Source organism: Ranitomeya variabilis, chromosome 8 (genome assembly GCF_051348905.1).
Source record: "Ranitomeya variabilis isolate aRanVar5 chromosome 8, aRanVar5.hap1, whole genome shotgun sequence".
In the NCBI taxonomy this organism is placed as follows: Eukaryota; Metazoa; Chordata; class Amphibia; order Anura; family Dendrobatidae; genus Ranitomeya; species Ranitomeya variabilis.
Genome location: NC_135239.1, coordinates 11678817 through 11750905, shown reverse-complemented (window position 1 = coordinate 11750905; position 72089 = coordinate 11678817). Strand labels below are relative to the sequence as shown.

Here is a 72089-nt window from a genome sequence, read left to right as displayed (position 1 = left end):
TATCTATGATGTGAGTGATGGCGTCTGGTCTGGAATCTGAGTAATGGCTTCTGGTCTGAGATCTGAGTAATGGGGTCTGGTCTGGGTCTAAGTGAAGGTATCTAGTCTGGGATAGGGTATGGTCTGGGGTCTGAGTAATGAGGACTGGTGTTGGATTTCAGTAAAGCGGTCTGGTCTGGGTCTGAGTGAAGGTATCTAGTCTGTGATGGGGTCTGGTCTGGGGTCTGACTAACGGGCACTGGTGTGAGATTTCAGTTGATGGGTCTGCTCTGGGTCTGAGTGAAGGTGTGTAGTCTGCGTTGAGGGTCTAGTCTGGGTATGGTCTGGAGTCTGAGTGGTGCCATCTGGTCTATGATCTGAGTAATAGGGTCTGGTCTGAGTAATTTGGTCTGGTCTGAGGTCTGAGTAATGAGGTCTGGTCTGAGTAATTGAGTAATTGGGTCTGGTCTGAGGTCTGAGTAATGGGGTCTGGTCTGAGGTCTGAGTAATGGGGTCTGGTCTGGGTTCTGTGTAATTGGGTCTGGTCTGGGGTCTGAGTGAAGGTGTCTGGTCTGAGGTCTGAGTAATGGGGTCTGGTCTGAGGTCTGAGTAATGGGGTCTGGTCTGGGTTCTGTGTAATTGGGTCTGGTCTGGGGTCTGAGTGAAGGGGTCTGGTCTTGGGTCTGAGTGATGGGCTGTGGTTTGGGTTTAGGTCTGGAGTTTCAAAGCCAAAGTGTCCCAAGAAGAAAACGTTGAATTTCGGCAGCCATTTATCTTTTATTTTCTTTTTTTCCCCCTGACTTTTCTTTTTATTCGCTATTGTACATTGTAGCAAATAGATAAAACTTTTACAAACATTGATGACCGAACACAAACTCACACCAGAACTGTAATAACTTTGCACATTTGACATTTCAGCTTATTTTACAATAGAACGGTGTAAACTTTTCTATTTTCTGTCATTTCTTCTTGTTTGTTTTGATATTATCTTCCACGAAAAGCCATAAAAAGTCTGTCAAGAATGAAAATGTCTGCAGCTCAGAAGTAATAATTATTCTAGACTGACAAACCATCCAAGGCGCGCAGCTCGTGCCAGCAAATGCTGACCTCAGAAACCCGACCCAGAAGTTTACAGATCCAGTTACATTTTGCACGGTAAATTTTATTTTTATCATGGATACAATGTTGCAGTGTTCTCCAGATGTTAATACCTGCAGCCACTGACTGCAGAGATCTGTCTACCTGCTCTTGGCTGTGACAATGATCTGCTTTAGTAAATACCGGCGCTCCTTCTGGAGTAAACGCCATGTTTGTGGTATGAATCTGTAATCCATCCTGGAAATATTGGAATTACTTGACAATTAGGTTTTTCATTCATTAATATATTCATATATTACAAGGAAGAGTTACAGAGGAACAGCGCAACAGGAAAAAGTGCTGCAGAGTAATTATTGTATGAGGAAGTATTTACAAGATCTTTTTATAATTTCATGTCAATAAATGTTTTTTTTTCTTTGTAGAATAAATCGTATTGCAACATTCTACTATACTTTGTGCTTTAATCCATCTCCATTTTCAAGATCTGATTGAAAAAGGTTAATATCTCTCACAACTTCAGATACATTTAGTCTTGACGATCCTTTCTGGGATTAATACAGCATATTATTGCCTTTCCTGTTTTAATACTTTGCTACAATATAAAAGTGCAGGTAAAATATAGCAGTCATCAGATTTTTTAAAGGATTCTCTGGGCTTCTCTCCGATGTGAGAAGTATTCACTCTTTATAGGTAAGGTCAGACACGGTTTACTTCTGTAGAATATTGCAAATGTTGGTCTTAGGCAGTGATGTAGCGTGGGTTACCAGTTTAATGTTTTGTTGGGTTTTTTTGCTTTATTTATCAAACTTTTTTTAATGCAACAAATGTATTGCTCTAGCCCTATCCCTAACCTTATACCTAACCCTGAGCCTAAACCAAGCCTTAAGCCAAAATCATAATCCTATTCCTGGCCCTAAATCTAAACCTAAGCCTAACCCTAAACCAGTCCGCTGCCCTAGCACTAAACTTACTTTTAGTTACCCAAATTCTGTACCTCTATAGACTGTAGAGCTAAGGGCATCAGACCCTTTCCCACCTTATTTAAGAGAATGAGAAGACTAAATGGATGGTGGAGTGCTGGTTGAGTCATCGGTTAGTTCATAACTGGTGAATTATTGATGGTGTTGACCATTGGATGTCTCACGTCTATAGATTAACCAGTTTGGATGTTTGACCAAATGGGAAAAACATTGATCATGGCTGTCTATAACCATCAAGAGAAGAAGCTGGAGAACACTTTCCAACTACCAGACCTTCGCGGTGATGGCCTCTCGGAGACAGGTGATTGCAACGTACAAAGCTAAAAGCTGAGAACTTTTTCTCATGCCCCTTTTACAGTCCAGTCTCTCCACAGTTCTTCCGTAATCACTTCTTTGCTTATTTCCTGATATCCGAATGTGCAATTGGGCAGCATGACTCCATTTTATGAGGGAACATCCCAACATCAGGCAAAAAAAGCCTTTCAGAAATACTGCTTTTTGGGAGGGGGTCCTTTCTGTAGTTCTCAGGGAGTTATGCCATATTTTTTGGGTGTCCTGGAAGGTCTCACTTTTTCCCCCCGAGCCTACAGGACATTAGGGGTGAATATGAGCTTTGGTTTTTGTGTCCTCCAAAAGTGGGACATTGCGTTGACTAATTTCCTCTGTGCCGAATGTACAAGCTCCTCTCAGTCTTTCCTGGACCTCCCCAGGCTGGATGAATCTAGAGTTAGGTCCAACACACTATCCTCTGAAAACTATTTTAGGACATCGAGGCCTTGATGTGGTGCCAGCAAACCTTGATCCCAGTCAAATAGATCGTCTGCGTAAAGTTTTCCCAAACTTTTTATCAGCACGATAAAGCGCTGTGAGAACCCCGTGTCCGCACTTCTATATTCTGCATGCGCCATAAATACTTTACGAATACGCCATCGTGTAATTATCTGTAAGTCTGTGATCGCTGGAGGATAATAGATATTGTACATTCTTTGGATTGTATTACTGCAATTACCACAGTGCAAGACGAATGTCCAGCATGTACAGTATATGTAGAGTCAGCAAAGTTCACTTACATGGGTTGTCTGACCAAACTACAACACATGGATATTATAGATGTCCCCAGGGTCCTAATAACAGGAGTGCTTATTCAATAGGATCTAACAGCGACACAGGCAGATGAGGGCCCCTGTGCCAGCACAATGTATGGGCCCTTTGTAGCCCAATAGCTCATCATAATGCACAATTCCATCTACTTTGGAGGTGGGAATGGGCCCTCTACCTCTTGGACCCCTGAGCAGCTTCACCAATGATTTGTCTGCCCCCGAGTGACTGCAATACTCTTTTTGGTATGTAATACTCCATTTCACCAGCAGTGGCCGCTGTAGGAGAAATGCACAGCTAGCTGGAGGTTTCTGACCATTTATTGGTGACGATCAGCTGATTGCTACCCTTTCAGGTAGTAAAAAAAAAAATTGGAGCGCTCCCAAAGTTTTGTAAGCTAAGGCCATGGAAGAAATACATTTAACACACGTTTGGCCACAAGAAGATACCTGCATCCCCGTTTGATCAGTTAGTTCACATTTATCCTCATCTATGATTTATTTCATAGTCATTACTACTCCAAACATCTGTCTATCCATAGATAACATTGGTAGAAGAAAGAACTTAGGAGTTTAGTCATCAATCACTTTACTCAGTTGTCCACTCCCTGCAAAGGGTCGGCGCTGTCATCACGTACTCCTTCCCCGTTCTTCCTAATGCACCAGGGTTTAGGACTTAATGGGGCAGTCAAGGACTAGAAAATACTCTAGACAACACTGTTGGGACCCTAGTAGCCACCATCTGCGATTATTTTAATGATGACCTTTCCTTTTCCAAGTAGCTTGACTACTATGTGCTGACTCTGGTTATAAGGGTCGAGTTTGGGCACATACACCAAGCGGCAGGTGACATTTTGATGGTTGGTGTGGAGCCCACTGCCATAGCCTCTGTTATAATTATCATCTAGCCAGATCAGAATATAAGTCCTGCTCCAAAGCTGGCACAAGCAATCTGCACAGAACCAGCCACTTTTGACTAAAAGTTAAATAACCCCCATCTCTTTATGCCCAGAACATGCCCAAAGTTGCCAGGATGGTTTCTGAAAGTTGAGCAGTTCCGGCACTTTCAGGACGGTTGACAACCCAACTATATAGCCTAAATGGGGTGATCTTATAAAAAGGATGATTTGTATGAGCACACAGTGGTTGTATACAGGTCGGCAGGAGACCATGTAGAGGCCATTGGACAAATGAAGAGCAAACAACTGGGTGGAGAACTGGTCGAGGGGTCATGGGAGAGGCCGAGGAACGAAACAACAGATGTCAAAATCTGGCACCATATTGATGCGGTGTGTGGGTGTTCTGATCATTCCCAGGAGACCTCCTCTTCTATGTACCCACTGGTCTTCACGCTGCAGTAACTTGCTGAGTGCTGGCCTTATTCCTGGGTGTGTCTCCATCCGAGATGCCAGGACTCCTGCCAACGTCTTGTTTATTCCAAGCCAATGCGCATTATGTCGCAATCATCCTTCTCACATAATTACAGTCTGTGCTAAGTTTCTCTTGATTACAGAAATTAGTTTTATGATCTGCATTGATTGAGTCTCTATAATCTACATAAATGTCCGTCAGAGAAACGAAGAACAGGATAAACCATAAATGACACATTGTAACAAAATGTAGGGCTAACCCCCGGCTATACTACTGCATATAGTGCTATCTATCTATCTATCTATCTATCTATCTATCTATCTATCTATCTATCTATCTACAGAAGGAAAGACAAAAAATGGAGCAGCACCAGCTACAGAAAAGATAGAGAAGTGGGTGCAGAGCCCCCCAGGCAAAACCAAACCTTAGTAATATAAAAAAATGGAGGCAAGGTAAAAAAAAAATGTTATTGACCCATTGATGGCTTGCCAAGTATTCAACTCCCTTGGCATTTTACCTACTCGATTTGTGTGTGATGCATCAGCATGAAGCAGTCTAAGTTGAAGTGAGAAAAATATAGGAATAAATTACATTTATGGGATCAAATAACTAAAAATTGGCATGTACATATGTACTCACCCCTTTTGTGATGAAGCCCCTAAAAATTTCTGGTGCAAGCACTTCCCTTCATAAGTCCCATACTTAGTGACCGGATGTCCCTCTGTGTGCAATCTAAGATTCACACGTCTGTCAGTATATACACTTTACCTTTTCTGAAAGGTTACGGAGGCTGCAACACCTTTAACAAGAGGCATCACTGACCAAACACCACAAAGAACAAGGACATCTCCAAACGACACCATGAACACCAAGGAGATCTCCGAACAACACCATGAAGACCAAGGAGATCTCCAAGCAACACCATGAAGACCAAGGACATCTCCAAACAAGTCAAGAACAAAGTTGTTAAGATGTCCAAGTCAGGGTTGGGTTGCAAAAAAATATCCCAAGCTCTGATGATCCCCCTGAGAACCATCAAATCCATTAACATCAAATGGAAAGAACATGGTACCACAACCAAACCTTTACTTACACACAAAAATTGTAAGTAACATTTTGTGTTTGCCAAAAGATATATTGAAGACTTCCTAAATGTATGGAGGAAAGTGCTGTGGTCAGATAAGACCAAAAGTGAACTTTCTATCCACGGAGGTAAACACTATGTCTGGCGCCAAACCAACACAGTTCATCACTCCAAGAACACATCCCCACAGTGAAACATGGTAATGGCAGCATCATGCTCTGGGTTTTTCGGCAGCAGAGACAGGGAAAAACGTCTGAGTTGAGGAGAAGATGGATGGTGCGAAATGCAAGGACATTGTTAAGAACTGACCTGAGTTGATATTGCAACCACTAGTAGCAGGTAGTGTCATCAGGATATAGCCAGAGGTCGGTACATGGAGCAGTAATATAGTTGGGAGGATAAGCCGGTAACGTGGTGGGCTGCAAAAGACTGCAATTTTGTGAGCGAGATTATTCTGTTAAGGACTAACTTGAGTTGGAGTAGTGATATTGCGACCATTAGGGGCAGCATCGGCAGGTAGTGTTGTCAGGATATAGCCAGAGGTCGTTACATGGAGCAGCAGTAGGATCTTGAGGATAAGCAATAGGTGGGAAGAAGCTAGACTAAAGGCTGGGAGCTCAATAATCTCGCAATGAAGGAAGTGCAGCGCCAGGTTTAAGTAGGGTGTTCAATCAGGAGATCACAGGGTTCAGCCAATCAGGAACTTGGGGTTCAGACATCAGAAACTCAGGTTGGAGACATCAGGAACAACACAGATACTAGTATCTGGTTTAGCAAGGAACTGTCCAGCGAGCTGAATATCTCAGAGGGAAGAGCTGCCGCCTGGTGCGTGAGAGCTTCTGGGTTCGAGTCCTGACAGGACTCCTCTCCTTCCAGGATGGCCTCGGACATCTCAGGCCCTGGCTTCTCTGGATGTCTCTGGTGAAAGGCTCTTGTAAGCCTGGGTGCATGGACATTGCCTCCGGTTCCCATGAATTACCTTCTGTTCCGTAAGCCTCTCCATTGCACCAAATATTGCAATCTTCCTCTAAATCTTCTAGAGTCAAGAATTTTATCCACAATGCGTTCTTCTTCACCATGGACTTTTTCTGGTGGAGGAGGTGGCTGAGTTCTTCATGGAAACGGGTTTTCACTGAATGGTTTGAGAAAGGACACATGGAACACAGGATGTATTTTCAGGCTGTTAGTAAGTTTTAAACGGAGAGCAACTAGGTTAATTTGGGCAGAAACGTGAAAAGGTCTTATGAATTTTTGACCCAATTTAGAAGATGGTACGTTTGTCTTCAGATTTTTTGTAGAAAGCCAAACCTTGTCACCGACCTGAGGGGTAGGAGGGGGTTTACGATGTTTATCTGCTGTTTCTTTATAATCTTCTTGGTTCTTTTGAAACATCTCAGTTAGTTCTTCCTGAGCTTTCCACAACTTTGTAAGTCTGTTTATAACAGCAGGAACTGAAGTATTCAAGGGAAGATTAGAAATAAATACCAGGTTCAGCCATAGTTAGCAAAAAATGGGCTTTGGGATGTAGAACTGTGTTTGGAGCTATTATAAGCAAATTCTGCTGTTGGTAGGTAATCTACCCAGTCATCCTGTAGGTCATAAATAAAACAGCGCAGGTATTGTTCAAGGGCTTGGTTAGTTCTTTCAGTCTGGCCATTGGATTGTGGGTGGAAGGCAGTAGACAAATTGACAGTAACTCCTAAAGCTGTACAGAAGGTTTTCCAAAATTTTGATGTAAACTGAATCCCTCAGTTTTTTTAAATTTGTAGCCAGGATATAGCCAGAGGTCGGTACACGGAGCAGCAGTAGGATCTTGAGGATAAGCAGCAGGTGGGAAGAAGCTAGACTAAGGGTACCGTCACACATTGAAATTTCCATCGCTACGACGTTACGATTCGTGACGTTCTAGCGATATCGTTACGATATCGCAGTGTCTGACACGCAGCAGCGATCAGGGATCCTGCTGAGAATCGTACGTCGTAGCACATCGTTTGGAACTTTCTTTCGTCGCTTGATCACCCGCTGACATCGCTGGATCGTTGTGTGTGACAGCGATCCAGCGATGTCTTCGCTTGTAACCAGGGTAAACATCGGGTAACTAAGCGCAGGGCCGCGCTTAGTAACCCGATGTTTACCCTGGTTACAAGCGTAAACGTAAAAAAACAAACCGTACATACTCACCCGTCGGTGTCCTTCAGGTCCCTTGCCGTCTGCTTCCTGCTCTGAGTGCCGGCCGGAAAGTGAGAGCAGATCACAGCAGTGCTGCGCTCTGCTCTCACTGTACGGCTGCACTCAGAGCAGGAAGCAGCCGGCAAGGGACCTGAAGGACACCGACGGGTGAGTATGTACGGTTTGTTTTTTTACTTTTACGCTGGTAACCAGGGTAAACATCGGGTTACTAAGCGCGGCCCTGCGCTTAGTTACCCGATGTTTACCCTGGTTACCCGGGGACTTCGGCATCGCTCCAGCGCCGTGATTGCAACGTGTGACCGCAGTCTACGACGCTGGAGCGATGATTATACGACGCTGCGACGTCACGAATCGTGCCGTCGCAGCGATGAAAATTTCAATGTGTGACGGTACCCTAAAGGCTGGGAGCTCAATAATCTCTCATTGAAGGAAGTGTAGTGCCAGGTTTAAGGAGGGCGTTCAATCAGGAGATCACAGGGTTCAGCCAATCAGGAACTTGGGCTGGAGGCATCAGGAACAACACAGGTACTAGTATCTGGTTTAGCAAGGAACTGTCCAGCGAGCTGAATAGCTCAGAGGGAAGAGCTGCCACCTGGTGCACAAGAGCTGCTGGGTTTGAGTCCTAACAGATCTTCTTGATCAAAACCTGTTTCAGTCTGTCAGTGATTTCAATTTGGGATGGAGGTTCACCTTCCAACAAGACAATGACCTAAAGCAACACTCGAGTGGTGTAAGGGGGAAATGTGTAAATGTTTTGGAGCAGCCTAGTCAATGCCCAGACCTTAATCCAATGGGTGTTTAACTGGTTAGGACCAGTCCTTTTTTTCTGCCCTTATTCACACTGAGGTCAACATTGACACATGGTAAGGTTTTAATATTAGACAGTGTAGGACCGTCCCGATCAGAGTTACCTTGTTATGGTGGGATGGCTTTTATGCTATTTTTGATCAAAAACAGTATTACTAAAAACTCTGTGCTATTTAAATGCACGTTACAGCAGGGTTTTGCTTAGTTTTTCTCTTGTAGGTTTTATATGTTTTATGGCCAATGTGAACATGCGTTTATGAGCTGCACGTGTACCAACTCAAGTGAAGCTCAATTTTTGTGCTTTTTCTTAATCCAGTTGCGGTCAGACGTGAAGATCTTTGTTCACCAGATGAAACATCTAACCTGAAGGAAATGGAGCAGTTTTGCTCTGAGGAATGGTCAAAAATCACAGTGGCAAAATGTGGAAAGCTCATAGAGACTTATCCAAAGCGACTTGCAGCTGTAATTGCTGCAAAAGGAGGCTCTACAAAGTACTGACTTTAGGGGGTGAATAGTTATACACACTGAAGATTTCAGTTATTTTGTAATATTTGTTGTTTAGCTAACAATAAAAAGAAAAACAAATGTTCATAGTTGTCGGCATGTTCTCTAAATGAACTGATGGAAACCCTCAAGTAAACAGGGAAATTCCAAGGTAGAAAAACACAAAAAATGCCAAGGGAGTGAATATTTTCACTCCTGTACTGTATGTACCTATATAACTTCTATCTATCTGTCTATTATCTATTTATTTGTCTGTCTATCTATTACTATTATCTATCATCTGTCTATTATCTATGCATTTGTCTGTCTATCTATCTCTCTATCTATCTATATATCTATTATCTATCATCTATTTATCTAATATATAAAGCTGAATGTGTGTGTGTGTGTGTGTGTGTGTGTGTGTGTGTGTATGTCCGGGATTGGCATCTGAACAGTCGCAGCTACAGGGACAAAATTTTGCACAGTCACACGTCTGGACCCCGAGAGCGTCATAGGCTATGTTGTGAGGTGAAATTTTAACCCCGCGCTTTCCAATTCACCAAACAATTTTGCCCCTATCTACATAATGGGGAAAAAATGAAAGGAAAAGTGTTGGAGGCAAATTAACAGCTGCCAGATGTGAACAAGGGGGACTTAAAGAATGACAGCGATGGCGCCAAAGAGTATATACTGTACAGTTGCTAAGGTGGGGCCCTGACATGGGATAGTCACCACACCACCACAGGGATATGAACACAAACACAAAATGCGCCACACACTACCACGTGCTTGAACACATATACGACCCTCAGCGCACATTTCACCACACATACACCAACCTCGCCACATAAAAGTAGAAACACAAAAGTCGCCGCTCAAAACTCGCCACGCGCAAAACTCTCCACATGCAAAACTCGCCACACGTGCAAAACTCACCTCATGGAAAACTCGCCACACGCAAAACTTGCACACGCAGAAAAATTGCCACATGCACAAAAGTTGCAACACATGCAAAAGTTGCCTCACACAAAACTTGCACATACTCAAAAGGCACCACACATAAAACTCGCCACGCGCAAAACTCGCCATGCGCAAAACTTGCTGCACACAACTTGCTACACTAACCTGTCACATGTAACTCGACACACAAAAAGTTGCTACACGCATGTCGCCACACAAAACTCATCTCACAAAAGTCGCTACATGCATGTCGCCACACGCAACTCAACACACACAACTTGACACACGAAACTCGCCCTAAAACACACACAAGTCTGGTATTATCCTTCAAAAATAAAAATCTGATTAATAAGCAGACAAACTACAAGAGCAACAAATGTACCATATAGGAATCCGGCAGCTGTCAGTCACATGACCAGTCTATAATGTGTATGTGTGAGCTAATATATACTGCCAGGGGGTAGGCTTACTGTTGGCTGGGGATTTATCAGGCTGCCATTTTAGCTTACAAATACTGAGGTAAAAATACTGACCAAATAACGTGTGAACGAGGGCTAATACAGGAGGAGATGACATACAGATATATACTATATACAGGAGGAGATGACACACAGGTATATACTATTTACAGGGGAGATGACACACAGGTATATACTATATACAGGAGAGATGACACACAGGTATATACTGTATAGAGGAGGAGATGACATACAGGTACATACTACATACAGGAGGAGATGACATACAGGTATATACTATATACAGGAGGAGATGACACACAGGTATATACTATATACAGGAGCAGATTACCTACAGGTATATAGTATATACAGGAGGAGATGACATACAGGTATATGCTATGTATAGGAGGAGATGACATACAGGTATATACTATATACAGGAGGAGATGACACACAGGTATATACTATTTACAGGGGAGATGACACACAGGTATATACTATATACAGGAGGAGATGACACACAGATATATACTATATATAGGTGAGATGACACACAGGTATATACTATATATAGGTGAGATGACACACAGGTATATACTATATACAGGAGATTACATACAGGTATATCTAATATATAAAGCTGAATGTGTGTATGTATGTATGTGTGTATGTCCGGGATTGGCATCTGCACCGTCGCAGCTACAGCCACAAAATTTTGCACAGTCACAAGTCTGGACCCCGAGAGCGTCATAGGCTATGTTGTGAGGCGAAATTTTAACCCCGCGCGTTCCAGTTCACCAAACAATTTTGCCCCTATCTACATAATGGGGAAAAAGTGAAGGGAAAAGTGTTGGAGGAAAATTAACAGCTGCCAGATGTGAACAATGAGGACTTAAAGAATGAGAGCGATGGCGCCAAAGAGTATATACCGTACAGTTGCTAAGGTGGGGCCCCGACATGGGATACTCACCACACACGGGGATATGAACACAAACACAAAATGCGCCACACACTACCACGTGCTCGAACACATATACCACCCTCAGCACACATTTCACCACACATACACCAACCTCGCCACATAAAAGTCGAAACACAAAAGTCACCACTCAAAACTCGCAACGCGCAAAACTCGCTACATGCAAAACTAGGCTCACGCAAAACTCACCTCATGGAAAACTCACCTCATGCAAAACTTGCACACAGAGAAAAATTGCCACATGTACAAAAGTTGCAACACATGCAAAAGTTGCCTCACACAAAACTTGCACATACTCAAAACGCACCACACATAAAACTCGCCACGCGCAAAACTCGCCATGCACAAATCTTGCTGCACACAACTTGCTACACTAACCTGTCACATGCAACTCGACACACAAAATGTTGCTACACGCATGTCGCCACACAAAACTCATCTCACAAAAGTCCCTACATGCATGTCGCCACACGCAACTCAACACACACAACTTGACACAGGAAACTCGCCCTAAAACACACACAAGTCTGGTATTATCCTTCAAAAATAACAATCTGATTAATAAGCAGACAAACTACAAGAGCAACAAATGTACCATATAGGAATCCGGCAGCTGTCAGTCACATGACCAGTCTATTATGTGTATGTGTGAGCTAATATATACTGCCAGGGGGTGGGCTTACTGTTGGCTGGGGATTTATCAGGCTGCCAATAGCAACCAATCACAGCTCAGCTTCTATTTTGCTACAGTTAATTAACCTGAGCTCTGATTGGTTAATATAGGCAACAAAGACATTCTCAGTATAACAAAGCCAATATATGTTGTGAAATTCTTCTATTAGCTTAGTTTTTGCCTTTTAATAATTACATTTCTATCTATTTGTTTTGTGGTTTTTGTGTGCAGAATAAATTTTTGTTAACACATTCTATTTTGCTAACAGCAGTCATTAACCCGGGCGAAGCCGGGTAGTACAGCTAGTCTATCTATATATCTATTATCTATCTATAACCTATCTATGTATTATCTATCTATCTATCTATCTATCTATCTATCTATCTATCTATCTATTATCTATCATCTATTTATCTATCTATAATCTATCTATATATTATCTATCTTTTATCTATCTATTATCTATCTATCTATTATCTATCTATCATCTATCTATTATCTATCTATCATCTATCTATTATCTATCATCTATTATCTATCTATCTATCTATCTATCTATCTATCTATCTATCTATTATCTATCTATAATCTATCTATGTATTATCTATCTATCTATCTATTATATATCTTTCTATTATCTATCTATTTATCTATCTATTATCTATCTATAATCTATCTATATATTATCTATCTTTTATCTATCTATCTATTATCTATCTATCATCTATCTATTATCTATCATCTATCTATTATCTATCATCTATTATCTATCTATCTATCTATCTATCTATCTATCTATCTATCTATCTATCTATCTATCTATCTGTCTATCTATATATCTATTATCTATCTATAATCTATCTATGTATTATCTATCTATCTATCTATCTATCTATCTATCTATTATCTATCATCTATTTATCTATCTATTATCTATCTATAATCTATCTATATATTATCTATCTTTTATCTATCTATCTATTATCTATCTATCTATTATCTATCATCTATCTATTATCTATCTATCATCTATCTATTATCTATCTATCATCTATCTATCATCTATTATCTATCTATCTATCTATCTATCTATCTATCTATCTATCTGTCTATCTATATATCTATTATCTATCTATAATCTATCTATATATTATCTATTATTTATTATCTATCTATTATCTATCTATCTATTATCTATCTATCATCTATCTATTATCTATCATCTATTATCTATCTATCTATCTATCTATCTATCTATCTATCTATCTATCTATCTATCTATCTATCTATTATCTATGTATTATTATCTATCTATCTATCTGGAGCAGCACCACTGTCATATACATATATATATACAGGGTGTCGGCTTATGATAACCTAAGATCTATAAGATATAATCTAAAGGAATAAATGGCAGCGCTCCAGGGGCTTCCAGGGAGCAGACTGAATTATTTACAGGTTTCTCTAGAACTTCTGAATCTTTTGAAATATTTTGTGCTGTGGTTGATGGATATTCAACACCTTTGTAATTTTACATTGAGGAACATTGTTCTGAAACGGTTGTTGATAGATCGGTGACATCTGAGCCTCTTTGCTTCTGATAGACTCTTCCTCAGAAGTCCAAGTAAGAAGATAATGTGGCGCTCACATCTGTAGAATGTAATTTGTCTGTTATTTTTCCATTAAAACAATAGGCACCAAATGGGTCACACAAGGCGCTGCCTCTCTATCCTGCTCCTTATACACATCATATTTATACAGTATCTCTCGCTGGTTTTCATTATCACTTATTTTTCCAGCCATTTGTTAACACTGTCCCAACTTTTTTGAGATGTGTCAGAGCTATTCAGGGCTGCCACATACACATACATTCAGGGTCACATACTGGCAAGATTTAAGGGCCCCCTTGAGACTCCACTAAGGCTTTACCCCAGCTCTGCCCCAACCCTCGATGCTTCCACAGTCCCACCGCTCACTCTTGGAAAAACTCCACTTGTACACCGCGTCCTCATCAATCACATATTATCAGTTCCCATCTAACACCAGATCACATACATAACCAGCAGCTTTTTTTTTGGCCAAAAGATTTTTTAAGCCACCACCACGACAAGGAGGCCCTTTTGGCAGCACACTACATTACTCTAGTCTATTACTCATTTGTTAAACTATCCAGTACTCTTTTTAGGTATATTTGTGTTTATGTTTCTTTAAAAGAATGTGTCACTTACATTTTTAAAGATGAACAATGATACCACATACAAAGGACAAATACTGTCAGACCATGGCCGGACCTCTTATTACCTCCACATAGTGACCAATAATGCCACATACAAGACACAAATACCACCACACCATGACCAGACCACATATTACCACCACATAGTGACCAAATAATACCCCATATAAGGAACAAATACTACCACACCATGGCTGGACTACATATTACCACCGTATAGCTACCAGATAATACCACACACAAGGAACAAATACCGCCACAATACACAGGAGCTCTGTATATAGTTTATAGTATACAGGTAATACAGGGATCACCAATGACATTATACATAGGAGCTCTGTATATAGTGTCAGTTTACAGGTAATACAGTGATCACCAGTGACATTATACACAGGAGCTCTGTATATAATGTACAGGTAATACAGTGATCACCAGTGACATTATACACAGGAGCTCTGTATACAGTGTATAGTGTACAGGTAATACAGTGCTCACCAGTTACATTATACACAGGAGCTCTGTATATAGTGTATAGTGTACAGGTAATACAGTGATCACTAGTGACATTATACACAGGAGCTCTGCATATAGTGTCAGTGTACAGGTAATACAGTGATCACTGGTGACATTATACACAGGAGCTCTGTGTATAGTGTACAGGTAATACAGGGATCACCAGTGACATTATACACAGGAGCGCTGTATAATGTGTATAGGTAATACAGGGATCACCAGTGATATTATACACAGGAGCTCTGTATATACTGTCAGTGTACAGGTAATACAGTGATCACCAGTAACATTATACACAGGAGCTCTGTATATAGTGTGAGTGTACAGATAATACAGTGATCACCAGTTTCATACACAGGAGCTCTGTGTATAGTGTCAGTGTACAGGTAAAAAAAAGTTGCCAGTTTCCGAGACCCGTAGCATCTCCATTTTTCGGGATCTGGGGCTGAGTAAGGGCTTATTTTTTGTGCACTGAGCTGATGTTTTTATTGATACCATTTTGGTGTAGATATGATCTTTTGATTTTAATGCAATCTTGCGGCAACAAAAAAAAAAATAATTCTGTCGTTTTTACTTTTTTCTCGTTATGTTGTTCACAGATTGGACTAATTCTTTTTATATAGAGAGATCTGGCAATTCTGAACACGGCGATACCAAATATGTGTGGTTTTTTTTCTTTATTGTTTTATTTTGAATGGGCCGAATGGGGGTGATTTGAACTTTTATATATTTTTTTAATTTCTAAAAACATTTTTTCTTACTCTTCACTTGCTTCAATAGTCTCCATGGGCATTGTCATGCCAACCCATCTGCGACCCCCCGGTTACGTGACACAGGCGCCGATGGGCGAGATTAGTGACGCGCTTCTGGCGCAAGCATGTTAAATGCGGTTGTCAGAGATTGACAGTGGCATTTAACATGTTAACTGCATTGGGTGAATCGCGATTCCACCCGCGGCTGTTAGCAACACATATCAGCTTGTCCGCCACACATAACATTTCTTTCCCTTTCCCAGTATAATTTATATGGAAGATGAAGTGGTGGAATTCAAAACTTACAACCCTTTCTGTAAAAAAAAATCAAGCCCTCATTTATCGCCGTAAACTGTAAAAAGTAGTGGAAAAGTACAAACAATGTAAACTAAAAAATGTGTTGTTGCTGGAAAAGTTGCAAAACTAAAATTGCAACAAGACACATTCGTAACACAGTTTTGTCACAGATGGAAATCCTGGAAATTCTTGTTGTTATGTTACTACAGTAGTTGTGAACACTGGGGTCAGTGGATGTCATCCAGGACCTGGATTTTAGGTGGTCACCCCCCGCCCCCAACACCCACTAGGGCGAATTTCATAAGAAGCCAAGAACCTCTCAGGATATTTTTGTAGCATGAGAAAGTAACTAGACAGATCTCATTATAACTCCAATTGTTCCAATAGAATTTATATTGTAATTATTTGTTATCGGTCTCCACATTCGGCTGTGATGCCCCTCGGGGCTAAGTAGGTGTTTGCGAGAGTCAACGCTCATCTTCCTAATTAGAGAGCCGCACAGATCTCTGCTCATGCTCTTAATGTTTTCCTTAATTTAATCCTATTCTGCCTAATTTCTCTGAGTATTCTGGCTGCAGGAAGATGTGGAACTAGGGATCGATTTGTATCTGGCGCCTCTGAAACAAGTTTTTTGTAGATTCATTATAAAAAAAAAATATCAACAACCCTGGAAAATTCAGCTTTAGATCAAATTTAGAAGCCGCATCTTAGCAGTGTCATTAAGGACGCACGGCCTGGATTCTCCGTGGGATGAAGTGAAGCCATCTCAGATCAACAATTTGTTCCATGGTCATCTAGATTCAGCTTAAAGTTCTCGAGTTCAGGACGCTAAAGCCCAACATTACAGCACACATCCGAAAAGTCACACAACACTAGTGAAACTGTTGCCGTTTTGGAAAAATGATCACGAATTGTGTGGTTTCGTTATGGTTTTTGTGATGGATAAACATTGTGGGTTTGAAGAAATTGCAATCAAACCGAGATAAAGCACAAAGTCTGCGGTTTCATTCACCGATGGTAACTGAAAATTGGAGACGTCGGTTTCCTACTCTGATCCGATTTGTGGATTGCAAGAAGAAAAATTCATAACTGGTTTCTAGGAAAAGCTCGTGAAACTGTCAGAAGATGTTCTTTGCATACAGATGACACGTAGTTGGTAAAAACGGACACGTGGCCCCAGGGGCGGACATATCATTGGTGCAACTTGTGCAGACACATAGAGGCCCAAGAGATGAGGGGGCTTCTACCACCTCCAAAGCAGATGGAATTGTGCATTATGAGGAGCTATTGGGTTGCAAAGTTCATATTTATTGTTCTTGCACAGTCGGTGTCCACCAGTGCATGACCCAACGATGGAGGAAAATCTGACCAAAAATGGATGAATATTAGTTTAGGAAAAAAAAACCTGCCCTCGGAATTCAGTCTTGTGGAAGTATTCTGCCTCGGGCTATGTGCAGATGGAGTTTTTTTTTAGATGTTCAAGAAATGACAAGTTTTTCGATCAGAAGTTTTGGGAGGTTTTCTTTATCTTAAATATTTCCTGAATTGTTTTTGAAGAGTTGAAGAGTTATTGAAGTGTTTTAAAAGTTTTTTTTTTTCTTGAAGTGCTTTCTGCAGTCTTCTGATTGGAGGGTGACTAGTTCCATCAGGATCTACTTCAAAGAGGTGACATGTATTTTCTTTTTTTTCCGGCAGACTTTTTTTTTTTAAATCTCAAGTGAAATAATAAAAAGCACGAAAAGCTTCTCATGAACAGCGAAGAATATTAAATTTCACGTGAAGAGGAAAAGTCTTTCAAGAGGCTCTTAGGCAATTTTTGTGTTTTTCTAACGGCAGCACTACAAGAAAAACCCTCCAAAACTCCGTCTGCACATATTGAACCCCTAGAAGCAAGTTTTCCACAGGAGAACACGTCTGTCACGCGACAGTTGATGAAACATGCCACGATCGGTCTTTCACCATTTGCTGAGGGCATCAGAGGCCGTTATGATGGCCGTCATGATGGCCGCACTTCTGCTTTTGTTAGCAGAGATATATACAGATAATGCGCGGATGTGAACCCACAGACTAAATTTATGGGGTCTAATTCCTAAAAAGAATTGGTAACATAAAACTTCACACGAATGCAACAAATGTATCAGTTCTTGGAATTTATGGCCAAACTGGAGTAGATCTAGAAGAGAAATCACAAGAGGAAGGCATTAATTATTATTAAGTGTTTCCACTATGTGTTTAGCTCGCTCTGTTCTCTTCTCTATGGTCTATGTCACAGCAGATGTAGGCACTCGGAAACAGTCGGGAGAATTATAATTTTTTTTTACTTTCAGTCCTGAGAATTGAAACCAGCATCTACCCAGGAGTCAAGATGGGCATCAATGCCACCAGAGATATCTACACACGCGATAAAAACTCATATCCGTGTAACTTCTTCTTATGTGCTCGTTCTTTTATATCTTACAGGAACAGAATTATCCTCACTAAACACAACCAGCAACTTAACGAGGCAGTGGAAAGCTCCGTGTCCTGGCACAGGCGCACCCTCCGTACTCCCACTGTGCAATTTACCATAATTATTGAAAAAATAAAAGTAGAAACCAAATAACGAGTAAAAGAGGTAAAAACTGGATCCCGCTCATTTTACCGCCATAAAGAGGATCCACAATGAATTCACTACTGAACCTGTGAGTAACACGATGGAAAGTTTTACAATAAAAAAAAGTTGTGTTTTGTCAACACTGTGAATCATCGCTGGGCGATCACCAAAACGGGATTTACTAAGACACAGGAAAGAATCAAATTCACTGCTTTTACCTAGTTCAGTATTTAGGGTTCAAGGAGTTTTCTGTCTGAAGGAGGAGAATGACGGTAAGTTCTGTTCATGATCTGTCCGGGTAGATCTGTGCAGGTGAGTCCAGAGCTCAGATATTGTGATATCCACTATATATGATCGGCAGTAGATCCACATATACAGTAAGTGCAGACAAACCAACTATATGTTTATTTTAAGGTTTACAAATCTGTATCTTCCTCTATAGAATTATAGGTGAACTAGATGGTGGCCCGATTCTAACGCATCGGGTATTCTAGAATATGTATAGTAGTATATAGCACAGCCCACGCAGTATATAACACAGCCCATGCAGTATATAACACAGCCCACGTAGTATATAACACAGCCCACGTAGTATATAACACAGCCCACGTAGTATATAACACAGCCCACGTAGTATATAACACAGCCAAGTACTATATAGCACAGCCACATAGTATATTGCCCAGCCACGTAGTATATAGCACAGCCAAGTACTATATAGCACAGCCACATAGTATATTGCCCAGCCACGTAGTATATTGCACAGCCACGTAGTATATAGCACAGCCCACGTAGTATATTGCACAGCCCACGTAGTATATAGCACAGAGACATAGTATATAACACAGCCCATGCAGTATATAACACAGCCCACGTAGTATCTAACACAGCCCATGTAGTATATAGCAATGCGGGCACCATATCCCTGTTAAAAAATAATTAAAATAAAAAAAAATAGTTATATATTCAGCTTCCGGCGGCTCCTGGATCCAGCCCAGGTGTTTAGCAAGGCTCCTCGCGACGCTCCGGTCCCAAGAATGCATTGTGGCAATAACACGTGATGATGTAGTGGTCGCGAGGAGCGAGAAAGGCTCAGGAAGGTGAGAATATAATGATTTTTATTTTTTTTTAAATTATTTTTAACATTAGATCTCTTTATTATTGATGCTGCATAGTAAAAAGTTGGTCACACAGGGTTAATAGCAGCGTTAACGGACCACGTTACATCGCGTTATGCCGCGGTGTAACGCAGTCCGTTTAACGGACTGCTAAACCGCTATGGGGCACTGACTGGAGAGCAGTAGGGAGGGGGCACTGACTGGAGGGGAGTAGGGAGGGGCGAATTCGCGGTCGGACTGTGCCCGTTGCTGATTGGTCGTGGCCGCGACCAATCAGCGATGCGGGATTTCCATGACAGACAGAAGTGACCCTTAGACAATTATATAGATAGATGATAAAATACTCTCTGCATGTAGCAACCACCACTAGGGGGAGCTCCCTGTATACAGAGATACATGATAAGATCCTGTCTGCAGCCACCACTAGGGGGAGCTCCCTGTATACAGAGATACATGATAAGATCCTGTCTGCAGCCACCACTAGGGGGAGGTCCCTGTATACAGAGATACATGATAAGATCCTGTCTGCAGTCACCACTAGGGGGAGCTCCCTGTATACAGAGATACATGATAAGATCCTGTCTGCAACCGCCACTAGGGGGAGCTCCCTGTATACAGAGATACATGATAAGGTCTTGTCTCAGCCACCACTAGGGGGAGCTCCCTGTATACAGAGATACATGATAAGATCCTGTCTGCAGTCACCACTAGGGGGAGCTCCCTGTATACAGAGATACATGATAAGATCCTGTCTGCAGTCACCACTAGGGGGAGCTCCCTGTATACAGAGATACATGATAAGATCCTGTCTGCAACCGCCACTAGGGGGAGCTCCCTGTATACAGAGATACATGGTAAGATCCTGTCTGCAGTCACCACTAGGGGGAGCTCTGTTGTGAATTTGCTTTTTGCTCCCTCTAGTGGTTACTAGTTTTTTGACTCTGGTTTTTCTGTCATTCCTTTTATCCGCACCTGGGTCGTTACTTAGGGGTGTTGCTATATAAGCTCCCTGGACCTTCAGTTCAATGCCTGGCAACGTAGTTATCAGAGCTAGTCTGCTGTGCTCTTGTCTACTGATCCTGGTTCCAGTTATATCAGCTAAGTCTGCCTTTTGCTTTTTGCTATTTGTTTTGGTTTTGTATTTTTGTCCAGCTTGTTCCAAATCTATATCCTGACCTTTGCTGGAAGCTCTAGGGGGCTGGTGTTCTCCCCCCGGACCGTTAGACGGTTCGGGGGTTCTTGAATTTCCAGTGTGGATTTTGATAGGGTTTTTGTTGACCATATAAGTTACCTTTCTTTATTCTGCTATCAGTAAGCGGGCCTCTCTGTGCTAAACCTGGTTCATTTCTGTGTTTGTCATTTCCTCTTACCTCACCGTCATTATTTGTGGGGGGCTTCTATCCAGCTTTGGGGTCCCCTTCTCTGGAGGCAAGAAAGGTCTTTGTTTTCCTCTACTAGGGGTAGCTAGATTCTCCGGCTGGCGCGTGTCATCTAGAATCAACGTAGGAATGATCCCCGGCTACTTCTAGTGTTGGCGTTAGGAGTAGATATATGGTCAACCCAGTTACCACTGCCCTATGAGCTGGATTTTTGTATTCTGCAGACTTCCACGTTCCTCTGAGACCCTCGCCATTGGGGTCATAACAGTTTGCCAGGCCCGTATTAAATGTTTAATGCATTGCAGAAGAGGGATTATAAGAAAGAAAGATTCTGAGTTTTTTTTTTTTTTCTTCTTCCCCTTTACCTCAGAGTGGCTATGCTTGCTGCAGACATGAATGTCCAGACCTTGATTACAAGTGTGGACCAGCTGGCTACTCGTGTGCAGGGCATACAAGACTATGTTATCAGAAATCCTAGGTCAGAACCTAAAATACCGATTCCTGAACTGTTTTCCGGAGACAGGTTTAAGTTTAGGAATTTCGTGAATAATTGTAAATTGTTTTTGTCCCTGAGACCCTGTTCATCTGGAGATTCTGCTCAGCAAGTAAAAATTGTTATTTCGTTCTTACGGGGCGACCCTCAGGATTGGGCTTTTTCGCTGGCGCCAGGAGATCCGGCATTGGCTGATCTTGATGCGTTTTTTCTGGCGCTCGGTTTACTTTATGAGGAACCCAATCTTGAGATTCAGGCAGAAAAGGCCTTGCTGGCTATGTCTCAGGGGCAGGACGAGGCTGAAGTGTATTGCCAAAAATTTCGGAAATGGTCCGTGCTGACACATTGGAACGAGTGTGCACTGGCCGCTAATTTTAGAAATGGCCTTTCTGAAGCCATTAAGAATGTTATGGTGGGTTTTCCCATTCCCACAGGTCTGAATGATACTATGGCACTGGCTATTCAAATTGACCGGCGGTTGCGGGAGCGCAAAACCGCAAATTCCCTCATGGTGTTGTCTGAACAGACACCTAATTCGGTGCAATGTGATAGAAAAACCGCAAATTCCCTCATGGTGTTGTCTGAACAGACACCTGATTTAATGCAATGTGATAGAATCCTGACTAGAAATGAGCGGAAAATTCATAGACGCCGGAATGGCTTGTGCTACTACTGTGGTGATTCTACACATGTTATCTCAGCATGCTCTAAACGTATAGCTAAGGTTGTTAGTCCTGTCACCGTTGGTAATTTGCAACCTAAATTTATTCTGTCTGTAACTTTGATTTGCTCACTGTCATCTTATCCTGTCATGGCGTTTGTAGATTCAGGTGCTGCCCTGAGTCTCATGGATCTCTCATTTGCTAAGCGCTGTGGTTTTACTCTTGAACCATTAGAAAATCCTATTCCTCTTAGGGGTATTGATGCTACACCATTGGCAGCAAATAAACCGCAGTATTGGACACAGGTTACCATGTGCATGACTCCTGAACACCGCGAGGTGATACGTTTCCTGGTTTTACATAAAATGCATGATTTGGTTGTTTTAGGGCTGCCATGGTTACAGACCCATAATCCAGTCCTGGACTGGAAGGCTATGTCAGTCTCAAGTTGGGGCTGTCGTGGTATTCATGGGGATTCCCTGCCTGTGTCTATTGCTTCTTCTACGCCTTCGGAAGTTCCGGAGTATTTGTCTGATTATCAGGATGTCTTCAGTGAGTCTGAGTCCAGTGCACTGCCTCCTCATAGGGACTGTGACTGTGCTATAGATTTGATCCCAGGCAGTAAATTTCCTAAGGGAAGACTGTTTAATCTGTCGGTACCTGAACATACCGCTATGCGTTCATATATCAAGGAGTCTCTGGAGAAAGGACATATTCGTCCGTCTTCTTCCCCTCTTGGTGCGGGATTCTTTTTTGTGGCAAAAAAGGACGGATCTTTGAGACCTTGTATTGATTATCGACTTTTAAATAAGATCACTGTCAAATTTCAGTATCCTTTACCGCTGTTGTCTGACTTGTTTGCCCGGATTAAGGGTGCCAAGTGGTTCACCAAGATAGACCTTCGTGGTGCGTACAACCTTGTGCGCATTAAGCAAGGTGATGAATGGAAAACCGCATTCAATACGCCCGAAGGTCATTTTGAGTACTTGGTGATGCCTTTTGGGCTCTCCAATGCGCCTTCAGTTTTTCAGTCCTTTATGCATGACATTTTCCGGAAGTATCTGGATAAATTTATGATTGTTTATCTGGATGATATTTTGGTTTTTTCTGACAATTGGGATTCGCATGTGGAGCAGGTCAGGTTGGTCTTTAAAATTTTGCGTGAAAATTCTTTGTTTGTCAAGGGCTCAAAGTGTCTCTTTGGTGTGCAGAAGGTTCCCTTTTTGGGGTTCATTTTTTCCCCTTCTGCTGTGGAGATGGACCCAGTCAAGGTCCGAGCTATTCTTGATTGGACTCAGCCCTCGTCAGTTAAGAGTCTTCAGAAGTTCTTGGGCTTCGCTAACTTCTACCGTCGTTTTATCGCTAATTTTTCTAGCATTGTGAAACCTTTGACGGATATGACCAAGAAGGGCTCCGATGTAGCTAACTGGGCTCCTGCTGCCGTGGAGGCTTTCCAGGAGTTGAAACGCCGGTTTACTTCGGCGCCTGTTTTGTGCCAGCCTGACGTCTCACTTCCCTTTCAGGTTGAGGTGGATGCTTCGGAGTTTGGGGCAGGGGCCGTTTTGTCGCAGAGAGGCCCTGGTTGCTCTGTTATGAAACCTTGTGCCTTTTTCTCTAGGAAGTTTTCGCCTGCCGAGCGAAATTATGATGTGGGCAATCGGGAGTTGTTGGCCATGAAATGGGCATTTGAGGAGTGGCGTCATTGGCTCGAGGGTGCTAAGCATCGTGTGGTGGTCTTGACTGATCACAAAAATCTGATGTATCTCGAGTCTGCTAAACGCCTTAATCCGAGACAGGCCCGCTGGTCATTGTTTTTCTCCCGCTTTGATTTTGTTGTCTCGTATTTACCAGGTTCAAAGAATGTGAAGGCCGATGCTCTTTCTAGGAGCTTTGTGCCTGATGCTCCTGGAGTCGCTGATCCTGTTGGTATTCTTAAAGATGGAGTTATCTTGTCAGCTATTTCTCCGGATCTGCGACGTGTGTTGCAGAGATTTCAGGCTGATAGGCCTGAGTCTTGTCCACCTGACAGACTGTTTGTCCCGGATAAGTGGACCAGCAGAGTCATTTCCGAGGTTCATTCCTCAGTGTTGGCAGGTCACCCGGGAATTTTTGGCACCAGAGATCTGGTGGCCAGGTCCTTTTGGTGGCCTTCCTTGTCAAGGGATGTGCGGTCATTTGTGCAGTCCTGTGGGACTTGTGCTCGAGCTAAGCCTTGCTGTTCTCGTGCCAGCGGTTTGCTCTTGCCCTTGCCTGTCCCTAAGAGACCTTGGACACATATCTCCATGGATTTCATTTCTGATCTTCCGGTGTCTCAGGGCATGTCTGTTATCTGGGTGATATGTGATCGCTTCTCCAAGATGGTCCATTTGGTTCCTTTGCCTAAGCTGCCTTCCTCTTCCGATCTGGTTCCTGTGTTTTTCCAGAACGTGGTTCGTTTGCACGGCATCCCTGAGAATATTGTGTCAGACAGAGGATCCCAGTTCGTTTCCAGGTTCTGGCGATCCTTTTGTAGTAGGATGGGCATTGATTTGTCGTTTTCGTCTGCTTTCCATCCTCAGACTAATGGACAGACGGAGCGAACCAATCAGACTTTGGAGGCTTATTTGAGGTGTTTTGTCTCTGCTGATCAGGACGATTGGGTGACATTCTTGCCGTTGGCTGAGTTTGCCCTTAATAATCGGGCTAGTTCCGCCACCTTGGTTTCGCCTTTTTTCTGCAACTCTGGTTTCCATCCTCGCTTTTCTTCGGGTCATGTGGAGCCTTCTGACTGTCCTGGGGTGGATTCTGTGGTGGATAGGTTGCAGCAGATCTGGAATCATGTGGTGGACAACTTGAAGTTGTCACAGGAGAAGGCTCAGCGCTTTGCCAACCGCCGCCGCGGTGTGGGTCCCCGACTACGCGTTGGGGATTTGGTATGGCTTTCTTCCCGCTTTGTTCCTATGAAGGTCTCCTCTCCCAAATTTAAACCTCGTTTTATTGGGCCTTACAAGATATTGGAAATCCTTAATCCTGTATCTTTTCGTCTGGATCTTCCTGTGTCGTTTGCTATTCACAATGTATTTCATAGGTCCTTGTTGCGGCGGTACATTGTGCCTGTAGTTCCTTCTGCTGAGCCTCCTGCTCCGGTGTTGGTTGAGGGCGAATTGGAGTACGTGGTGGAGAAGATCTTGGATTCTCGCCTCTCCAGGCGGAGGCTTCAGTACCTGGTCAAGTGGAAGGGCTATGGTCAGGAGGATAATTCCTGGGTGGTCGCCTCTGATGTTCATGCGGCCGATTTAGTTCGTGCCTTTCATGCCGCTCATCCTGATCGCCCTGGTGGTCGTGGTGAGGGTTCGGTGACCCCTCACTAAGGGGGGGGGGTACTGTTGTGAATTTGCTTTTTGCTCCCTCTAGTGGTTACTAGTTTTTTGACTCTGGTTTTTCTGTCATTCCTTTTATCCGCACCTGGGTCGTTACTTAGGGGTGTTGCTATATAAGCTCCCTGGACCTTCAGTTCAATGCCTGGCAACGTAGTTATCAGAGCTAGTCTGCTGTGCTCTTGTCTACTGATCCTGGTTCCAGTTATATCAGCTAAGTCTGCCTTTTGCTTTTTGCTATTTGTTTTGGTTTTGTATTTTTGTCCAGCTTGTTCCAAATCTATATCCTGACCTTTGCTGGAAGCTCTAGGGGGGCTGGTGTTCTCCCCCCGGACCGTTAGACGGTTCGGGGGTTCTTGAATTTCCAGTGTGGATTTTAATAGGGTTTTTGTTGACCATATAAGTTACCTTTCTTTATTCTGCTATCAGTAAGCGGGCCTCTCTGTGCTAAACCTGGTTCATTTCTGTGTTTGTCATTTCCTCTTACCTCACCGTCATTATTTGTGGGGGGCTTCTATCCAGCTTTGGGGTCCCCTTCTCTGGAGGCAAGAAAGGTCTTTGTTTTCCTCTACTAGGGGTAGCTAGATTCTCCGGCTGGCGCGTGTCATCTAGAATCAACGTAGGAATGATCCCCGGCTACTTCTAGTGTTGGCGTTAGGAGTAGATATATGGTCAACCCAGTTACCACTGCCCTATGAGCTGGATTTTTGTATTCTGCAGATTTCCACGTTCCTCTGAGACCCTCGCCATTGGGGTCATAACAGAGCTCCCTGTATACAGAGTTACATGGCCCGATTCTAATGCATCGGGTATTCTAGAATATGCATGTCCCCGTAGTATATGGACAATGATGATTCCAGAATTTGCGGCAGACTGTGCCCGTCGCTGATTGGTCAAGGCAACCTTTATGACATCATCGTCGCCATGGCAACCATTATGACATCTACGTCGATACTGTGCCCGTCGCTGATTGGTCGAGGCGAATTCGCGGTAGACTGTGCCTGTCGCTGATTGGTCGAGGCAACCTTTATGACATCATCGTCTCCATGCTGTGCCCGTCGCTGATTGGTCGAGGCCTGGCGGGGAGCTCCCCCTTGTGGTGACTACAGACAGGATCTTATCATGTATCTCTGTGTACAGTGAGCTCCCCCTAGTGGTGACTGCAGACAGGATGTTATCATGTATCTCTGTATACAGGGAGCTCCCCCTAGTGGTGGCTGCAGACAGAATCTTATCATGTATCTCTGTATACAGGGAGCTCCCCCTAGTGGTGACTGCAGACAGGATGTTATCATGTATCTATCATCACTCATTTTTTGAGTCTTGACAGCTCTGGTTCTACTTTAATTTACTTTTTTTTTACTTTACTTTTGGGCCAGCAAAGGTTAATGTCAGTTTCTTTGCTGGCAGCTGCTGTGTTGCTGGTCAGCTGATGATGACCACTCCCACCATCCTTTAAATAGTCACATGACGCATCAGCTGACTGTTGCAATAGCGTTTTTCTATGAAGATCAGCCTAGGAGTGTGGAGTTCTCTGGTGCCAGCGGTTAATGTGCTATGTCTGCGGAGTTCAGTTTCCTGAGTCTGTGGCCTCTGCTTTGTGGAGCTTGGCAGCGGTGGCAGGACCTAAGTTTTTTGTTCCCCTTTTATTGTCTATCTCATACTTGTCAGTACCCTCCTGTGTTTACACCATCTGCAGTGGTGAGAGTAGTATTCTTGCCGGCCAGTGCACTAGCCAGGGTATAGTGAAGTGACAGGTAGGGACTAGGCATGTGATGGCGGTGATGGGAAGGAACTGCATAGCGTGTTAGGGGAGCTTAGGGATAGGCTCAGGCTGTGTTTAGGAGATGCCCAATCCCTCACTACCTACTATTAGGACCTTCCATTCCCTTTTTCCATCCCGTTGGTGTTTGTTGTGTCGTCTGCTGGACTTACCTGTGTCGCACGTGACAGTATCTCTGTAAACAGGGAGCTCCCCCTAGTGGTGGCTGCAGACAGGATCTTATCATGTATCTCTGTATACAGGGAGCTCCCCCTAGTGGTGTCTGCTGACAGGATCTTATCATGAATCTCTGTATACAGGGAGCTCCCCCTAGTGGTGACTACAGACAGGATCTTATCATGTATCTCTGTGTACAGGGAGCTCCCCCTAGTGGTGACTGCTGACAGGATCTTATCATGAATCTCTGTATACAGGGAGCTCCCCCTAGTGGTGACTACAGACAGGATCTTATTATGTATCTCTATATACAGGGAGCTCCCCCTAGTGGTGACTGCAGACAGGATCTTATCATGTATCTCTGTATACAGGGAGCTCCCCCTAGTGGTGACTGCAGACAGGATCTTATCATGTATATCTGTATACAGGGAGCTCCCCCTAGTGGTGACTGCAGACAGGATCTTATCATGTATCTCTGTATACAGGGAGCTCCCCCTAGTGGTGATTGCAGATATAATTTTATCATGAATCTCTTTATACTGGGAGCTCCCCCTAGTGGTGGCTGCAGACAAGATCTTATCATATATCTCTGAATACAGGGAGCTCCCCCTAGTGGTGGCTGCAGACAGGATCTTATCATGTATCTCTGTATACAGGGAGCTCCCCCTAGTGGTGGCTGCAGACAGGATCTTATCATGTATCTCTGTATACAGGGAGCTCCTCCTAGTGGTGGCTGCAGACAGGATCTTATCATGTATCTCTGTATACAGGGAGCTCCCCCTAGTGGTGACTGCAGGCAGGATCTTATCATGTATCTCTGTATACAGGGAGCTCCCCCTAGTGGTGGCTGCAGACAGGATCTTATCATGAATCTCTGTATACAGGGAGCTCCCCCTAGTGGTGGCTGCAGACAGGATCTTATCATGTATCTCTGTATACAGGGAGCTCCCCCTAGTGGTGACTGCAGACAGGATCTTATCATGTATCTCTGTATACAGGGAGCTCCCCCTAGTGGTGGCTGCAGACAGGATCTTATCATGAATCTCTGTATACAGGGAGCTCCCCCTAGTGGTGACTGCAGACAGGATCTTATCATGAATCTCTGTATACAGGGAGCTCCCCCTAGTGGTGGCTGCAGACAGGATCTTATCATGTATCTCTGTATACAGGGAGCTCCCCCTAGTGGTGGCTGCAGACAGGATCTTATCATGAATCTCTGTATACAGGGAGCTCCCCCTAGTGGTGATTGTAGACAGGATCTTATCATGTATCTCTGTATACAGGGAGCTCCCCCTAGTGGAGGCTGCAGGCAGGATCTTATCATGTATCTCTGTATACAGGGAGCTCCCCCTAGTGGTGGCTGCAGACAGGATCTTATCATGTATCTCTGTATACAGGGAGCTCCCCCTAGTGGTGGCTGCAGACAGGATCTTATCATGAATCTCTGTATACAGGGAGCTCCCCCTAGTGGTGGCTGCAGACAGGATCTTATCATGTATCTCTGTATACAGGGAGCTCCCCCTAGTGGTGACTGCAGACAGGATCTTATCATGTATCTCTGTATACAGGGAGCTCCCCCTAGTGGTGGCTGCAGACAGAATCTTATCATGTATCTCTGTATACAGGGAGCTCCCCCTAGTGGTGGCTGCAGACAGAATCTTATCAGGTATCTCTGTATACAGGGAGCTCCCCCTAGTGGTGGCTGCAGACAGGATCTTATCATGTATCTCTGTATACAGGGAGCTCCCCCTAGTGGTGGCTGCAGACAGGATCTTATCATGTATCTCTGTATACAGGGAGCTCCCCCTAGTGGTGGCTGCAGACAGGATCTTATCATGTATCTCTGTATACTGGGAGCTCCCCCTAGTGGTGACTGCAGACAGGATCTTATCATGTATCTCTGTATACAGGGAGCTCCCCCTAGTGGTGACTGCAGACAGGATCTTATCATGTATCTCTGTATACAGGGAGCTCCCCCTAGTGGTGGCTGCAGACAGGATCTTATGTATCGCTGTATACAGTTGCTCCCCCTAGTGGTGGCTACAGACAGGATCTTATCATGTATCTCTGTATACAGGGAGCTCCCCCTAGTGGTGGCTGCAGGCAGGATCTTATCATGTATCTCTGTATACAGGGAGCTCCCCCTAGTGGTGGCTGCAGATTGGAAGAATGTTATCATGTAACTTCCTGTCTGTACAGGGGATCTGTATTAGAAAAATTACACAACAATTACTATTGAAACACATATGCAAAACATGAATATGAAAATCTAGAACCATACCAGGACATCATTTTATACATTTTGCAGAAATAAAAGAGCAAAACCTGAATATTCACTTTAAAGGCACAAAAAAGTTCTTTTCTACATTTGCTGCACAATAAAATGTGCAAGTCTCCATACAATATCTGTTCCAGGGTTGAGTTACTAAGGTGCAAAACCACATTGATAGCGCAATGTCATCTCTGTCACATCACTACGTATACATGAATTACAAAGCTTTTAACTCACACAGTGGATAACTGATACGACTCAGTAGAGGTGAATAACAATCTCAGCTCTGCTACATTTGTATTTATCACTTTCATGTAGCATTCTGGATGGATGGATGGATGGATGGATGTATAGATTGGAATGCCGCCCCCCACCATCCCCTGATATTCTGGGCTAGTGTAGGTGCATGACTTGTTTGCCCCCCATTCTGCAGAAGCCCCCTTTACTCTGGCAATGTACACCCCTCGCCTAGATCCGCTATATACAGGCAGCCGGCGGTGCCTGGACAGTAGCTGTGGATGGTAATAGTGAGTGTGTGTCTTTTCCACGTCTTACAATGGTTAATTCGTGTGGGAGGGGTTGGACGAGCTCCTGGAGAACCACATTGAGGTTATGTTCAGAGCGAGAACCTGGCTGCTGCTGGATGGTCCTGCTCTCGCCCTGCTGGCTCATATGCCCGGGTCCAGACCCCCAGACTCCACACATGGGGATATGAGACAAGTCCCAGGATTAATGTCCAGCAGAGGGGGGTCATTACTGAGGACTCCAGGAGGTGCCATGCAGAATAAGCCTGGTCCAGGATGGTGGGCGCTGTGACTGGTGACGACCGGAGGGGACGCCAGGACAGGTATGGTGAACCCTTCTACATTCTGCATATAGTGCCCCCTCCACTGTGGAATCATCGGTAGCGATCGCTGACCCCATATCATGAATTGTTGAGTCGCTCTCTCCTCAATGATTCCTCTAAATCCAGGTCCCTCGGGGCATCTGTGTACCCATCAGGGTCCTTCAATGTTTGCCCTGGCATATATTACACTACACAAAGTCTCAGGAATGGGAACCTCAAACATTTAGTGTAATTCTGTTATGAGGTTTGTATGGCGGCTTTTTTTTTAAAAACTTTTAATTGGAGTTAATTTAAAAGTTGCATCAAAATATCTAAAATTCACTAAGTTGAGGATTCTAGGTAGGATTCCCTCATGCTTGACCCTATTTACTAGTAGGGTGTTTTCGAGGTCTGTCCGAGGCTCCTTGTGCTGTTTTATGGGAGTTGGGAAGAATCTATAAGGAAACAATGTATCAGACTTTGTGTTGTGTTGTACAACATTTCGGATTGCTACAATGACACTAGGAGGTGAGGTCTTGTGTGCTGCTCCCATAGTCTTGTATGGAGCATTTTAGGGTTAATCTTACAGCCAATATCTGGTTCTCATTACCGGATCACTTCTGGGGGCGGCATGGACCCCCCAGTATGGAAGAGAAGTAAACCCTTATGGCTCATGGATAGGACAGATCTTTACAATCTCCAGGTGATAAAGGATTGAAACAAGTGTATGGGGCCATCATCTGCCCTTAATGTATAGCATGCCCCGCCAGGAGCAATACCGCCAGGGGAGAATGTACTGCGGTCATAAGGCGGCACACAGACGGAGCAAGGCTCGAGAGTGCAGGAAGGCTGCGTGTGCCATTTACAGGCTGTGTGCACAAGGCTCTGCAACAGTGATTATGTTAGGGAATTGCATTATAAGCAATTGTCCATCTGCTCAAACATCGACTGCAGTATGTACGAGCAAACATGGCACTGGCAGCAGCTGGCGCCCGCAGGGTACAGCTCCCCAGAGTCCTGAGGGTTTATTATAGGTCAGGTCCCTTCTAAATTCAGAAAGTTTTCTTCATTACATTCTGGGAAAAGTTTCTAGAACTTCATCAAAGTAAAGATTTCAGTTACAGACTTTTCATGTTTTTTCTGTTTTCTGTTTTTCCCACTTTGAAGTCAATGAGAAAAAGACAACAATTCAGGAGGGTTCTGAGAAGTCGTAAAACGTTCTGTGAAATGAGCTGTGATACTTTCACCAAAACTCTACGTGACATCTACGTGATTTGGTGCAAAACAGTAAAATGAAACTTTGCGCTATTTTAATAATCAAATAGGACAATTGCATAAATAACAGTTGCATAAAACAAGGGGCTCAGTTCATCTTTGATGTCTAGTTTTTTTTGTTTTTAACCAGTTTTTGATTTGCACCTTATTCATCCTTTAACTTGCGCTTTTTCAGTCTATTTTTCTTTTCTTTTTATGTTTGCCATTGTGGGCGATGCTTTTGTTTTCCTATGTTTGTCGCTAACTTATCAGATGTGACTTTTGAAAAAAGAGACTGAGACAATATAATTAAGGAGATATCCCCACCGCTGAAATAGTTTGTTCTGAAGAAGGTCCAAGTAAGGACCGAAAACGTTCAACTATTATTGTCTGGATGCAGAATAAATGAACCACTTTATTCTTTGAATTTTGAGTGCCAAGTTTTTTTTAGACTATTAACTTTTGAAAAAGTCACAAAATTTTGGTGCAAATGTGCTCCCCTCCCCACCAAGTAACTTTACGTACACCTGAAATTATTGTGGAAATTTTGTGACATTCTTGCAAATCATGAAACTTTTTGCTCTAAAAAAGCGGTCAAAGAGAGAAGTAAAGAAATTTTTTGTACAATATTCAGAAACCTCGGACACGAGTTTGAATATTTTGGCACAAAAAATCAACAAATTCTATAAGACAAGAAATGAAAAGTAACTTTAAAAAACTGAAGCCCAAGGATTTTTTTTCCCCAGAAACAGCGCCACTTCTGTCCATAGGCTGTGTCTGGTACTGCAGCTGCAGTGGGATTTCCGGAGCAGACACAAGCCATAGGCAGAGTTTTCTGTAAATATAACAAGACTTTAATCGCCCCTTTAGATTTCCTGCTAATTTTCCCTGGTAATGGCATTCTAATCAAATCTGACCATTGACCAATTGCTAATTTTCTGCTATAATTCCTAATGTGGCTCCATTCCAGTGCTTCTTTCTAAGTCCGGTGTGAATCGGCTCCAATAGTCTGGATGTTCTGTAAATAAGACAGACGCGTCAGTGTTCGGGCCGCTCTATATTTAGGCAGGGGGGCAGCTTGTGATTTCGGATTCTCAGACCTCTTCTATTAGCACACGATGTTTATGAGTCGGTTTCTTCTCGATTCCGACTTTTCCTCAGGTTTGGATTTTAATGAATGATATTAATGATATTGATCCCTGTGATCCATACAATGTATCTAATGAGTAACATCAATATGTGATATACAGAGAGAAGAATAGATCAGGGCAGAGCGGATCCGACTCCTCGCGCTTCATCCCATTCCATACGCTTCCCGTCAATCTCCGATGGATGTAGCAGAGCTGAAGGTGTCGTTTCTCTGCTAACCTCTGCTGCTCCTATGGATAGAAACACATCGCGGCATCACAAGGCAAACTCCGCTCTGCTGCGCCTGTCTTGGCATGAAGCTGTTGGCACCGGAATGGAAAGATTATTATGAAAGTCTTTTAGGATGTTTCCCAATTGCTCCAGGATTAGGAGAAAACACGTGTCTCTGAGAATGGAAAGTTCTGCAGGGAAGAGCGGCACACAGATAATTCCACAGGAAATTCCCAATTTTGGGAGCAGATTCTAGAGGGGATTTGACAATGTTTATTTACTTTACATTTATCTCATCCGATGATTGAGGGGAAGCGTAAAGGATTTTAAGATATTATTTCCTGTTCATAGGAGAGAGGACAAGTTACCGATCGTTGGGGGTCCAGTCCTGACAACGGGGCATTGAAACCCGGGAACTGGACTCCCATAGACACTGAATGGAGCGGAGATCAAGTGGGCGCACATCTTCTCCATACAGTTCGGGATCACCAGTTCTCAGGATCAGTGAGGGTCCCTGCTGTCAGACCCCCAGCAACCAGTAAGTGATCCCCTAAGCTATGGAAAAAGAGAGATACAATAAGATAGAGGAGGGCAGCACTCAAATAAAATATGCAAAAGAGTGGACTTTTATTAGCCGATTAATGTTTGATGTTATGGACCCATCACAGAACCCTTGATAGGACTCCAACATCGCCACGTGGGCTAATAACTGTCCACTTTATGCAAGTGCAGCTTCTCTCTATTTTATTATGTTCTACTGCACACAAATGGTTCATGTCCAGGAGGATTCAGCACCTTTTACTGCATATTTAGTATTTCTGTGGTGCTTCATTATTTTATAGATAGATAATAGATACATAGATAATACATAGATAGATAAAAGATAGATAGATAGATAGATAGATAGATAGATAGAGAGATAGATAGATAATAGATAGATAGATAATAGATATTAGATAGATAGATAGATAATAGATAGATGAAAGATAATAGATAGATGATATAAAATAGATAGATACATAATAGATGATAGATAATAGACAGATAATAGATAGATGAAAGATAATAGATAGATGAAAGATAATAGATAGATGGACAGATAGATAATAGACAGATGATATAAAATAGATAGATAATAGATAGATAATAGATCAATAAGGAGGATAGATGACAGATAGATAATAGATAGATAGATAATCGATAGATAACAGATCGATAGATGATAGATAGATAATAGATAGATAATAGGTGGATAGATAATAGATAGATTTCTCTTAAGCTCAAAACACCAATAGCCATTCAGGGATCTGACTTAGAAAATACGAGTCTGTCTTTTCCCAATGCCCTTTAGTTCTGCAGGTATTTACTCGGGGGTGGAGCTTATCTTCATGGGCGTGGCTTAGCAGATCTAGTGTCCTATAGATAATGTAGCCGGTTTACTTCCAGTCCCTTACATGTAACACATTGTCTCCTCTATTGTCTCTTCCTTCTTTACAGGTCGCACCGTTCTATGAAGATGCGTTAATCCACTCTTCCAACAATGAACAATAGTACGGAGGAGGAGCTCTATAGCGGAGCCGTGTCCCCACCAAACAGTACGGACCTCAGGGACCTGAAGATATCGGTGTTCTTTTCCATAGTGTTCATGACGGTGGGGATCACATCCAACAGTCTCGCCATCGTCATCCTCTTGAAAGCCTACCAGCGGTTCCGGAAGAAGTCCAAGGCTTCCTTCCTCCTGTTTGCCAGTGGCTTGGTCTTTACCGACTTGTTTGGCCATCTCATCAATGGGACGATCGCTGTCTTTATCTACGCCTCCAATCGGGACTGGTCAAAGTTTGATCGCGCGGACGTCCTGTGCAGCATTTTCGGAATGTGCATGGTGTTTTTCGGCCTCTGCCCGCTGTTACTCGGGAGCGTGATGGCGGTGGAGAGGTGTATCGGAGTCACCGAGCCCATCTTTCACTCCACCAAAATGACTTCGAGACACGCTAAGATGATCTTGGCGTTCGTCTGGCTCTTCGCCATCTTTGTGGCTTTGTTGCCGATTGTGACGTTAAGGTCCTACCACATCCAGGCCACCAGGACGTGGTGCTTTCTAAAGACTGAGAAGATTGAGGATTGGATGGATCAGTTCCATCTGCTGTTCTTTTCCTCTCTCGGGCTCCTTTCTTTGGCCATCTCATTCGTGTGCAACGCCATGACTGGAATTACATTACTCAGATCCAAGCTGAAGAGCCAGCAACACCGGCAGGGGAGGTCTCACCATCTAGAGATGATCATCCAGCTCCTGGCCATCATGTGCGTCTCGTGTATCTGCTGGACTCCGTTCCTGGTAAGTTCTAGAACACAGGAGAAAACACTTTGCACATTGTCTTAAAGGGAATATGTCATCAGAAAATAACCTAATGTTTCAAATATATTTTTGAAAAATGTTTGGCAATTATTTTTGTTATATCACGATCTGTATTAAAAATAAAAAATAGAAATCTTGCACTTTTCATAATGGGGCACTGGGGCTTTTCAGATTTTCACTTCCTGTTGTTTCAGCAAATTCACATGTACATTAGCTGCAATGAACAGACTGACCATATCTGTGGCATTGAGCATCTAATGAGCGTGTGCAAAATTTTGAGATGGGTGGATCCTGTGTTATATACTGTATATAGAGTAGGGTGCCAAGGAAAAATGAAATTTGAAAATTGGTAAGTCTTACCCCTCAAATTTGTTCCTTTTGGCATAAGGATTCCCCATGTAAAATATGTTGACATTAAATGTAGATTTACCACTTGCTCAAGGTATATATATATATATATATATATATATATATATATATATATATATATATATATATATATATATATATATATATATACTAGCTGTACTACCGGCTTCGCCCGGGTTAATGACTGCTGTTAGCAAAATAGAATGTGTTAACACAAATTTACTCTGCACACAAAAACCACAAAACAAATAGATAGAAATGTAATTATTAAAAGGCAAAAATTAAGCTAATAGAAGCATTTCACAACATATATTAGCTTTGTTATACTGAGAATGTCTTTGTTGCCTATATTAACTAATCAGAGCTCAGGTTAATTAACTGTAGCAAAATAGAAGCTGAGCTGTGATTGGTTGCTATTGGCAGCCTGATAAATCCCCAGCCAACAGTAAGCCCTCCCCCCTGGCAGTATATATTAGCTCACACATACATATAATAGACTGGGCATGTGACTGACAGCAGCCGGATTCCTATATGGTACATTTGTTGCTCTTGTAGTTTGTCTGCTTATTAATCAGATTTTTATTTTTGAAGGATAATACCAGACTTGTGTGTGTTTTAGGGCGAGTTTCATGTGTCAAGTTGTGTGTGTTGAGTTGCGTGTGGCGACATGCATGTAGCGACTTTTGTGAGATGAGTTTTGTGTGGCGACATGCGTGTAGCAACTTTTTGTGTGTCGAGTTGCATGTGACAGGTTAGTATAGCAAGTTGTGTGCAGCAAGTTTTGCGCATGGCGAGTTTTGCGCGTGGCGAGTTTTATGTGTGGTGCGTTTTGAGTATGTGCAAGTTTTGTGTGAGGCAACTTTTGCATGTGTTGCAACTTTTGTGCATGTGGCAATTTTTCTGCGTGTGCAAGTTTTGCGTGTGGCGAGTTTTCCATGAGGTGAGTTTTGCACGTGTGGCGAGTTTTGCATGTGGAGAGTTTTGCGCGGGGCGAGTTTTGAGCGGCGACTTTTGTGTTTCGACTTTTATGTGGCGAGGTTGGTGTATGTGTGGTGAAATGTGCGCTGAGGGTGGTATATGTGTTCGAGCACGTGGTAGTGTGTGGCGCATTTTGTGTGTGTGTTCATATCCCCGTGGTGGTGTGGTGATTATCCCATGTCGGGGCCCCACCTTAGCAACTGTACAGTATATACTCTTTGGCGCCATCGCTGTCATTCTTTAAGTCCCCCTTGTTCACATCTGGCAGCTGTTAATTTGCCTCCAACACTTTTCCTTTCATTTTTTCCCCATTATGTAGATAGGGGCAAAATTGTTTGGTGAATTGGAAAGCGCGGGGTTAAAATTTCACCTCACAACATAGCCTATGACGCTCTCGGGGTCCAGACGTGTGACTGTGCAAAATTTTGTGGCTGTAGCTGCGACGGTGCAGATGCCAATCCCGGACATACACACACACACACATACACACATTCAGCTTTATATATTAGATATATATATATATATTTATGTACACACATTTGGTATCGCCGCGTTCAGAAACACCCAATCTATCAAAATATAAAATCAATTAATCTGATCGGCAAACGGCATAACATACCATACATAACGCTGGATATGCATGACGAGAAATAGTAAACAAACATTTAAAACTGCAATATGATGTGCCATTGAGCAACCAGTAAATGATAACTAATCTTAAAAAAAGAAAATGATAAAATATCTATGACCAAAAAGGAACAAAATTAGGAGGTAACACCTTCAAAAACTTGCTACTTAATTTTTACCATGCATTTCCTTGGCACCCTAATATAGAGGTGTTATCAGTCATTGTACAGGAGGAGGAGGTGAGCTGTGACATCACCTATTGTGAATGGTGGATCCTGTGTTATCTACTGTATATAGAGGTGTTATCAGTCATTGTACAGGAGGAGGAGGTGAGCTGTGACATCACCTATTGTGAATGGTGGATCCTGTGTTATCTACTGTATATAGAGGTGTTATCAGTCATTGTACAGGAGGAGGAGGTGAGCTGTGATATCACCTATTGTGAATGGTGGATCCTGTGTTATCTACTGTATATAGAGGTGTTATCAGTCATTGTACAGGAGGAGGAGGTGAGCTGTGACATCACCTATTGTGAATGGTGGATCCTGTGTTATCTACTGTATATAGAGGTGTTATCAGTCATTGTACAGGAAGAGGAGGAGGAGGTGAGCTGTGACATCACCTATTGTGAATGGTGGATCCTGTGTTATCTACTGTATATAGAGATGTTATCAGTCATTATACAGGAGGAGGAGGAGGAGGTGAGCTGTGACATCACCTATTGTGAATGGTGGATCCTGTGTTATCTACTGTATATAGAGGTGTTATCAGTCATTGTACAGGAGGAGGAGGTGAGCTGTAACATCATCTATTGTGAATGGTGGATCCTGTGTTATCTCCTGTATATAGAGGTGGTATCAGTCATTATACAGGAGGAGGAGGAGGTGAGCTGTGATATCACCTATTGTCAATGGTGGATCCTGTGTTATCTACTGTATATAGAGGTGTTATCAGTAATTAAACAGGAGGAGGAGGAGGTGAGCTGTGATATCACCTATTGTGAATCGTGGATCCTGTGTTATCTACTGTATATAGAAGTGTTATCAGTCATTGTACAGGAGGAGGAGGTGAGCTGTGACATCACCTATTGTGAATGGTGGATCCTGTGTTATCTACTGTATATAGAGGTGTTATTAGTCATTGTACAGGAGGAGGAGGTGAGCTGTGACATCACCTATTGTGAATGGTGGATCCTGTGTTATCTACTGTATATAGAGGTGTTATTAGTCATTGTACAGGAGGAGGAGGTGAGCTGTGACATTACCTATTGTGAATGGTGGATCCTGTGTTATCTACTGTATATAGAGGTGTTATCAGTCATTGTACAGGAGGAGGAGGGGAGCTGTGACATCACCTATTGTGAATGGTGGATCCTGTGTTATCTACTGTATATAGAGGTGTTATTAGTCATTGTACAGGAGGAGGAGGTGAGCTGTGACATTACCTATTGTGAATGGTGGATCCTGTGTTATCTACTGTATATAGAGGTGTTATCAGTCATTGTACAGGAGGAGGAGGTGAGCTGTGACATCACCTATTGTGAATGGTGGATCCTGTGTTATCTACTGTATATAGAGGTGTTATTAGTCATTGTACAGGAGGAGGAGGAGGTGAGCTGTGATATCACCTATTGTGAATGGTGGATCCTGTGTTATCTACTGTATATAGAGGTGTTATCAGTAATTAAACAGGAGGAGGAGGAGGTGAGCTGTGATATCACCTATTGTGAATGGTGGATCCTGTGTTATATACTGTATATAGAGGTGTTATCACTTATCAGTCATTGTACAGGAGGAGGAGGTGAGCTGTGACATCACCTATTGTGAATGGTGGATCCTGTGTTATCTACTGTATATAGAGGTGTTATTAGTCATTGTACAGGAGGAGGAGGTGAGCTGTGACATCACCTATTGTGAATGGTGGATCCTGTGTTATCTACTGTATATAGAGGTGTTATCAGTCATTGTACAGGAGGAGGAGGTGAGCTGTGACATCACCTATTGTGAATGGTGGATCCTGTGTTATCTACTGTATATAGAGGTGTTATTAGTCATTGTACAGGAGGAGGAGGAGGTGAGCTGTGATATCACCTATTGTGAATGGTGGATCCTGTGTTATCTACTGTATATAGAGGTGTTATCAGTAATTAAACAGGAGGAGGAGGAGGTGAGCTGTGATATCACCTATTGTGAATGGTGGATCCTGTGTTATATACTGTATATAGAGGTGTTATCAGTCATTGTACAGGAGGAGGAGGGGAGCTGTGACATCACCTATTGTGAATGGTGGATCCTGTGTTATCTACTGTATATAGAGGTGTTATTAGTCATTGTACAGGAGGAGGAGGTGAGCTGTGACATTACCTATTGTGAATGGTGGATCCTGTGTTATCTACTGTATATAGAGGTGTTATCAGTCATTGTACAGGAGGAGGAGGTGAGCTGTGACATCACCTATTGTGAATGGTGGATCCTGTGTTATCTACTGTATATAGAGGTGTTATTAGTCATTGTACAGGAGGAGGAGGAGGTGAGCTGTGATATCACCTATTGTGAATGGTGGATCCTGTGTTATCTACTGTATATAGAGGTGTTATCAGTCATTGTACAGGAGGAGGAGGGGAGCTGTGACATCACCTATTGTGAATGGTGGATCCTGTGTTATCTACTGTATATAGAGGTGTTATTAGTCATTGTACAGGAGGAGGAGGTGAGCTGTGACATTACCTATTGTGAATGGTGGATCCTGTGTTATCTACTGTATATAGAGGTGTTATCAGTCATTGTACAGGAGGAGGAGGTGAGCTGTGACATCACCTATTGTGAATGGTGGATCCTGTGTTATCTACTGTATATAGAGGTGTTATTAGTCATTGTACAGGAGGAGGAGGAGGTGAGCTGTGATATCACCTATTGTGAATGGTGGATCCTGTGTTATCTACTGTATATAGAGGTGTTATCAGACATTGTACAGGAGGAGGAGGTGAGCTGTGACATCACCTATTGTGAATGGTGGATCCTGTGTTATCTACTGTATATAGAGGTGTTATTAGTCATTGTACAGGAGGAGGAGGTGACCTGTGACATCATCTATTGCGAATGTGAAATCCTGTGTTATCAGCTGTGTACAAGAGTGTAATCATCATCGATGTATATTTTCCTCTCATGATAAGGCGCCTGCTGATAACACTTACAGGAAGGACAGGAAGCTCCAGTCGCAGATAGCCATAGCTGTCAGAGTAAATATCACAATTTAGATGCTTTGCACTGATGAGGGTCAAACAGCCCAAAACACGTTTCTGTTAATGGAGCTGCTCGTTAAAGGGTCAATACTGACCTTTAGGATTGCTACTTCTAGTAGGCGGCACTGAAGTCTTCTTTCTATCTAAGACAATTTGCATAGATGTTTTTAAACAGATTGTTATATTGAAAAAAAAATAATCAAAAATAAATTTAGCAAAACAACTATTTTAAACAATAGCTTATTTTTTGATGATACATGCCCTGTAATTATTGGCCAGTCCTAACCTTCCCTGTTCCAGGTTGTAGTTATTCATTAGTGTTGAAAATGGAAAGTTGTAGAACTCCTTGAAAAATTATCTCAAGGGTATGTTCCCTTTAGACAATTGCTGTTTGCTAGAAAGAGCCATAAAAATAAGCTCCTGGCAGGATGTCCCTTTGCTTAGATCCCAACCGATCTATAGAGGAATCTAGCAGCAAGTGTTCATTAAAGCTGCAGCGCCACCACAGGATGAAGGAAGTATTACATGGTGCCTTTTAAAATGAATGGTCTTTCAGTGTAATGCAACATTACTTCAAATCCTAAGACACTTTTTGCTGCTGATCAGTGTCGCATGTTCTCCTCCTGGGGACGCATTGGTCTCCTCTTGCAGCTGCATGTTCTCCTGCTGATGCATGGTCTCCTCCTGCTGATGCATGGTCCTCTCCTGCAGCTGCATGTTCTCCTCCTGCTGACGCATGGTCCTCTCCTGCTGACACATGGTCTGCTCCTGCAGCTGCATGTTCTCCTCCTGCTGATGCATGGTCTCCTCCTGCAGATGCATGGTCTCCTCTTGCAGCTGCATGTTCTCCTCCTGCTGACACATGGTCCTCTCCTGCTGACGCATGGTCTCCTCCTGCAGCTGCATGTTCTCCTCCTGCTGATGCATGGTCTCCTCCTGCAGATGCATGTTCTCCTCCTGCTGACGCATGGTCCCTTCCTGCTGACGCATGTTCTCCTCCTGCTGATGCATAGTCCCTTCCTTCTGACACATGGTCCCATCCTGCTGACGCATGTTCTCCTCCTGCTGACGCATGTTATCCTGCTGACGCATGGTCCCCTCCTTCTGACGCATGGTCCACTCCTGCTGACGCATGTTCTCCTCCTGCTGGCGCATGGTCCCCTCCTTCTGATGCATGGTCCCCTCCTGCTGATGCATGTTCTCCTCCTGCTGACGCATGTTCTCCTCCTGCTGACGCATGTTCTCCTCCTGCTGATGCATAGTCCCCTCCTTCTGACACATGGTCCCATCCTGCTGACGCATGTTCTCCTCCTGCTGACGCATGGTCCCCTCCTTCTGATGCATGGTCCCCTCCTGCTGACGCATGTTCTCCTCCTGCTGACGCATGTTATCCTGCTGACGCATGGTCCCCTCCTTCTGAGGCATGGTCCACTCCTGCTGACGCATGTTCTCCTCCTGCTGGCGCATGGTCCCCGCCTTCTGACGCATGGTCCCCTCCTGCTGATGCATGTTCTCCTCCTGCTGACGCATGTTCTCCTCCTGCTGACGCATGTTCTCCTTCTGCTGACGCATGGTCCCCTCTTTCTGATGCATGTTCTCCTCCTGCTGATGCATGGTCTCCTCCTGCTGACGCATGTTCTCCTCTTGCTGATGCATGGTCCCCTCCTGCTGACGCATGTTCTCCTCCTGCTGACGCATGGTCCCCTCCTGCTGACGCATGTTCTCCTCCTGCTGACGCATGGTCCCCTCCTGCGGACGCATGTTCTCCTCCTTGCTGACGCATGGTCCCCTCCTGCTGACGCATGTTCTCCTCTTGCTGATGCATGGTCCCCTCCTTCTGATGCATGGTCCCCTCCTGCTCACGCATGTTCTCCTCCTGCTGATGCATGGTCCCCTCCTTCTGATGCATGTTCTCCTCTTGCTGATGCATGGTCCCCTCCTTCTGATGCATGGTCCCCTCCTGCTCACGCATGTTCTCCTCCTGCTGATGCATGGTCCCCTCCTTCTGATGCATGTTCTCCTCCTGCTGACGCATGGTCCCCTCCTTCTGACGCATGGTCCCCTCCTGCTGACACATGTTCTCCTCCTGCTGACGCATGGTCCCCTCCTGCTGACGCATGGTCTCCTGCACCAGTCCTGCCTTTCTCTGCAGCTGTCTGACCTTGCTGCCCTGCAGACTGAGGAAGCCCAGCACGGTAACTAACATATCTGCCCAGCTATAGACTTTGCACCGGGGTCCCGGGAGCTTCCAGTGGCCCCTGTGCTCTTATTTCCCATGTGGCCTCAGCAGGATTTGTGCCGGATTACTGGACTCTACATTGCTCTTATGCACTTTCTTCTCTCACTGTGGAAACTGCTTAGAGAATGTTGTTTATACTTCTTCACGCAGGAAATCACCGTGTTTGTGACACATCATGTCCTGCGCTCGCCCACACGACGAGCGGGAAGTGTTTACCATTGATACACAGCTAAGGGCAAGGATATCAACGTGTGAACACCGAGGGCACAAACATTTCTTAATATTGACTTGTTTTACTCCCAGACATATTCCTTACTTCAGTGGCACAAGACCAGCTCTTATTTTAAGGAAGTTCACTTAGAAAAAGACATCATGGTGTGCTGCTGAAGAGAACAACTCGGTGTCGAAACGTGCAGCCGGAATAGATCACCAATAAAGGAGCCTGATCAGCATTATCGGCATCCTCTCTTCTGTGGACGGCCATTATCAGCAGCACCCGGCCGTCTCCGGCATTTATTTTCTAGGAGCACTTCAGTTCTTCAAGCATTTCTGCCCCCCCCCAAAAAAAAACTTTGTCTTCTGAATTAATTAAAACAGAAAAACAACAAGTAATGCAGTGAAATGAACATTACTTACAAGTTGTGTTACTTCTGGCTTTTCCGTGCTAAAAAAAAAATCTAAACAACCAAAATCACAAATGTGCAACAATTAATACATAAATATAGAGGAGGAAAAATAGAAGTAATAAAAAAAGTAATGCAGCAATAAATAAGGAAAATGAAATAATACAAATTAAAAAATAGGCCTTGTAGAGATGCAAAAAAAAAAACACATACAGGTGCTTCTCACAAAATTAGAATATCATCAAAAAGTTAATTTATTTCAGTTCTTCAATACAAAAAGTGAAACTCATATATTCTATAGAGCCATTACACACAGAGTGATCTATTTCACGTGTTTATTTCTGTTAATGTTGATGATTATGGCTTACAGCCAATGAAAACCCAAAAGTCATTATCTCAGTAAATTAGAATAATTAACAAAAAACACCTGCAAAGGCTCCTAAGCGTTTATAAAGGTCCTTAGGTCCCAGTATCACTGGGCTTGATTGGCAGCAAACTCTCCTGACCTTAACCCCATAGAGAATCTATGGAGTATTGTCAAGAGGAAGATGAGACCCCAGACCCAACAATGCAGACGAGCTGAAGGCTGCTATCAAAGCAACCTGGGCTTCCATAACCCCTCAGCAGCGCCACAGGCTGATCGCCTCCATGCCACGCCGCATTGATGCAGTAATTGATGCAAAAGGAGCCGCGACCAAGTATTGAGTGCATTTACTGAACATACATTTTGGATTTTAAAATCATTTTTCAAGCTGGTGTTATAAAGTATTCTAATTTACTGAGATAATGACTTTTGGGTTTTTATTGGCTGTAAGCCATAATCATCAACATTAACAGAAATAAAATTGCAAATGGAAAATAAAACATAAGCAACTAATAAATAAGCAAAAAGTGGGCACGGAATTAATCTAAAGCCATATGATCTCTGCACTAACACATTATGTGATCAGTGATGTCCCGCAGATATAATAAATCTACATCACGCTGCACATTTGACGTTGAGCTTACAATTTGATTTTTAGGAATAAATCCATCGATGTCGATTCAGCCAAGAGATATTTTATTTTGTTGTTAATGAATAGTCGGGATGGGGGGAGGGAAGAGTCTGTGAAATGCGGGAATCCGGGGAAGACGTCACCCCACAGTATACGTGTAATGTGCCGCGTACCTGCCGTGTCCACGGTAATGGAATGTTTTCCTTCCACGTCTTCAGAAAATCTCTCATCCATCTTATCCGCTAATGGCAGCGATGGAGGTTTCGTTATTATTTTTTGCCCGCAGGTTTATCTCAGCCATTAAGTATTTCCAGACCTAAGTGCTGAATAAATAAAGGGTCAAACGCATTATTTAACCCCTTCCCACAAATGGGTTTCACTTTACATCCAGATGTGCCGTAGTGAGTAATTCGGGCTCTGGACTCGCATTCTCCTCTGTATCATTAGTAAGCGCCAAGCTCATGTCAGCGTCGCGCAGTCGTCATGTTTCACCGTAAAATTAGCTTCCATGTCTGACATTTTATGAGGACTCAGACCTTCAAAGGATAATCATGAAAAATATATAAAAATGTAGTAAGATCTAAACCCTCATAAATAAATGATAAAAATTGTGAGGAGATTATACTTGTCTGTATCTCTGGTGTGCGCTCCAAGATACGCTATGCTATGCTATATATCGCCATTATACAAGACCTGTGAAAAAAGGCCTTACACACGACCCACCACTTGACATAAGGATGTAAACATTTTACCTGGTATAAATGCCAATGTTCTCTTGAATCCGGTATTGTTTTTTTTTTTGCTTGTGCGCCTCTCTGTTCCTGTGATATACGTCCCAGAGAATAATAAATATGGGGAAAAAAAATAGGTATCATGGTGTTAACTGGACACCATGACGTTGACTATGTTGCATGACATCGACTAGGCCTCACAACATGTGACTAGGCCTCAAGATGACGAATGGCCTCACAATGCTGACTAGCCCTCTAGATGTTAACTAGTCCTCAAGGTGTCGACTAGGCCTCAAGACGTAAACTAGACCCCATGATGTTGATTAGGCCTCATAGTGCCGACTGGGCCTCATGACATTGACCAGGCCTCATGATGTCGAATGGCCTCGCGATGTTGACTAGCCCTCTAGACGTTGACTAGGCCTCAAGGTGTCGACTAGGCCTCAAGACGTTAACTAGACCCCATGATGTTGATTAGGCCTCATAGTGCCGACTAGGCCTCATGACATTGACCAGGCCTCATGATGTCGAATGGCCTTGCGATGTTGACTAGCCCTCTAGACGTTGACTAGGCCTCAAGGTGTCGACTAGGCCTCAAGACGTTAACTAGACCCCATGATGTTGATTAGGCCTCATAGTGCCGACTAGGCCTCATGACATTGACCAGGCCTCATGATGTCGAATGGCCTTGCGATGTTGACTAGCCCTCTAGACGTTGACTAGGCCTCAAGGTGTCGACTAGGCCTCAAGACGTTAACTAGACCCCATGATGTTGATTAGGCCTCATAGTGCTGACTAGGCCTCACGACATTTACTAGGCCTCGTGATGCCGAATGGCCTCGCGATGTTGACTAGCCCTCTAGACATTGACTAGGCCTCAAGGTGTTGACTAGGCCTCAAGACGTTGACTAGGCCCAGGGGCGTAACGACCGCGGTCGCAGCGGTCGCCATTGCGACCGGGCCCCGCAGGTCAGGGGCCCCGGGCCGGCAGGTCAGGGCAGGGCCGGGCTGGACATCGGGCACTTCTGGCAAATGCCAGAAGAGCCGATGCCAGTAGTGGGCCGCTGCACTGTTCCTCCCCCCCCCCGCCGCCGCCGCCGCCGCCGCCGCCGCATTTAACTATACCGGCGTCTATGACACCGGTATAGTTCAATGCAATGATGGAGGAGAGCGTCACCTGACGCTCCCTCTCCCATCATTCCCCGCTCTGCCTCTGACAGTACACTGCGGGTGCGCGATGACGTCATATCATCGCGCACCTGCAGTGTCCTGGGCAGACTGCAGCCACCAGGAGCAGCGCGGGCAAAAGGAAAGGTGAGGAGAGTTTTTTTTTTTCTTTTTCACCGGACTGTGGGGCCATTATCGGGGGGGGGGGGAGATGAGATGCGGGCTGTGCTCTATATACCCCTGTGCTGGCTGTGCTCTATATACCCCTGTGCTGGCTGTGCTGCATATACCCCTGTGCGGGCTCTGCTGTATATATCCCTGTGCGGGCTGTGCTGTATATATCCCTGTGCGGGCTGTGCTGTATATATCCCTGTGCTGGCTGTGCTCTATATACCCCTGTGCTGGCTGTGCTCTATATACCCCTGTGCTGGCTGTGCTCTATATACCCCTGTGCTGGCTGTGCTGCATATACCCCTGTGCGGGCTCTGCTGTATATACCCCTGTGTGGGCTCTGCTGTATATATCCCTGTGCGGGCTGTGCTCTATATACCCCTGTGCTGGCTGTGCTGTATATACCCCTGTGCGGGCTCTGCTGTATATACCCCTGTGCGGGCTGTGCTCTATATACCCCTGTGCGGGCTGTGCTCTATATACCCCTGTGCGGGCTCTGCTGTATATACCCCTGTGCGGGCTCTGCTGTATATACCCCTGTGCGGGCTGTGCTGTATATACCCCTGTGCGGGCTGTGCTGTATATACCCCTGTGCGGGCTGTGCTCTATATACCCCTGTGCGGGCTGTGCTCTATATACCCCTGTGCTGGCTGTGCTCTATATACCCCTGTGCTGGCTGTGCTCTATATACCCCTGTGCCGGCTGTGCTGTATATACCCCTGTGCTGGCTGTGCTGTATATACCCCTGTGCGGGCTGTGCTGTATATACCCCTGTGCGGGCTGTGCTGTATATACCCCTGTGCGGGCTGTGCTGTATATACCACTGTGCGGGCTGTGCTGTACATACCACTGTGCGGGCTGTGCTGGATATACCACTGTGCGGGCTGTGCTGGATATACCACTGTGCGGGCTGTGCTGGATATACCACTGTGCGGGCTGTGCTGGATATACCACTGTGCGGGCTGTGCTGGATATACCACTGTGCGGGCTGTGCTGGATATACCACTGTGCGGGCTGTGCTGGCACCCAACACCATGTTGCAGTGCAGGAGATTCCTGCAACAGTCCGAGGCGTATCTAGGGGAAGGGGGTGGGGGGGCGTCACGGAGGTAGGGGGGGGGCCCCATTTGGAAGTTCGCACCGGGGCCCATAACTTTGTAGTTACGCCACTGACTAGGCCCCATGATGTGAACTAGGCCTCATGATGTCGACTAGGCCTCAAGACATTAACTAGACCTCATGACCTTGACTAGGCCTCATATTGTTGACTACGCCTCATGATATTGCCTAGGCCTCATGATGTCAAATGACCTCGCAATGTTGACTAGCCCTCTAGACATTGACTAGGCCTCAAGGTGTCGACTAGGCCTCAAGACGTTGACTAGGCCTCATGATGTTGACTAGGCCTCATGATGTAGACTAGGCCTCAAGATACTGACTAGGCCCCATAGCATTTACTAGTTTTCATGATATCAACTAGGCCTCAAGACGTTAAGTAGGCCACATGATGTCGCCTAGAACTCAATACGTTGATTAGGCCTCATGATGTTGACAAAAAAATGCTTGTGTAGCCCTGTTCCTACAATGAACAAATCTTGGATATGTGCTTTGCGTGTCCATTTGTGGACTGAGTGGGTCTAAGTCCACATACAATACAGGTTATGGGCCGTTAACCACCCACTATAGTCACTTTGCCCCCAATGAGGTTGTTTCAAAATGGACATCTCTTACCTACGGTAGGTGATGGATATCAGATCACTTGGGACCCTCTGCTAGGATGCTCATTATAACCAGAATGGGGTAGGGGTTCGCAGGGCCGTTGATTCCCCCATGGTCACAGGAGTGACTGGCACAGAGGTCACTCATGCGACCTGCTTCTCCATTCAGGACCTTCTGATATTTGACCAGTACATTGTATCTTTGCAGGGTTCTGTAGACTCCAAACTGCATTAGACTTTGGGATCTTCTCTGGCTGTGGGCCACTGAGCACTGCCATGAATTGCCCCCCATGGTCATCTGCCCTTGCTTGTGGTATTAGTTTGGTGTTTTGTCTTAGACAGAAGGTCAACCTTTCTAAAATGAAAGGTCCAAGTTTGAGTGACAGCTTCACACTAACTAAGAAGGTTTTGTATGTAGAAATGTTTTATAAAATTTTTCTTTTCATTTTTTGCTTTTTACTGAAAATAGAAAATTAATTGACATATTTGTCATTTTTTTCAGGTTACAATGGCAAACATTGGATTAAACATGTATGGATCCCAGGACCCTCACAAGACAATACTTTTTTCTCTCCGAATGGCCACTTGGAATCAAATATTGGACCCATGGGTTTATATTCTTCTGCGGAAAACTGTCCTTAGAAAACTGTTCCGAATCGCCCGGCGCTGCTGCGGCGTAGAAATCATTGGTTTACACGCATGGGAATTTAGCTCCATCAAAAACTCCCTGAAGGTCGCCACTGTCTCCGAATCTCCTGCCAGCTCGCGAACAAACACCTTCAGCATCTGCCCAAAAACAGATATGGAACAAAAGTGTGAACTCATCGAAAGTAAATGAGCGTTTCCAGATGTGTATGAGATGATGCTATGACATGGCGATGGGAGAATGGTCAGTGAAGTTATGGACCATCAAAAAAAAGTGACGACTGATATATTTCACGGCGCGGCGGCCAACGCAGACCTCATTTTATGCCAAATAGTAGACTGTAAATCATGGAAACGTCATTGACGGTCAAATGTAAAGGATAATTTCATGTAATGTTTATTGTATGGCCGGAAAAACTTTTTGGCTGCTTCTGTTCATTATCAATAAAGTGTTTGGTGAATTTCCCATTGTAATGGGAAGGAAATCCCGTGAAGATCATCTACAAGTGATGATCAAGAGAAACCTCTAAAGGAGAACTTGAGATGAAACCAAAGTTGACAAAAAATTAAGGAGAATATTTTCAAAAATTTCAGTAAAAAATGTATTGTGATTCAAAAAAGTGCATAAAAAAAATCAAATTTTAAGAGATTTTATAATTTCGATATTTACTAGAAATTTACTTTTGAGATTCGAATTTGCCAACACCACCAAAATTTTCCAGGTAATTTGTATTGTGGCAAATCCAAAATATTCCAGAGCCTCCTATTGCCATGAAAAAATGTAACTTTCTGAGGTCAACTAGGACTGTATCCAACCACATTTTAACAATAGCATAGTCTTCATAATGTCAAAGTGACCAACCTTTACGTATCTGGCTATCAGTAAACAGATGGTAGCCGTTCTTCACTGATGTGCTGTCACACACTATCTGTACAGTTTATTCAGTGTTTTACGACTTTTCCTCTCTATCTCTATGTCTGAGCTGTGACATCTTCTCACTATCCAGATTCACCATATAATGACTGCTGCATTCCTTGCCTCTGCTTTTATACAGGCTATGACAGTCCCTCCTGATTGGCTGTGCCATACCATGTGATGTGACAGCTGTAAGGCATCATATGGAGGCCTGCACATCTGTACCTGATCCTTCTCTGGATGATACAATCTTCTACCTTATGTAAAATGGGGGAAAATCATTTTAGGCAATTTCTGTGAAGTAAATAGTTCCAATTTGCCGAGTTCAGCAAATAGCTAAAAATTCAACACAAATTTGATACAAATTTCTATTGTGAACGGTTTGATCGCATTGGATCTGATGACCTTTTATCTCCTACTAACATGTGCAGCCATTACTCCTTATTTACACCAGTGGGTTATAAGTGTCTGGGCTTAGAAATACACAAGTTATGGGACTTCATAATGAGAGGGGGTTAGATCTAAAATTACCAAGACTTACCCTATACTTTATTATTGACTAAAAAAGTTCCGATTGGTTGGAATTCCTATAATATTTGTAAGTTAGAGGCTGCGTATGAGTTAGGTAATGGCGCACATGTATAGTGACTCGCAGGAGACCTAATGCCTCCATAGAGCTCCATCCTGGAAAATAAGCAAGTGATAAATACTTTTGTTACAGCCTTTGTGAACCATTTTGTTGAGCGTAACAGCAGGCGATCCGTGATCCAAGAGGCAACATGTTCTCTAATGACAAAATATCCCATAAAACTAAAGCGGACAATCAAATATTTAACCACAATTTTGTCAGACGAGATAACGAATGCCAACATAATCTTATCAAATGAAACAATAAGTCTTTCCTCACTACTACAACTTTACAACTTTGTTTCTATATTTCTTTTTCATTGTGTGCATTGTTTTTAACACATTATCCTGGATACTAAGTAATCGCGATTGCTAAATCAAATTTGGGTGATTTTTTTTTAGGAGGACTCTGTTTTAAACTAGTTTTGTGAAAGTTTTGACAATATTCTCCTAATCCACCTTGCCACCTGCAGTCAGTATTGCCTTGCAAATAGACTTTTAACACATAAACTACAGTAAATCTATATTTTTTGGAGAAAAAAAAGGAATGTAAATGTTTTCGTTTCATGTGCTTTTTTGTTTGTAGCATTGTTGTTTTAAAATAGTGCAATATTACTGTATATGTAAAAGTATTTATGTCCAGGGTCGAGTTCTGTCTGTTTTGTATTTGTTTCTATGTGGAGTTCTCATTGTACATTTGTCCAAGTAATTTACATTTCATGAAGAGAACAAAATATCGAATTTCGATTATTTAGGAAATGGAAATGTTACTGTTGATTTTAGAATGTTTTGTTATTTTTTAAAACCTGCCTAAAATGTTAAATATTTAACTAAAAAAAAGATATTCAGCACAGAATACTTTCAAAATTCATTTTCTTTATAATAAATTTAAGGAGGATCTGTCACTTATCATTAATATGTCACTATTATATCTGGTGTAAATGCCGCTGTTCTTTTGTGTCTGCTCCTCTCCGGTCCTGAGATATGGCCTCCTCTCTCGTGTATATAAATCTAGTCTTATTAGTCAACTGGGCGTGATCCTCAAGAAGACACCCACAGAGTAGAGTTGATGACCACGCCCACTTGGTTAACAAGACCAGATTTATATATAGGAAAGAAGGGGCCGTATCTCAGGAACGGAGAGGAGCAGGAACAAAAGGAAAACATCGCCGGATTCAGGAGAACAGCGGCGTTTACACCAGGTAACAAATGATATATTTATGGGAAGTGACAAGTCCTCTTTAAGGAAAATATTGCTACTTTCAGTATATTTTCTTGAAATGTGGCACAAATGACTCTGGGACTGATGATGATGCCATAATATGATAGGCGCCAGGTTCTGGATTATGAAAAATCATCTAAAACAAGGATAGAACCTTTCTGGGAAGTGATATCCTATTAATGTGGTTTCTAATTTGATTTCTCTACTCGGTTTAGTCTTGTGATATTGAGAAATTCCCCAATATAATTTCACGATGTGCCGGATCATCAGATTTTGTGGATTATTAAATCCCGGATCAGCGTAATGATGCATGTCCTTATCCTGAGCTCGGTGCGCACGTTTGCCTGTCTGTTATTGGCAGATCTTACCATCAAATATGTGCAATATTGGTTACTGGTCTTGGACAGTAAAGAACAATGTAGAAAGTCTCGTCCTAACTGCAATCAGGGAAGGTTTTTGTTACCCAGTGTAAAACCCAGAGTGAAATATTGCACTAAAAAGCCTTAAAGTGATTGGTAAGTTTTTTAACGTCGTGTCATTTTGTCTGTTTTAATTTATGGGCTAAATAATTTCTTAATATATTATTAAAGTATTCCATTTTAATGCATCTACAAATCCACGAGAGTCAAATTATAATATCCTGTCTGCCAGCAGCCACCACTAGGGGGAGCTCACTGCATAGACTTTTATTACTGAGTACACTGTAGATACAGAATGCAGTGAGCTCCTAAACGCCCCCTGGTGGCAGCTGCAGGTAGACAGAATTTTATAATTTCACCTTAATTCTTTGCAGTCTGTAACCAAGGAGTCACATGGATTTCATGAGAGCTGTATACACAAAATTATATATGTAATTTTTTAAGACCAGAAATTTGCAAATCGATTCGATGTTACTTAAATTAACTTAAAAGTTCGCAAGAAAATTGGTATTTGCCAGGATCAAATTTTTCATGATTCGATGAGTTGCAATTAAGCAAAATAGTGTCCTACAGGCTTAGGGTACCGTCACACAGTACCATTTTAATCGCTACGACGGCACGATCCGTGACGTCGCAGCGATCGTATGATTATCGCTCCAGCGTCGTAGACTGCGGTCACACGTTGCAATCACGGCGCTGGAGCGATGCCGAAGTCCCCGGTAACCAGGGTAAACATCGGGTAACTAAGCGCAGGGCCGCGCTTAGTAACCCGATGTTTACCCTGGTTACCAGCGTAAACGTAAAAAAAACAAACAGTGCATACTTACATTCCGGTGTCTGTCCCCGGCGTTCTGCTTCTCTCCACTGTGTAAGCGCCATAGCGGAAAGCACAGCGGTGGCGTCAGACGTCACCGCTGTGCTCGCTTTCCGGCCGGCAGACGCTCACACAGTGCAGAGAAGCTGAGACGCTGGAGGACAGACACCGGAATGTAAGGCCGGCGTCACACTTGGCGTAAGACAATACGCCACGTATTATACGTCCGTACTACGGCCGTAATACGGAGAAATGTTCCCAAAATATTGATCCGTAGGCAGGGTGTGTCAGCGTATTTTGCGCATGGCATCCTCCGTATGTAATCCGTACGGCATCCGTACTGCGAGATTTTCGCGCAGGCTTGCAAAACCGACATCTAATGGATTTATGTGCTCAAATGTTAGGGAAAACATATATACAGTATATATATATATATATATATATATATATATATGTCATTGTGACACATATATATATTCTGTATTTAGATTTCATTCAGCGCGATATCTGTGAACAGCCGGTAATTCAATTGCCGGCTTCTCATTTCTCCTGCACAAACCCGACAGGATATGAGACATGGTTTACATACAGTAAACCATCTCATATCCCCCTTTTTTTTGCATATTCCACACTACTGTTAGTAGTGTGTATGTGCAAAATTTTAGCGCTGTAGCTGCTTAAATAAAGGGTTAAATGGCGGAAAAAATTGGCGTGGGCTCCCGCGCAATTTTCTCCGCCAGAATGGTAAAGCCAGTGACTGAGGGCAGATATTAATAGCCAGGAGAGGGTCCATGGTTATTGGCCCCCCCGTGGCTACAAACATCTGCCCCCAGCCACCCCAGAAAAGGCACATCTGGAAGATGCGCCTATTCTGGCACTTGGCCACTCTCTTCCCACTCCCTGTAGCGGTGGGATATGGGGTAATGAAGGGTTAATGCCACCCTGCTATTGGAAGGTGACATTAAGCCAGATTAATAATGGAGAGGCGTCAATTATGTCACCTATCCATTATTAATCCAATTGTAGGAAAGGGTTAAAAAACACACACACACATTATTAAAAAGGATTTTAATGAAATAAACACAGAGGTTGTTGTAATAATTTATTGTTCTCTCAAATCCATTTGCAGGCCCTCGCTTGGCAACATAATAAACGCACAAGATACATACCTTCTGATGTACTGTCAGGTTCAACGATGTAATCCATCTGAAGGGGTTAACTAATATTACAGGCAGGAGCCCTGCTATAATGCAGCTGTGCTCCGTGCTTGTAATTCCCCTGCGAATGAATGAAATGTAGGTCATTGACCTACATTTCCTTCAGTCGCGGTGATGCGCCCTCTGGTGGATGTCCTCATATGACCTGGAGCGTGGGAAAAAGTTCCCAGGCTGCAGTTCATGAGAACATCCACCAGAGGGCGCCTCACCGCGAATGAATGAAATGTAGGTCAATGACCTACATTTCATTCATTCGCAGGGGAATTACAAGCACAGAGCACAGCTGCATTATAGCAGGGCTCCTGCTTGTAATATTAGTTAACCCCTTCAGATGGATTACATCGTTGGACCTGACAGTACATCAGAAGGTATGTATCTTGTGCGTTTATTATGTTGCCAAGCGAGGGCCTGCAAATGGATTTGAGAGAACAGTAAATTATTACAACAACCGCTGTGTTTATTTCATTAAAATCCTTTTTAATAATGTGTGTGTGTGTTTTTTAACCCTTTCCTACAATTGGATTAATAATGGATAGGTGACATAATTGACGCCTCTCCATTATTAATCTGGCTTAATGTCACCTTACAATAGCAAGGTGGCATTAACCCTTCATTACCCCATATCCCACCGCTACAGGGAGTGGGAAGAGAGTGGCCAAGTGCCAGAATAGGTGCATCTTCCAGATGTGCCTTTTCTGGGGTGGCTGGGGGCAGATGTTTTTAGCCACGGGGGGCCAATAACCATGGACCCTCTCTAGGCTATTAATATCTGCCCTCAGTCACTGGCTTTACCATTCTGGCGGAGAAAATTGCGCGGGAGCCCACGCCAATTTTTTCCGCCATTTAACCCTTTATTTAAGCAGCTACAGCGCTAAAATTTTGCACATACACACTACTAACATTAGTAGTGTGGAATATGCAAAAAAAAGGGGGATATGAGATGGTTTACTGTATGTAAACCATGTCTCATATCCTGTCGGGTTTGTGCAGGAGAAATGAAAAGCCGGCAATTGAATTACCGACTTTTCACTAACACCGCTGCGTATTTCTCGCAAGTCACACTGCTGGTCCGTGTGGAATCCGTATTTTTCTCGCCCCCATAGACTTTCATTGGCGATTTTTTTGCGCAGTACGCTGACAAACGCAGCATGCTGCGATTTTGTACGGCCGTAGAAAGCCGTATAATACTGAACCGTAATATACGGCTAATAGGAGCAGCCCCATTGAGAAGCATTGTGCCGTATGTAATGCGAGTTTTACGGACGTAGTTTCTGCGCTCTTACGTCCGTAAAACTCGCCAGTGTGACGCCGGCCTAAGTATGCACTGTTTGTTTTTTTTACGTTTAGGCTGGTAACCAGGGTAAACATCGGGTTACTAAGCGCGGCCCTGCGCTTAGTTACCCGATGTTTACCCTGGTTACCAGCGAACACATCGCTGGATCGCTGTCACACACAACGATCCAGCGATGACAGCGGGAGATCAAGCGACGAAAGAAAGTTCCATACGATCTGCTACGACGTACGATTCTCAGCAGGATCCCTGATCGCTGCTGCGTGTCAGACACTGCGATATCGTAACGATATCGCTAGAACGTCACGAATCGTACCGTCGTAGCGATCAAAATGGTACTGTGTGACGGTACCCTTACAGGCTGCCACCTTATTTTAAGACTGGGAAGAGGACTGCACAATTAAAATAAGAAAAACATGACACTCATCTCGTCGTGCAGCTGTATTGGTGTTGGAACTTCCTGCCCGATCTGACAAATCACATTTTGGCAGATTCACTTTTCTTAATGTAAGGCTATTTGTAAGTTTCTTGGATTTCTAAACTTACAATCCTGTTGCTAATTTTACACTTCAACCTGAAATAGGAATTATCTATTAAACGTAAAGCTCAGTCTTTGGATTGTCAGATCTCTAGAATTCACAAGGTAATTGCCATTTTTATATTTTGTCAAAATCAGTTATTTTTTTAGGTTCAGGTAATAAATGAATGATTCAATTTTGTGAAAAACGTTTTGACCCGAACTCTGGAAGTTTCCTCATCTCTTCATTCTGCGACTGAGACTCATCCCGCACAGAAAGGAGATTATTCAAAATGCCAAATCCGTCATCGTGATGTTTAATGTTGTTACAATGTTGCTACTCGTCTTCTGTCTGTGAGTTTCGGGTACAGATTGTTTAGATTTGTCAATGTCTGAGAATTAAATGGTTTTCCTTTGCGAATAAACTATGTATTATGTGTATTTTATCTTCTATTTCTAGAGCGAATGATACTGTATGACTGACGGGAGACAATGAGGGTCGTCACTGAGATGTTTGTAGTCAGCCGATGGCAACAAATGTGTCAATAGTCCCAGTTTCCATTAACACAATCAACTTTCAATGATTTTTCCCTGGGACTTTTTTTCTTTTCTCTGTAGATTTTATCATTGACTTTCTGGCAATACTGTCATTCATATTGAAAGAAAGTCTTTACTTAAAGGGGTTGTTGGGACTGACATATTGATGACCGATCCATGGCTGCATGCTGCTGTATTCTGCCCCTGCATCGTTTAATAGGAACGTTCTCACCATTTCCATGGGGCACTCACCACAGGTCCGGGTGACCATTTAAAAACGTTGTTCATCCTCATGATGGATGTAGGCATTAAGAAAAATTGGGAGAGTAGCCCCAGCTTACGTCTATAAAGGGTAGGCCCCTTAGAGATGGGTCGGTGCGAAGCCATCTCAGTCTGCCTAAACCCACAACGCGGCGGACATCTAAGGGCTAAGTGTAAAGTGCACGGTGTGATCCATCTACTGGTCGGTGACACTTTAGGGGGAATGTCACAAAAATAGTTTAGAAAAATCAATGACTCATTTGCAACGTTGATTTGAGGGAGATTCAATCCGCAATGAATACATTCGGTGCACATTGAAGGTGATAGATGAAATGTTACATTCTTACATTGACTTCTCCTCGGAGCTCCCCATAATGTCCTACAATTGGCTCCTTTTCCTTCTTCTTCTCCCATCCTCCGGCAGGCACTCACGCTATCACATGGGGTATGACATATGCCAATCACACACATCGTCCTCCGCTCATCAGAATTGGAAAGTCAATGGCTCAATATTTAGATTTGGCTAAATGCACAAATTTTGATAAATTCTAAATATATTTGATTTCTTAAGAACCGGTTCCCTCGTCTCTAATAACCACAATTGCACCAATCACAAAGTTAACACCAGAAAGGATTTAGAGTTTCACGGGAATGCAGCGTTTTAGGATTTTTAGAATTTTGGTTGGGGGCAGGGAAGAAGCTCGAAAGAGTTCATCTGCACCAGCTTGAAATGCAAAGCAGTAAATCTCATTGTTATCATCTATACAAGGTTAAAATCCATATTTATTTCCTTATTTCTCTATTTTCAACAGAAATAAATCGTATGTTGTAAATGCTCTTCTAAAACCCGAACACACAGAGAACTTACGTAAAATGGGTGTCAAGCGGTAAATTTAGCTGTAGGCTGCATTGAGCAGGGGGTTGGACACGTTAACCCTTGAGATTCCTTCCAACTCTAACATTCTAGGATTCTATGGGGTTGTGTCAAAGTCACTCACCCCTGCACTCCGCTCCTTGCTCGAGGGCGGCTGCTCTGACCGTCCCTGATTGGCCAGAAATGGTGACGTCACCAACCACCAGTGATGTGACCGCTACGCCCGCTACGCTGCTGGGTGAGAATTCTGGACCTGCAGCCAATAAGTAGCTGGAGTGGTCAGGTGACCTCATTGCTCCCGGTAGAGCAGAGATGGTTGGAGCACCAGCGCTTAGAGCGGGGAGCAGGGTGCAGGGGTGAATTTCCCACCTTTTAATGTTTTTCTCCAATGGCTGCCTACAGGGAAATTTACCTATTGGATGGAGAGCCCCTTTAAAACTTCTAAATCTATAACAGAGTCCCCATTTAGGTTGTGTCATTGATAATATTGGGGTGCTTTAACATGTAAGCCTTACAAATTACACCTACTCTGCACAGCCATACATTATGGATCCGCACAACAACCATTGAGTCGCTCGAGGTCTTACCGTTCCGCTGAATGTCTCCGATCTCATATTTCCAATCTGCTAAAGTCATAAAAAAGTGTCGTCGTCCATCAGATGCCATTTCACAAGGATATCCTCCCGGAAGCATTGAATTTATAGCGGAATCTCTCCAATCTATTGTATACGATGCAGCATGGCGGCATGCAGGCTCCAGGTGCTGAGCGACAGATTACCCGGGGTCATAAATCACAAAAATCAACGCTAGAAAGAACGAGAATGAGGTGGTGACACGATCTGAATGCCGCCCGATATCCTGCAGAACTGATGAAGTTTTTTGTCTTCATAGGATAATTTGCTAATATCATAAAGCACAGAATAATCCCTGTAATCCAGGCAGATTAGCACAGGATATTTTCTCTGTTACTTTCCCAATCTCTTTCCCAGTACACACCGCAGTCTGATGATGGGAAGCAAACAGAGCAGAAACACCAGAAGGACAGAGATAAGAGATCATTTAAGGTACCGTCACATTAAGCGACGCTGCAGCGATAGCGACAGCGATCCCGATCGCTGCAGCGTCGCTGTTTGGTCGCTGGAGAGCTGTCACACAGACTGCTCTCCAGCGACCAACGATGCCGAGGTCCCCGGGTAACCAGGGTAAACATCGGGTTACTAAGCGCAGGGCCGCGCTTAGTAACCTGATGTTTACCCTGGTTACCAGCGTAAAAGTTAAAAAAACAAACAGCACATACTCACCAGCGCGTCCCCCAGCGTCTGCTTCCTGACACTGACTGAGCTCCGGCCCTAACAGCACAGCGGTGACGTCACAGCTGTGCTTTCACTTTCAGTTTAGGGCCGGCGCTCAGTCAGTGTCAGGAAGCAGAGGCTGGGGGACGCGCTGGTGAGTATGTGCTGTTTGTTTTTTTAACTTTTACGCTGGTAACCAGGGTAAACATCGGGTTACTAAGCGCGGCCCTGCGCTTAGTAACCCGATGTTTACCCTGGTTACCAGTGTAAAATATCGCTGGTATCCTTGCTTTTGCTGTCAAACACGGCGATACACGGCGACCTAGCGACCAAATAAAGTGCAGACCTTCTAGCAGCGACCAGCAATTTCACAGCGGGATCCAGATCGCTGCTGCGTGTCAAATACAGCGATATCGCTATCCAGGTCGCTGCAACGTCACGGATCGCTGGCGATATCGCCTAGTGTGACGGTACCTTAGGGCCCCTTCACACTGTGCAATCAAAGTCTGAACGAGCGTTCGATTTGTGACGTTTATCCGTCCTCGTTCCGAGGTTGCAAAGTGTGACATGGCGTTACGATTTGCGACGCAGCCCAGCATCGTACGATGTGAAAGAAAGAGCAGAACTTTCTTTCGTCGTAAATGTCTCGCTGTGGCGGTCGAAATCGTAGTATGTGACGGCGGTCATACGAGCTCGTAATGCGACTACGTGGGTTGGGCTTCCGCATACCTGTCTCCTGATTGGGCGTGACGTTTTAGCACGCCCATGTTGGTAATACGTCACGCTCGGAGTCGTAGGACTTTGGCGGTGTGAAGGGTAGCGTACGATTGCGACGCGTGACGTTCACATCGTAACTACGTCAGAAAAAGCGTTAACATCGTAGAGTGTGACCGCTGGCTACGAGCTCGTACTGCGATGTCGAATATGACGCAAATGCGTCGTAATCGTAGCAGAATCGACCAGTGTGAAGGGGCCCTAACTCTGCATCCGCTCCATATCTCTCCGGGACCTTTATGCGGATCAATAGTGGATGAGATAGCGCTAATGACTTCCCTGACGGCTCGGCGCCGGCGCTCAGGATCCACGTTCTGCCTGTTTTCCTGCGACTTGTAAATAACAAGAAGATTTCTTCTGTTTGTAAACAAATGTAATAAAAAATGTAACAAATGTAAGAATGTAACAAAGCGCTAAGTAGTAATAACATTCTGCAGAGAGAAATGTGTAAACTAAAACGGGGCGAAGCTTGGCCCCCTGGGAACAGCATCACGCAGCGGGCAAATTACTATTTTTGCATTTTAATTTTTTCCTCCTCACTTTCCAAGAGCCATAACTTATTTTTCCATCGACATATCCGTATGAGGATTTTTTTTTTTTTTTGGAAAGAGTTACATTGTAGTTTTGAATGTCACCGTTAACATTACCAAATAATGTACTGAAAAACATCTAACTGTGGTGAAAATGTGGAAAAAGGAATTCAGAGACGCCACACTTGTAGGGTTTTTAGTGGTTTGAAAAAATTCAAAAATGAAAAAGAAAATATTTTTTATTAACCATTTTCTGAGACCCATAACTTATTTTTATCTATCAACGCAGCTTTCGTGAGTTGCAGTTTGACACCAGAGAATGAGTTATAGGATGTTTTGAGCACTTTTTGTTGCATTTTTTGGAAAAAATATCAAAAATTTACAATTCTGGCAGCTCAGTTTTCTTTTTTGCATTATTGTATGAGTCAATTTTATATGTTAATAGAAATAATTTTTTAATATGTTTATTTCTCATATTTTTCAATTTGTTTATTTTAACCTCAGGATAATGATGGGAGACTGGAAGCTGCCATAAGCCGAGCGCCTCAGCTACATGCAGGCGATGATCAGATCGCCTGCATGTAGCAGAATGCCTCACTTTCTGTGAGTGCCAACCACCGGCTGGCGCTCCAAGCAATCCGGCAGTGGCAGCCATAGAGGTCTCCAGGAGACCTCTGGTTGTCATGCCAGCCCACTGATGACTCGTGATCATGTGACGGGGGTTACCATTGGGCGGATTTCCATCACGATTGCTGGAAATACATGTTAAATGTCGCAGTCAGTATTTGACAGCGGCATTTAATGGGTTAACAGCTGCGGGAGGATCGTGGTTCCTCCCGTGGCTGTTAGCGGCACATGTCAGCTGATCAGATCAAACAGGGGGAGGCATCCATTGACGGATACATCCGTCATTGGTCGTAAAGGGGTTAATATCTGTGGTTCACTTACTTTCCTTACAATGTACATTGAGAATATTCCATGGAAAGTTTTGAAGTCTTTTCCATTTCTTTTTTTGGTTTATATTGCATTTCAAAATTACAGCAATGATTGGCTCCTGGGGGTAGAAGTTAATTGGGGTTAATATTTATTATGATAAATTATGTATTTTAGTAATTACTTCATATTAGATAAGAGACAAAATAGTCAAGACCTGAAGATGCACATGACAATATTTCCAGATAATAATCTTAATTACCCATCTTCAGGGCACAATCTTCCATTCTCGGGATTCTTTCTTATCTTTCCCCTCTTACACCATGATACTGCCCTTGTCACCTATAGTCCTGCCCTCCGGTCACTGCCTCCGACAAGGTCATCACACTCATCTCCCTCTGCTTTACTCTGATTGGTTACTACTGTGCTCTAGCCCCGCCCCACACAGGAAATACATTACTGAAGAAAAAGAATGAACTTCGTAAGACATTCTGTCATTGTATCATTCAAGGGTCAGAACGCTGTGGAACACCGGCTGTGGTAGAACTACAATTCTCAGCATGCCCCGACAGCCGCAGGTTGCTGACCACTGCCATGCTGGATAAATTCTAATTATAATCCTCAGATTCTCCTATGTGGTTGCGTCTCCAATTGTCTCCCAGACCTAGAAATCTCACCTGAAATGAATCGTGCACTCGTCAGATTCGGAAGTAACTGCATGTAACTGTATCTGCAGGATCGGGCTCCACATCGTGTCTTGTAATTTGTAGCCATGAAGACACATAGGTCTGCATGTGAGCTGTATACACAAAACGGTAGGAGTTTTTTATTCAACAGAATTTGTAAAGTCGTTTATTTATTTTTTAGTCAATTAAAGATGCAGCAGAGCAATAAAATCGCTAGAAAGTTTTTCATAAAATCAAACCCTGCAAGAGACAGACTGATTATGCAACTCGACAATCTCTTATTGGCAATTGCTTCATGTAATAATGTTTCAGTCATTTAAGTTAATGACCTTCACATTGTCCCATGGTAAGCCCTGGATGTGACGCTGGCTGCTGTACAAGGGTCACTTGGCATCACATCCGCGATCTGAACTACTGGCAGCAATTGTATTTGAGGGCTGTCATTCTCTGACAAATGTTCTTCATGCAAGATTAGCAGCATGGCGGCACAGGAAGCGCAGAAATAAAAGTGTCCGATCTGGAAGCGCAGAAATAAAAGTGTCCGATCTGGAAGCGCAGAAATAAAAGTGTCCGATCTGGAAGCGCAGAAATAAAAGTGTCCGATCTGGAAGCGCAGAAATAAAAGTGTCCGATCTGGAAGCGCAGAAATAAAAGTGTCCGATCTGGAAGCGCAGAAATAAAAGTGTCCGATCTGGAAGCGCAGAAATAAAAGTGTCCGATCTGGAAGCGCAGAAATAAAAGTGTCCAATCTGGAAGCGCAGAAATAAAAGTGTCCGATCTGGAAGCGCAGAAATAAAAGTGTCTGATCTGGAAGCGCAGAAATAAAAGTGTCCGATCTGGAAGCGCAGAAATAAAAGTGTCCGATCTGGAAGCGCAGAAATAAAAGTGTCCGATCTGGAAGCGCAGAAATAAAAGTGTCCAATCTGGAAGCGCAGAAATAAAAGTGTCCGATCTGGAAGCGCAGAAATAAAAGTGTCCGATCTGGAAGCGCAGAAATAAAAGTGTCCGATCTGGAAGCGCAGAAATAAAAGTGTCCGATCTGGAAGCGCAGAAATAAAAGTGTCCGATCTGGAAGCGCAGAAATAAAAGTGTCCAATCTGGAAGCGCAGAAATAAAAGTGTCCGATCTGGAAGCGCAGAAATAAAAGTGTCCGATCTGGAAGCGCAGAAATAAAAGTGTCCGATCTGGAAGCGCAGAAATAAAAGTGTCCGATCTGGAAGCGCAGAAATAAAAGTGTCCGATCTGGAAGCGCAGAAATAAAAGTGTCCGATCTGGAAGCGCAGAAATAAAAGTGTCCGATCTGGAAGCGCAGAAATAAAAGTGTCCGATCTGGAAGCGCAGAAATAAAAGTGTCCGATCTGGAAGCGCAGAAATAAAAGTGTCCGATCTGGAAGCGCAGAAATAAAAGTGTCCGATCTGGAAGCGCATGGCCTACTGTAAACCAATGCTAGGCTCAATAATGAAACCTCTGGTCTCAGCTCAAGGGACTCGAGCTATTAAGTTGTTTTACTTTCCCATGACTTTCTCTGACTGCGTTTCTCATTTGGATATTTGCTGTCTGCAGATGTAGCAGAGCAGAGTTTACTTGTTCTTAAAGGTGGTCGCTAAATCCACAGAATTTACTGCCCGTAGAGAACAGTGACTGACAAATTCAGCTCTGCTACAACTGCAATTTATCATGAGACTATAGAGGAGCTGCAGTGACCCATGAGTGTCAGCCGCAGTCCCCCATGAATGTCAGCCACAGTCCCCCATGAGTAACTCAGCCAGTACCCCATGAGTGTCAGTCTCAGTGCCCCATGAGTGTCAGCCAGTGCCCTATGAGTGCCAGTCACAATCCCCCATGAGTGTCAGTCACAGTCCCCCATGAGTGTCAGTCACAGTCCCCCATGAGTAACTCAGCCAGTCCCCCATGAGTGTCAGCCAGTGCCCCATGAGTGCCAGTCACAGTCCCCCATGAGTGCCAGTCACAGTCCCACATGAGTGTCAGTCATAGTCCCCCATGAGTGTCAGCTACAGTCCCCCATGAGTGTCAGTCTCAGTGCCCCATGAGTGTCAGTCACAGTCCCCCATGAGTGCCAGTCACAGTCCCCCATAAGTGTCAGTCACAGTCCCCCATAAGTGTCAGTCACAGTCCCCCATGAGTGTCAGTCATAGTCCCCCATGAGTGTCAGCTACAGTCCCCCATGAGTGTCAGTCACAGTCCCCCATGAGTGCCAGTCACAGTCCCCCATGAGTGCCAGTCACAGTCCCCCATAAGTGTCAGTCACAGTCCCCCATAAGTGTCAGTCACAGTCCCCCATGAGTGTCAGCCAGTGCCCCATGAGTGTCAGCTAGTCCCCCATGAGTGTCAGTCACAGTGCCCCATGAGTATTTCAGCCAGTGCCCTATGAGTATCTCAGCCTGTCCCCTATGAGTATCTCAGCCAGTCCCCCATGAGTGTCAGTCACAGTGCCCCATGAGTATCTCAGCCAGTGCCCTCTGAGTATCTCAGCCAGTGCCCTATGAGTATCTCAGCCAGTGCCCTATGAGTTTCTCAACCAGTGCCCTATGAGTATCTCAGCCAGTGCCCAATGAGTATCTCAGCCAGTGACCTCTGAGTATCTCAGCCAGTGCCCTCTGAGTATCTCAGCCAGTGCCCTATGAGTATCTCAGCCAGTGCCTTATGAGTATCTCAGCCAGTGCCCAAATGAGCATCTCAGCCAGTGTCCTATGAGTATCTCAGCCAGTGCCCTATGAGTATCTCAGCCAGTGCCCTATGAGTATCTCAGCCAGTGCCCCATGAGTATCTCAGCCAGTGCCCCATGAGTATCTCAGCCAGTGCCCTATGAGTATCTCAGCCAGTGCCCAATGAGTATCTCAGCCAGTGCCCTATGAGTATCTCAGCCAGTGCCCCATGAGTATCTCAGCCAGTGCCCTATGAGTATCTCAGCCAGTGCCCTATGAGTATCTCAGCCAGTGCCCCATGAGTATCTCAGCCAGTGCCCTATGAGTATCTCAGCCAGTGCCCTCTGAGTATCTCAGCCAGTGCCCTATGAGTATCTCAGCCAGTGCCCTATGAGTATCTCAGCCAGTGACCCATGAGTATCTCAGCCAGTGCCCTATGAGTAAATTTCAGCCAGTGCCTCATGAGTATCTCAGCCAGTGCCCTATGAGTATCTCAGCCAGTGTCCTATGAGTATCTCAGCCAGTGTCCTATGAGTATCTCAGCCAGTGCCCTATGAGTATCTCAGCAAGTGCCCTATGAGTATCTCAGCCAGTGCCCTCTGAGTATCTCAGCCAGTGCCCTATGAGTATCTCAGCCAGTGTCCTATGAGTATCTCAGCCAGTGCCTTATGAGTATCTCAGCCAGTGCCCTATGAGTATCTCAGCCAGTGTCCTATGAGTATCTCAGCCAGTGCCCTATGAGTATCTCAGCCAGTGCACCATGAGTATCTCAGCCAGTGCTCAAATGAGTATCTCAGCCAGTGCCCTATGAGTATCTCAGCTCGTGCCCTCTGAGTATCTCAGCCAGTGTCCTATGAGTATCTCAGCCAGTGCCCCATGAGTATCTCAGCCAGTGCCCTATGAGTATCTCAGCCAGTGCCCTCTGAGTATCTCAGCCATTGCCCTATGAGTATCTCAGCCAGTGCCCCATGAGTATCTCAGCCAGTGCCCTATGAGTATCTCAGCCAGTGCCCTATGAGTATCTCAGCCAGTGCCTTATGAGTATCTCAGCCAGTGTCCTATGAGTATCTCAGCCAGTGCCCTATGAGTATCTCAGCCAGTGCACCATGAGTATCTCAGCCAGTGCCCAAATGAGTATCTCAGCCAGTGCACCATGAGTATCTCAGCCAGTGCCCAAATGAGTATCTCAGCCAGTGCCCTATGAGTATCTCAGCCCGTGCCCTATGAGTATCTCAGCCAGTGCCCTCTGAGTATCTCAGCCAGTGCGCCATGAGTATCTCAGCCAGTGCCCTCTGAGTATCTTAGCCAGTGCCCTCTGAGTATCTCAGCCAGTGCCCTATGAGTATCTCAGCCAGTGCCCTCTGAGTATCTCAGCCAGTGCGCCATGAGTATCTCAGCCAGTGCCCTCTGAGTATCTCAGCCAGTGCCCTCTGAGTATCTCAGCCAGTGCCCTGTGAGTATCTCAGCCAGTGCCCTATGAGTATCTCAGCCAGTGCCCTATTAGTATCTCAGCCAGTGCCCTCTGAGTATCTCAGCCAGTGCCCTATGAGTATCTCAGCCAGTGCCCTGTGAGTATCTCAGCCAGTGCCCTGTGAGTATCTCAGCCAGTGCCCTATGAGTATCTCAGCCAGTGCCCTCTGAGTATCTCAGCCAGTGCCCTATGAGTATCTCAGCCAGTGCCCTTTTAGTATCTCAGACAGTGCCCTATGAGTATCTCAGCCAGTGCCCTATGAGTATCTCAGCCAGTGCCTTATGAGTATCTCAGCCAGTGTCCTATGAGTATCTCAGCCAGTGCCCTATGAGTATCTCAGCCAGTGCCCCATGAGTATCTCAGCCAGTGCCCTATGAGTATCTCAGCCAGTGCCCTATGAGTATCTCAGCCAGTGCCCCATGAGTATCTCAGCCAGTGCCCTATGAGTATCTCAGCCAGTGCCCTCTGAGTATCTCAGCCAGTGCCCTATGAGTATCTCAGCCAGTGCCCTATGAGTATCTCAGCCAGTGACCCATGAGTATCTCAGCCAGTGCCCTATGAGTAAATTTCAGCCAGTGCCTCATGAGTATCTCAGCCAGTGCCCTATGAGTATCTCAGCCAGTGTCCTATGAGTATCTCAGCCAGTGTCCTATGAGTATCTCAGCCAGTGCCCTATGAGTATCTCAGCAAGTGCCCTATGAGTATCTCAGCCAGTGCCCTCTGAGTATCTCAGCCAGTGCCCTATGAGTATCTCAGCCAGTGTCCTATGAGTATCTCAGCCAGTGCCTTATGAGTATCTCAGCCAGTGCCCTATGAGTATCTCAGCCAGTGTCCTATGAGTATCTCAGCCAGTGCCCTATGAGTATCTCAGCCAGTGCACCATGAGTATCTCAGCCAGTGCTCAAATGAGTATCTCAGCCAGTGCCCTATGAGTATCTCAGCTCGTGCCCTCTGAGTATCTCAGCCAGTGTCCTATGAGTATCTCAGCCAGTGCCCCATGAGTATCTCAGCCAGTGCCCTATGAGTATCTCAGCCAGTGCCCTCTGAGTATCTCAGCCATTGCCCTATGAGTATCTCAGCCAGTGCCCCATGAGTATCTCAGCCAGTGCCCTATGAGTATCTCAGCCAGTGCCCTATGAGTATCTCAGCCAGTGCCTTATGAGTATCTCAGCCAGTGTCCTATGAGTATCTCAGCCAGTGCCCTATGAGTATCTCAGCCAGTGCACCATGAGTATCTCAGCCAGTGCCCAAATGAGTATCTCAGCCAGTGCACCATGAGTATCTCAGCCAGTGCCCAAATGAGTATCTCAGCCAGTGCCCTATGAGTATCTCAGCCCGTGCCCTATGAGTATCTCAGCCAGTGCCCTCTGAGTATCTCAGCCAGTGCGCCATGAGTATCTCAGCCAGTGCCCTCTGAGTATCTTAGCCAGTGCCCTCTGAGTATCTCAGCCAGTGCCCTATGAGTATCTCAGCCAGTGCCCTCTGAGTATCTCAGCCAGTGCGCCATGAGTATCTCAGCCAGTGCCCTCTGAGTATCTCAGCCAGTGCCCTCTGAGTATCTCAGCCAGTGCCCTGTGAGTATCTCAGCCAGTGCCCTATGAGTATCTCAGCCAGTGCCCTATTAGTATCTCAGCCAGTGCCCTCTGAGTATCTCAGCCAGTGCCCTATGAGTATCTCAGCCAGTGCCCTCTGAGTATCTCAGACAGTGCCCTATGAGTATCTCAGCCAGTGCCCTGTGAGTATCTCAGCCAGTGCCCTGTGAGTATCTCAGCCAGTGCCCTATGAGTATCTCAGCCAGTGCCCTCTGAGTATCTCAGCCAGTGCCCTATGAGTATCTCAGCCAGTGCCCTTTTAGTATCTCAGACAGTGCCCTATGAGTATCTCAGCCAGTGCCCTCTGAGTATCTCAGCCAGTGACCTCTGAGTATCTCAGCCAGTGCCCTATGAGTATCTCAGCCAGTGCCCTCTGAGTATCTCAGCCAGTGCCCTCTGAGTATCTCAGCCAGTGCCCTCTGAGTATCTCAGCCAGTGCCCTCTGAGTATCTCAGCCAGTGCCCTATGAGTATCTCAGCCAGTGCCCTCTGAGTATCTCAGCCAGTGCCCTATGAGTATCTCAGCCAGTGCCCTCTGAGTATCTCAGCCAGTGCCCTATGAGTATCTCAGCCAGTGCCCTATGAGTATCTCAGCCAGTGCCCTCTGAGTATCTCAGCCAGTGCCCTATGAGTATCTCAGCCAGTGTGCAGCGCCCCAGAGTTCTGGTCGTTGCAGTACTGTGGCTCTACCGCTAAGGGGAGCCATGGTACGTTCGATGGCACCGAAGGAGTTCCTCCAATCAGGTATCACAGACACCAATATGTTTCACAGCTGGGCCTCCGGGGGGAGCTAAGGGTGCTATTCATTAGGCCACTCCCCACCATAGTGGGTAAACTGGGGGTCAGGCAGAAAGTTAGAGAGAACGCTGACGGGATTGAACGGAGCAACACCCTGTGGCAGGGGGTGTTGTGAAGGGAGAGACTGTAGGGTCTCTGCCAGGGGTGGGATCCTGGCAGAGGCTTGGCATTGAAAGAACGTAACGGGTCCGCGCAGGCTCCTGGAAGCGGCGGGACTCAAGGAAAGGACTAGAAGCGAGACAGATTGTGCTGAGTGAGAAACGAGATCAAGCAGAAGGAGAATACCAGCAGGGGTCGTGCTGTAAGACCGGAGCAACACCCTACTGAGGCGCACTACCGGTGGCCGGAACGCCGAGGGAGTGGATTAGAATACAGCTTCAAGCCATACTCCAAACAGCGGCAGGGCAGTCGGTCTCAGGCTGGCTGTCTACCACATATCACCTATGAAGTCTTGGGGGGCAATTGCGGGAGAGGGGCGTCTCTAGGGTCCCGGAAGAACTCCAGGCCTACCTGACAAACGGGTGCCATTCCAACCTGAATACAGGGAAGGGGTGGATTACAGAGGAACATCAAATCGAGTTGTGAGGGAACTTAAGAAACAGACACAACCGTTGTGGGGTCACTTTCCGTGAGCACAGCAGGGAAGGACTACAACACATAGCGCTAAGAAGGAAGGCACAGATTTCCACCTGAGAGGAGAACTCTGGAGGTGCCATTGGACCGGCCGGACTTGCGTAGCCTGGTGAACCGTATTCTGGACTGAGGACTCAGAGATCTCCAGTAAAGAGGTAAAGAGACTGCAAACTGGTGTCCTCGTTATTTACCGCGACTTACACCCCACAACCGCACCGTTACATCGCTACCATTACTACCACCTATTTCACCGGACGTCCCCCACTGACGGACAGGGCCACGGACCGGGTCTAGCCACCGTGACAACCCCCAGAGCAGAGACTCAGAGGCCCGGCTCCGGGTGCCCCTCGGCCCTGCGGCGGTGTGGGGGCGCTCCAACTTGGCGTCACGAACAGGATCTACTTAAGCCTGAAGAATCAGGTCATGTGTGCCTAGAGACTGTGATTTACTGTGCTTGGACTGTACTTTATTGCAAGACTGTGTGCTGTGCCAGTTGCCGCCAAAATCCGCCGCCATTGCAGCGCTGAGGAGAGCGCAGGAAGAGAAGAGGGGCGTGGAGTGGGCGTAGACGAGCTGGAGAGCGCGAAGAATAATGGCCGCCCAGTCTAAATATTTCTGTGCAGTGAGGACGTGTCCGTCAGCAGCAGAAATCCGCCTCCTAATCCTTAATGGGGGGCGGAGGCAGAGAAAACGAAACTGCTCACGCAGGAGAGAGCGGGAAAAAGACCAGGAAGCGACCCACGTGGAGGACGCTATGGCCAGCAGCTCCGAACCCGACAGCGGGGTTGAAGTGGAAGTCTCCCCTGACTACCCGGATGAGCCCAGCAGCCTGTCCTCCGTGGATAACACCAAATTCCTGAAAGCCGAGATGGAGGATTTATATCACCGGCTCCTCCAACTGAATGTGAGAGTCCAGGCCCCGCATCAGGCGGTGCCGGCAGCGGGTTCACGGATTTCGGAGGAATCAGCGGGACCTGTTGCGGAAGGTGGATTCGTACCAGTGGGTGAGTCCGCCGATCCTGCCCCACCAGTCGAGGGTGTGTTAGTGGGTCCCGTAGCAGCACCACCTCTCCCGGGGACCCATAGACTTCAGCGCCTGTTACCATGGGAGGAAGCCACGGGCATGGAACACCGTATGCGAGCCCCTATCACCCCTACTCCCTTGCCGTGTGAGGTCAGCGCGGAGCGCACGGTGTGCCGCTGGGTGAACCCTGGATCCAATCTCATGGGGTTCCCAGGGGTGGAGACCCAGAAGGGAGAAATGGTACAGGCCCTAAGCTGGGAAGAATATCAGACCCAGCTGGAACAGCGGTGGCGAGAGGAAGAGAAAGCACATCAGGCTAAACGGGAGGCCTACCATCAAAAAGATTTGGCAGTCAAGGACCGGGCCCGTAAGGACCCCACCACTCACCAGGCCCCGCGCAGGCAGGGCATCGTCACTGTCTTTAAACTCCAAGGAGGCTGGGGCTTCATTAAAGAACCGGGGCTATACGCAGAGGTCTTTGTTAACCGACGGGATGTCGAGTCACACCTTAGAGAAGGTCACCCCGATCGAGACCTCTATCCAGGAGACAGTGTTACTTACACCCGGCATTTTGGGGGAAAAGGGTGGTTCGCCCTGAACGTCTACAAGAAAGAGAAACCAGCCCCTGTAGCCAAAGTGCCACCGTGTGACCGACCTGTAACCACCCTGGTCGCCTCCACCTGCCCAACCACAGAACTAGCGATCTGCCGCCCGATCGCCGCAACCACCGTAGTGGCTAAAGAAGTTCCTCTGCGGGCGATCAATGTCCCTGATGTGCCAGCACAGAGAGAAGTGGGAACACAGACCTTGATCGCCGCGCACGACCTGGTCGTGCAACAGACCCGAACCCATGGGGTGTATCTGGCAGCGGGAGTGGACCTGAAACCTGGATTGCAGGGGTCCGCCCGCCAGGAGGCGCCTCATGGAAACTTCTGAAAGAAGAGTCACTTTGTGAAAATGTAAATAGTTACTGTTTGTCTTTTATTCCTTTAAGTTGCTGCTAAACCCGCCCAGGGTTAATGGATCCCTCTGTTGACCCGGGATCCTCTTTGTTTGTTTTCCTTTCCTAAAATTTTTGCACAAGTTTAAAGAACTGCAGAAATCATGGACTGTGCATGATTCGAACTTCCCTTGTAAATAGTTTGCACCTTCTTAAAGGTGCTCCCTACTGGTTTTAGCCAAAGACACTTTGCGAAGATATTTGCCCTATTTGTTTGAGCCAAAGACACTTTGTGAAGATACCTTTCCTACCGGTTCTAGTTAAAGACACTTTGCGAAGATACCATGCCGGAACCTTTGCATGGGCCGGTAGGCTGAGAAGACGAGCTACCTTAGAAAGACTTGGTCTCCTCTTAAAGGGGATGTCAGAAACTGAACTTGAGAGAGATACTGTTGCAGAACAGTAATGCCATAATGATGCCTTGAAAAGAAATGTAACTGTTTTACATGCTAAGTTATATGTGTTGAATTTGTTGAAATGTCTAAATAATGTTTTGCAGAAAGAAAAGATGCAGAGAGCCCGTAGGGGTAGAGATAGAGGTCTGCATAGTTGAAAGTAAGCAGAGTAATAATGAAGGTGAGGATAGAAGGTAAACCCCGCGTCCCCATTGAAAGTTACTTTGTTACTAAGGACAGAGAGTGAACCCGTAGGGGTTAGAGAGTGAGTCCTTAAAGGAGCCGAGTAGAGCTGGCTCAGAGTTCTTTAAACGAAAGGAATGTTATGTCTATACCATGTATAGTAGAGAAAGGCAGTAGGCCCTGGCTGAACGGGGCGGTCCTGTAAAAGAAAGGAGAGGCAGTAGGTCTGGTGCCATAGGGACAGGCGGTCCTGCAGGTTCAAAGTAGGAGAATGTGAAGTTACCTTACCCTGTAATGTGATTATAGGAAGGCCTTTGGTAAACTAAGAGTGTATGTTTCCTAAA

At 44.7% G+C, this 72089-nt stretch overlaps 1 protein-coding gene across 1 annotated transcript; it reads left to right on the top strand.

Annotated features, from left to right (window-relative positions):
• Positions 1 to 30406: 30406 nt before the first annotated feature.
• On the top strand, positions 30407 to 56531 carry PTGFR (prostaglandin F receptor). Its single transcript, XM_077278202.1, has 4 exons — positions 30407 to 30622; positions 34712 to 35549; positions 48931 to 52830; positions 55940 to 56531. The coding sequence occupies exons 2-3, from the start codon at positions 34755 to 34757 to the stop codon at positions 49264 to 49266; spliced, it is 1131 nt and encodes a 376-aa protein (XP_077134317.1). The 5' UTR covers positions 30407 to 30622; positions 34712 to 34754; the 3' UTR covers positions 49267 to 52830; positions 55940 to 56531.
• The last annotated feature ends 15558 nt before the right edge of the window (positions 56532 to 72089 follow it).

Bases quoted from the DNA above. Each gene is read 5' to 3' on its own strand.
- PTGFR (XM_077278202.1), top strand. From the start codon at position 34,755: ATGAACAATAGTACGGAGGAGGAGCTCTATAGCGGAGCCGTGTCCCCA. The intron at 35,550-48,930 runs GTAAGTTCTAGA...CATTTTTTTCAG, and splicing joins TCTGCTGGACTCCGTTCCTG to GTTACAATGGCAAACATTGG.